General features: G+C 40.7%; 8 protein-coding genes and 1 pseudogene across 10 annotated transcripts; 5 read left to right on the forward strand and 4 right to left on the reverse strand.

The window, feature by feature from the left end:
• Positions 1 to 8142: 8142 nt before the first annotated feature.
• LOC128297974 (ADP-ribosylation factor-related protein 1) lies at positions 8143 to 9193 on the reverse strand. The gene is made up of 3 exons (XM_053033695.1): positions 9020 to 9193; positions 8522 to 8946; positions 8143 to 8441 (listed from the first exon to the last, which is right to left on the reverse strand). Exons 1-3 carry the CDS (start codon positions 9110 to 9112, stop codon positions 8354 to 8356), a joined length of 606 nt encoding a protein of 201 aa, XP_052889655.1. The 5' UTR covers positions 9113 to 9193; the 3' UTR covers positions 8143 to 8353.
• Positions 9194 to 9854: 661 nt separating this feature from the next.
• LOC128298119 (uncharacterized) lies at positions 9855 to 11825 on the reverse strand. Its single transcript, XM_053033856.1, has 3 exons — positions 11599 to 11825; positions 10699 to 10978; positions 9855 to 10630 (listed from the first exon to the last, which is right to left on the reverse strand). The coding sequence occupies exons 2-3, from the start codon at positions 10913 to 10915 to the stop codon at positions 10167 to 10169; spliced, it is 681 nt and encodes a 226-aa protein (XP_052889816.1). The 5' UTR covers positions 10916 to 10978; positions 11599 to 11825; the 3' UTR covers positions 9855 to 10166.
• A 389-nt stretch (positions 11826 to 12214) lies between these two features.
• Positions 12215 to 14530, forward strand: LOC128296906 (kanadaptin). Its single transcript, XM_053032431.1, has 3 exons — positions 12215 to 13392; positions 13477 to 13613; positions 13696 to 14530. Exons 1-3 carry the CDS (start codon positions 12318 to 12320, stop codon positions 14452 to 14454), a joined length of 1971 nt encoding a protein of 656 aa, XP_052888391.1. The 5' UTR covers positions 12215 to 12317; the 3' UTR covers positions 14455 to 14530.
• A 432-nt stretch (positions 14531 to 14962) lies between these two features.
• On the forward strand, positions 14963 to 16372 carry LOC128297540 (N-alpha-acetyltransferase 80). 2 transcript variants are annotated; one of them, XM_053033208.1, is made up of 3 exons: positions 14963 to 15068; positions 15203 to 15318; positions 15380 to 16372. In XM_053033208.1, the coding sequence occupies exon 3, from the start codon at positions 15417 to 15419 to the stop codon at positions 15924 to 15926; it is 510 nt and encodes a 169-aa protein (XP_052889168.1). In that variant the 5' UTR covers positions 14963 to 15068; positions 15203 to 15318; positions 15380 to 15416; the 3' UTR covers positions 15927 to 16372. The 2 variants fall into 2 exon arrangements, with proteins under 2 accessions (XP_052889168.1, XP_052889169.1); XM_053033209.1 differs by having other exon boundaries at positions 15016 to 15137.
• Positions 16373 to 16685: 313 nt separating this feature from the next.
• Positions 16686 to 19381, forward strand: LOC128297732 (uncharacterized; annotated as a pseudogene).
• A 522-nt stretch (positions 19382 to 19903) lies between these two features.
• LOC128296857 (lysosomal acid phosphatase) lies at positions 19904 to 21942 on the forward strand. Of its 2 annotated transcripts, XM_053032364.1 has the most exons (4): positions 19904 to 20020; positions 20174 to 20451; positions 20558 to 20800; positions 20874 to 21942. In XM_053032364.1, exons 2-4 carry the CDS (start codon positions 20203 to 20205, stop codon positions 21558 to 21560), a joined length of 1179 nt encoding a protein of 392 aa, XP_052888324.1. In that variant the 5' UTR covers positions 19904 to 20020; positions 20174 to 20202; the 3' UTR covers positions 21561 to 21942. The 2 variants fall into 2 exon arrangements, with proteins under 2 accessions (XP_052888324.1, XP_052888325.1); XM_053032365.1 differs by lacking the exon at positions 19904 to 20020 and having other exon boundaries at positions 20138 to 20451.
• A 431-nt stretch (positions 21943 to 22373) lies between these two features.
• On the reverse strand, positions 22374 to 29765 carry LOC128299333 (serine-arginine protein 55). Its single transcript, XM_053035259.1, has 8 exons — positions 29620 to 29765; positions 29236 to 29376; positions 29082 to 29152; positions 28815 to 28913; positions 28629 to 28728; positions 23842 to 23915; positions 23466 to 23759; positions 22374 to 23395 (listed from the first exon to the last, which is right to left on the reverse strand). The coding sequence occupies exons 2-8, from the start codon at positions 29359 to 29361 to the stop codon at positions 23104 to 23106; spliced, it is 1056 nt and encodes a 351-aa protein (XP_052891219.1). The 5' UTR covers positions 29362 to 29376; positions 29620 to 29765; the 3' UTR covers positions 22374 to 23103.
• A 428-nt stretch (positions 29766 to 30193) lies between these two features.
• On the forward strand, positions 30194 to 54970 carry LOC128299770 (EH domain-containing protein 3). The gene is made up of 3 exons (XM_053035843.1): positions 30194 to 31818; positions 51047 to 51217; positions 51560 to 54970. Exons 1-3 carry the CDS (start codon positions 30594 to 30596, stop codon positions 51772 to 51774), a joined length of 1611 nt encoding a protein of 536 aa, XP_052891803.1. The 5' UTR covers positions 30194 to 30593; the 3' UTR covers positions 51775 to 54970.
• Positions 54971 to 66437: 11467 nt separating this feature from the next.
• LOC128298591 (cyclin-dependent kinase 20) lies at positions 66438 to 67954 on the reverse strand. Its single transcript, XM_053034360.1, has 3 exons — positions 67751 to 67954; positions 66931 to 67599; positions 66438 to 66485 (listed from the first exon to the last, which is right to left on the reverse strand). Exons 1-3 carry the CDS (start codon positions 67952 to 67954, stop codon positions 66438 to 66440), a joined length of 921 nt encoding a protein of 306 aa, XP_052890320.1.
• Between the last annotated feature and the right edge of the window lie 1958 nt (positions 67955 to 69912).

Here is a 69912-nt window from a genome sequence, read left to right on the forward strand (position 1 = left end):
ACGGAGTTGCTTATTTTCTCGATTTTCTACGATACCGAGAGAAATAGACGCAATAACTTGGTTGACCCCAAATTCGACTTATCGCTTTACGGCAAAACGATAAATATTGCCAGATCTTTTCGATACCTCGGCGTTTGGTTTGATAGCAAAAATGTGTGGAGGACACATATTGACTATCTAGTTAAAAAATGCACTAGAAGAATCCATTTTCTCTGAACGATTACCGGATTCGGGTGGGGTGCGCACCCATCACACATCCTTAAATTATACAAGACAACGATATTGTCCGTCTTGGAGTATGGTTGCATATGCTTCCATTGAGCAGCCAAGTCGCATTTGATCCGTCTAGAACGGATTCAGTATCGTTGCTTGAGAATCGCATTGGGTTGTATGAAATCGACCCATACTATGTCACTCGAAGTGACGGCTGGAGTGATGCCGCTAAAGCTCCGTTTTGAGCTACTTTCGCTTCGCCTTCTCGTACGCTCTACAGTATCAAATCCATTGATAATCTAGAACCTTAAAATACTGCAAGAGATAGGCTCTAAATGCAAAATCCTGAAAGTTTACGCGGATTTTGCCTCTTTTCAGGTACAACCTAGTACATCGCAAAGTATAAATCGTACCAGCTTACCAGAGTCCTGTATGTATGAAGATGTATGTTTGTATAAATGGAAGTATGAATGGATTTGATGCGTATTGTGGGTACAATAAAGCAAGTCGACCGCTGCAGAACCACCAGAACGACCTGGAAAAAAACATAAAGGAAGAAAGACGGCACAATCACGATACCGACCCTCGCAAGAAAAAGGATCACTCTATTGCATGACGGAATATTACACAGCAACACGGCCGATTACACCCTGATGAATTTGCCCGCAAACTGATGATATGGCAAGCCATCTGAAGCTGAGGCCTCATAACATAATGATTTTTCATAAGGAATCAAACTATGAACTCAACAGTTTATTAAGAGCTCTGTCTGAAAAAGTGTGTTTTGCCTTTTATCAAGACTCATAAAGGCCCAATAAAAATCGCATTTAAATCATCTACCGGAGCATTCATCACCAGTCCCACCGATTCAATCCTTTGCGAAAGCGGCCCCCTTCCCCTACATCTCATCATCATAATAGTAGCAGCAGCAACTACAGGACTACAGGAAAAAGGAATTCAAGCCACCTCTATCACCAATAGAACCAGCACTGCATTACAAACCCCCACCAACCGACAAGTCCTCCAACTCACCAGGAGCGGTCAGCGCCCCTAGTATCAACAAACACCTGCAAATAGACTGGGACCTTAAACATCAACTAAAATCAGGGAAAATCCGGGCCACATAGCCAACCAAACATTCACACGTCACATCCGGAACAAGTATCAACACCACCACCACATCTTCACCGACGGTTCTGTTTTAAACGAAGTCGCCGGATGTGGTATACACTCCAACCATGACAATGGTGCCAATAAAAGATCATTAATTACATTAAATTAATTGGATTAAAATTTCCATTTTTTATGCAGAAGCAATAGCCATGCTTATCTCTACCGACGAAAGTCTTCACAGTGATAAGTCCAATGTCATCTTCACCGATAGCGCCAGAGTTCTAGCCGCCCTAGAACATGGCGTTGTTCGAGACCAACACAGCCAACTCCTTGACCAATTCCCCACAACAACGGAAATAGCCTTCTGCCTTCGGAAATTCCTTGTCATTCGGGAATCCGCGGAAATTAAAACCAAGGAAGATCCAAACCTCCAGAACCTGATAACCCCATAGCACGCCAAGACCTTACTTAATGGACCCAAAACACAATAGCACAGGAATGGAACACCACCTAGATAAACAGATCGCGGATGCTGGAGATCGCGAATGCGTGCTAAGGATATTCGGAGGATATTCATTTTCCCGGATGACCATCATTTGCTTGACTTGATTTGAAACTGGCTAATTGATCGTGGATTCAATCCACATCATTCGGACCTACAAATTATTATGACATGGTAATGGTAATTATTATGGGAAGGAAAAGGTCGGAAGCTTCTGGTCGAGTTTTGGACAAAAACGGCCAAGTACTCTGGAAGCTGGGTTGAGTTCTTCATTATGGTATTTGCTATCTATAAGGGCACTGTATATATGCTGAGCGGTATGCTTAATTTGCGAGAGCTCAAGAAAGAAGTAACGATCATTCATGGTCGGGATGAAATAAAGGGTTTACGAGCTTACTTGGCGTCGGTGAAGCTTTTTCCTGAATCGATTCAAACAGAACTGGCGTTTCAACAGATAGACTCTGAATCATTCGCATTATTTCGAACCAGCTCAAATAGAAGTTGACTCTTTTTCCGCAAAGCTGATTCTGTCACTTTTGCATCGCTTCATTGAGGCACAATGGTGTTTCACAATGGTTTTACCCGACAAATGAGTCAGTCAGCTTTGCGGGTAACATAGTCAGCTTCTATTTAGTTATTAGTTTAGTTTTATATTTAACATAGTCAGAGCGTGTGAATGATAGGAAACATTTGTATCAGCTGGGACATCAACGAGATGTTCTACCAAGTTAAGATAAGGAAAGAGGATCAACATACATAGCGCATTTTGCGGAACAATGGAGACTCCATTAGAAATTCGTATACGTACGTTATGCAGAATAGTGAAAAATCGAAACGATGAAATAAATGTTTATTTTGTGTCCAACAATTCGAAGCTCATGAACACCATCCGTCAAGAACATCAGATCCATCACAAGCTTGTGGATATTAAGGAGAAGAGCGTCGATTTTTCCCATTCAAATGTAAAGTTAATAAAGAACGTATCGGCGAATCAACTGATGAGAAATTGCCCACCAAACGCCATGTATTGAGCTTCGTGATGAGCACCTATGACCCTCTAGTTTTCATCAGTAACTTCACAATCCTAGGCAGAATATCGATGCAAACCGTGTATTTTGCTTTAAATGAGTGGCAATCGGAAATCCCCCCCAACATTCTGGCAGCAAAATGGTACGAATGACAGAAGATGATAAACGAAGCAAGAGATTTAGCTATTCCTACGCAAATCTCTGTGTTCAATAGCAGTCCGATTGAGCTCCATACGTTTGGCAGTTTAGCCTGATCGCGTTTATAATGGAATTCTCTTTGCTATGATGCGAAAGCTGCATCCATTCTGGCAAAACCCTCGTTGGAATGCTTTTCCGACATAATCTTTAATTCCGCAGCAAATTCATTACGTCCTTCACGATTACGTCTCGGTGATGCACCGATGCAGTAACCGATGCAGTGAATCGAGTTCCCATGAAAGGAATCGTTGCAGGATCCACCCAACATTATAAGGAGCACCCAGAATACGAGAAAGTACGTATGAAACGCTACTCTGAATTTAGCTCTGACTGAAATATCTTGACTAATAGAATAAATTTTATGAAAATATACATATAAAGAAGTTCAATTTTTGCTTTAATAATTACTTTGTTAAAGTTGAAACTCAAACTGTGAGACTGAAGCTATGCGACCGGGCATCTCAGTGTGTATAAAAAGCATGAAAAAATGTGCGACTGAACTACCACACACATTCAGTTCCTTATGCTGAATGAACCACACCGCACGCGTTAACTAAAATTAATCAAATTGCCCGAGCCTGTAGACGAGATGAAATTGTGCAGATCAACCAATCATCGACGATCGAGCCTTTTAGAATTATGTTTGGGCATGAAGGAAGACGTGCCGGATAGAGACCAATAAAATAGACGAGCGAGCAGATCATTATGATCCGGGTTAATATTTTGCATTTTGATACTGAATAAACGTGAATTTTAGCACGCCTGAACGGTTGCTTAAAATAGTATTACGGTGCTAATAGATGACGAGAAATTTCGCAAAATGAGAAAAATGAGAAATCGTGAGCTGTCAAAATTGTAGTTTCTCACAAATTTCGCGGGTTTTTAGCCTTCTCACCGTCTAATTACTGAGAAGTAGTTTAGCATACACAGCCGAGCTGTCAAAACAACTATCTGCATCGAGTTGCATTTGTTTACGTTTGGAAGTGGAAGTGAACAGAACTGCTGAACACTTTGTGAACAAATAAATGCATTAACCGTAGTGTCAATAACCAAATCTACACCTTAATCTCTACGACCGGCATACCCGGGTATCCCATACATTTTGTATGGGGAACGCAAAGATTTCGTCTTTAAACTTAAATATCTTTTTTTGTATTGGAAATTAAAATTTCAAATTTGGAACACAAAAGCGGGCATTAGTATTCTATACAATCGTGAAAAAACAAAATTTTAAAAGTTCATGTAGTATTTTTTAATGGTGTTTTTGTGTATGAAAACCCAACTTTTTGACATGTAGCATTCAATAACTTACTGTGATATATGAACTTTGCCTAGTAAAATTTTGTAATAAATCAATTTGTCGGCATATAATATTAACAAAAATGCATATTTCAATCATATAATTTGTGTATGTTGAAGATTGTGAATGTTTATTGTACTTGTATGATATTTATTAGATATTATGCATGGAATTTAGACTTCAACAACTGTTACATTTGGGCATGTTTGTTGAATCCTGAGCACATACGGGTTTCTTGCCTTGAACGCCTGATCCTTTGTATTGTTTTATATACAATATATATGCTATTGTATATATACTATTCTATATACGTATTATATACAATATATATACAAATTATATGTTTGAAATATGCATTTTTGTTAATATTAAATGCTGACAAATTGATTTATTACAGAATTTTACTAGGCAAAGTTCATATATCACAGTAAGTTATTGAATGCTACATGTCAAAAAGTTGGGTTTTCATACACAAAAACACCATTAAAAAATACTACATGAACTTTTAAAATTCTGTTTTTTCACGATTGTATAGAATACTAATGCCCGCTTTTGTGTTCCAAATTTGAAATTTTAATTTACAATACAAAAAAAATGATTTAAGTTTAAAGACGAAAAATTTTGGTTCCCCATACAAAATGTATGGGATACCCGGGTATGCCGGTCGTAGAGATGAGGGGTATAAAAAGAAATTTGCGAAAAAATAATGTTTACAGTTATCCAAATGCCACATATTGGATATTTTCTGAAAGAGAACTAAATTTCCTAAAGATACAGTAAAAAAAATCAGGTAGCTATCATATTTCAATAAAAAGTTATTTAAGTTTGAAAACGAAAATCATACCCGGGTATCCGGTCGTAGAGTTGACGGTTAAGACTTACCCATTTCTCTTTATCAAACTTTTCAAAACACTTTTTTTTTGAATACAGTTTTGAGCACTTTACCGCATGCACCGCGTGTTGACGAATGATTGTTTACATAACCGCGTTTCTCAAAAGCGAGAAACTCCTTGTTTGTCAAATTTCGACAAACGCTCATTTCTCAGATTTGCGAAATTTCCCGTACTAAAAAGCTGGATTGTACTAAAATAACATTTCTCATTTTTCTCATTGTGCGAAATTTCTCGTCATCTATTAGCACCGTTAGACGTTTTCCGAGTGCGACATCCGAAATGTTAAAGCCTTACTCGCGCTGCGAATAATAGCAAATCAACAAACAAATATGAAACGTGTAACAGTTCGCATAATACAATTATGCATTTCGACCATACGGATAAATTAGCAAAACAGACAGTAGTTGAAGTGGTGCCCAATTCGGATGGCGACAAGTTAGTGCACTGCAGAGCAATGCTGGACACCTACCTTCATGAGGTATTTGCATTTGTAACGCCAGGAGAAGGTCAGCGAAACCGTTAAGGATCATTTTGACCTGTCAATCTGTGCCTACACCAATAACAACGGAGACAACGGTTAGTATCACTTGCCAACTTTCAATTTGTCCTTCTACCAGTAACAACGGTTAGTGTCACTTGCCAACTTCACGTGGTAGCGTAAACGCCTTAAGTGCTTACGCGTTGGACATGTAGCGAAATACAGTCCAGCCCCAACCGACCGATCTGACCATCTGCGGCTGCCGTACAGATATCAGGCAGGCGACCCAGAAATCAGGATTAGGCAAGCAACCCAGAAAGCAGACGATCAAATTCGTGAGTTGTGTTTAGCTTTGATAGTGGTAACTCCGTCGTCAGTAATGTGTGACATTGCTATCCATAGAAGGAGAATACATAGTTCTTTCTGAAACAATTATAAAACCTTTAGTTAGCCAACTGTTTATAGATTTTGAAGAACATCTGATGAAACCGACTACGATTAAAGAAAATAATCAACGTTGTCAACCATCATATCAAGCCGGGAACGCGATACGGATCTAACGATTGGACAAGTACAGGAAGTAGAGCGGTAGAGCACGTAGCAGTCAACCATATTCTGTAAAGGGAGCTGGCCCGTCCTACTCAAAACGTTCGCACCGGTGTGCTAATGCTTTGAAAAGCTACTTACACGGGATTGTATGTTTAATAACGAAAAAAGTTCCCCTCAAAAGGGACCTCAGTAGAGTAGCTTGTGTTGCGGGCTTGCATCGTTTTACACCTCGCCGCGGATAGCAGGTGCATATTCACTCCGACAATGGCTTAAAATTCGAAGACGCAACGCAAAAGCTTATTGAACAATTCAACATGTTCCGCGACTGATCGTACCGAGGTGTATCATCCAAAGCTTACAAAAATCGACGGGGAGAGCGCGGTGAAAACTGCTCAGTAACACCTCTAATAGGCCATCTAGTTATGTAATATCTAATATGATCGTCGTATATTGGCAGCAAAGGTGTTAAGTTCATTATTCATTGCATTTGTTCATTGCAAATAAAAGCGATAATGCACACGTATTTTGTTGATCATATCCGACAACCTTAATGATTTGGCATCACTTACCCCAGCACAGTTTCTGAGAAGTAGTTAAATACACGCAGTTCCTCTTCCACACTACACTTGACAGTAACACACTCGATGAAAAGCAACGGTGGAAGCTGGTAACCATCATTTCTGGAAGCATTGGGATACGAAGTACCTACGGAAAATGCAGACAGAATGAGACACTGGTCTGATCGGCTAATCATCCTACTGAATGAATTCTCACCGACAATCAGTCAGCCGGAAGCATGTATCACACGAAGTGCGTAGCGAAACTAAAATTGGTAAATAGGAATAATTGCCCGTTCGATAATCAAAATTGTACACTGCTCTTAACCGTGGATCACGAAAACGCATGCAAATTTCTTCAACTTTTTGTTGAAATGCTGCCATGACGGGAGTATGTTTAGTGTTGGGCAATGGGATCCGGATCGGATTCTGGGATTCGATCCTTCATCGAATCAATCCGGCTTCAATCCTGAATCGAAGAACGTCCGGATCCCAAGTTCGGGTTTAGGATTGGGATCCAAAATAAAATTTTAGTTCATGAATCTTCTGTTTTCATCCACATCCACATATGTTCACTATGCATCCGGTTCTTTTGCATTAATGTAAATGAAAATAAAACATTTCAACCAAAAAAAACTTCTATGTACAGCTTTTAAGTTGAGTACAGACAGTTCCCGAGTTACTCGAAACTTAAAATTGGACAATTCGCGTAATTTTCTATGTACAGGCATTCCCTAAACTACGCAGTTCCTCTTATACGCGGATTCGGAGTTACGCGGTGCAATACGCATGCAATCTTTCTAAAAATCGCCTTATTCGCTGCATAAATTAAATGCAGAGAAGGAAATCGACTCTGTGACTTTGATGTATAAACGAAATTGCACCAGGATTCGAGTTACGCGGAAATTCGAGTTACGCGGATTTTTCCAGGGTTATTGCGATCCGCTATAATAGCGTATCCCGGGTACTACCTGTACAATTATTTTTGGCAAATTTCAAGTTTTCCCAACTACTCGCTACATTGTACTATTACAAATTTTAATTCTGGTCAAATTTTACACAATTGTCGAAATAGACGAGTAAATATCAATTATGAATATACTTTCTAACGTGCAGAGAAACATTCGATCCCTGAATACTTTCCTGGATACCTACTATGAACAATATTATAAAGAGCATTCGGCTGGCGTGAAAATTAGTGTTACGTTAATTTCTTTAACACGTTTAAAAAAATCTGTTGCAGTGTTCGGATGAATCAAAGTTAGTAACAATACTCTAGCGACATTTGCTGTTTTAAGAATTATTCTGCATGTCAACTTTATACAATTGAAGGAAAAACAGTAATATTGTAGTAAACGAAATAAAGTTTGGTTTTTATATTACATAATGTTCGTACTAACGAATAAGGATTACCAATAATGTTTGTTCGATGTATACGAACCATCCATTAATCATCAAGCACATATATCACAAATATAATAACGCAAGAGAAATCAAAGCGCATAGGCAAATGCAATTATGATCAGGTGTCTTCTGTCTTCGGAGGGCGAACGATTGAGTTTCGCTTGATGGATTCCACCAACCATTTGATGCCTTCATCGACACCTTCCCTAGAAATCGACAGTAAAGGAGAAAGCAAACACTATGTAATTAGAATGTATTTCTAGCACCATCCTATTCGACCATTTACCCCGTTAGCGCCGATACGGGCATCACCAAACAATCTCGGCGTCCAATGAGATGACCAGCCTCCTGGAAGACAGGTTTTATTTCCCGCACACCCATACATTCGGGTAGATCTTGTTTGTTGGCCAGCACTAGCAAAGGAATTCCGGATAGATACTCATTGCTTATCATCCGATCGAACACTTCCTTCGATTCATTCATACGAACGCGATCGTTTGAATCGACGACGTAGATGACAGCGTGTGATTCCGAGTAGTATTTGTCCCACAGTGATTGCAGCTCTTGTTGCCCACCCAGATCCCAGAAGCTCATCCGTATACCAGCGATATCGATCTGGCCAATGTTTAATCCGACTGTGGTTGTAATTTTACTCGGGTTCATTCCCCTGTAGTTTTTACTAAACTTCGTCTTTGCCGCTTCCAAGTAGGTCTGTACCAACGATTCAATTGCAATGTTCGAATATGCTAATGCTCTTTCACCCGGGCAATACTATATAGCTTACCGTCTTTCCAGCGTTGTCCAGCCCGAGAATCAATATGCAGTATTCATCTTTCTGTGTAAGGTACTTGTAAAATCCACTTAACAATGTATACATGGTTGCAAATGCAGAATAAAAACAGAACCAAGCTACAAGAGTATAATTCCAAGTCCAAAATGCCTATTCTTGCGCTGTGTAGATTTGACGTCGTGTTGTTGTTTTTATATGATTGACGGCGACAATTGCCATTCTGCCAAATGGCACGTTGGGATCATTCGGGGTTAAAAACGTTGACAGTTAAATTTCATAAAACCGGCAAATGCAAATCTGCAGAGTTTTCGTTATACTCCAATTTATTTACTATTGCAGTAAATTTTGTTTCTTTTTAGTAACGAACTGAATGAACTATTTGGTTTCATGATATTTTAAAACAGTTTCCTTGATACTAACAACCATCTGAAAGGCATTTCACAATTATAATATTGCATTGAAATCAGCCGTAATCTAATTTTTTCGATTAGCCGATTAGCAAAGTGTGCTAATATGTATTATAATAGACTAAAGTCAAGGCAAGTCGTTCATTATAAACGATTGGAGAATCAGTTAAATGAAAACGTTATCAGTTTGAAAATTCCTCGCTTCTGTATCGTTGAAATCCTTCGATTATGTCAAATGGAAAACGTATTCTTGTATCGTATGTATTCTTAATTTAATTGGAACTCTTTAATAACAGGCCAGGCTTTAATTAGGCCTAACAATAATTATATGTTCTGCAAATATTTAAAAAAAATATTCATATTTATTTCATTATTTATAAGTTGCAATTCTTCTTCATACAAATATGCTCTAGCTAGTATGGTAAAATATTAATTCTATGCTACATTTAAGCTAGATTAAAATCAGGTTATGCCCGTTGTGGTAAATTAAAAACGGTACTAATCGGTATCTCTACCCGTCCGCGACAGCTAAACCTAGCACAATTTCAAGTGGAATGAATTCATAATGTCTTTAGTTCAGCTTATGGCATGATGTAAATACCGTTATTACATACTTGTTGACAATGCGTGTTTAAATTCATAAAACTTTGTAAATTTCGCTGCGGGCGAACTAGAGCTAGTTTGAGTATTAGGAAAAGGAGAATAAAAGATGATGCGCACGTAAACGGACGCTTTCAGTACAGCATAATCGCACCTTGTGTTTTGTCATCGGTAGGAGGATTCAAAAACTTTTTCCTCTCGCGATGTTCGAGTCGTGTTGCGGCAATAAGCAATACCAAATTCAGTATAACCAGCGCAATGCCAGCAGGAATGAAGAAGAAGCTTGATCCCAGCATGGTCAGCCCCGTGCTGTACCAGTTATTGTTACGATCCTCGGCAAGCAGCACGTTGTGCGTCAGATAATTGTAAAATTGTAACAGCCAGCATACGAATGCTATGGTCTGGGAAAATCCGGTGAACAGGTTGCTAACTAATAACACTAACATGGTACCGGTTTTCTTAGAAGCCGATGCCGACTTTAGAACGGAGGCAATGGCAGTAATCACACCGCCAAGAATACCAAATCCAGTGCCAAGTGCAGCGCCTAGCCACAGCCAATAGCTCATCACGTCCGGTTCATTACGTATCATTGCCGGCACTGGAAAAAAAACAGATGTCGAGTTTAAATTGCATCAGTGTTACAGCAGTTTTCATCAGTATCCTTACCATCGATTTTGTAGTCTCGCAAACCGAATCCAACATTCAAACGCCGATGCCCGGTGAATAATCCGAAATTTATTTGACCGCTTGATTCCGTGAAATTTCGCCGTTTGGCGTTCCCTTGTATCCAATTGTTGGTCGTAAGGCTGGCCACAAGCAATCCAACGATCAAGCAACTGGTGAAGAACGTGACGAATACGATACTACGTGTTTTCAGACTCATTGTTCCAGTTTGATGTGGTATAGCACTTAGCAGTGGTATGTTTTATAGTTTTACTCTCTTTAGCTAGAATTGAAAATTGAAATAAAAAATTCATGTTACATGTATAGAACGGAAGTAGTTGATCCTACACGCATTTCAAAATAAAGACCTGGGGCAGACCCCTTTATACGAGTAGAAACACATCCAAACACTGGCCCTTAATAGCATGTAACCTTGTGTCGCGGAAACAGACGAAGTAGTTTTCATAATATCACAAAGGAATTGAGATATTTTCATAATTGTGCTTGCGTAGCTTTTTCCATGAGCGTATTATCTTACGATGAGCAAAAGCGCATTGATAACAGATTGAACGCAATCAAAGGAAGAGAAAACACTACAAAAAAGTAGCGACCGATCCGCTGCACAGAAAGCATGAGAAAATTGAACAGATTTTCACACGACCGCTTTATGCGCCACTCCATCGTTTCTTTCTCGTGTATTGACATCTATCAGGGCCAATTCCATTGCACGACGAGAGAGACCATCGATGACGCTCCTTGTAAAATGATCGGTGGTGCATAACTCTGGTGGGGCAGCGATCCAGCGTATATTACAAGTAAGACTACACACTGTTCAACACTAAAGAACACAAGGTGTTTGTTTTTGCTTTGCTTTAGTCACAGACAGCTAAATGTTCAGCTCACCTTTCACAGCTTTCTTTGCGAATTCTCGTAATCCTCTTACTAGAAACTTTCCCGACGTGCAGTAAACAGCTGAAAACAGAGCAACATCATCCTGTGCATTATCGCAGCAACAAAATTATCGGGATGAGTGCGTTTACACCATCAGCTATAATTTTCACAAGACTATTTTTTCCGAAAAGATTATTTTCCTACAAATCGCTCGAATGGCTAATCGCTTGATCGATAGTTTCACTTTTTTCCCACTTGATGACACGCTTTTCTGCTCAAGAAGTACGCTTGCACGATCGTTGTGCGCACAGTGTACGAGGAACCACCGTATACGCGGACAAAATTACAATTCATATCAACACAATTACTAAATGTGTGTGATTAGCATTTTTTGCTACAATTAAACTTACAAGCGCGCCCTACTGAATCATTGTAATTAGACATTCGCTGCGTTTTATTTAAAAAAGGAGTTTTTTTTTCTTGGGCTAAAAAAGAAAATCGTTCTTTCTCTTTCTTCGAACGTCATCGTGCTGTCAACGATTTGAAATGTCATTATTGAATGTTCAACTGGCAACAAACGGACGACTTGTTGTTTTCTTACCACTGTGTATTGTTTCCTGGCGAAGCTTACCGGGAAAAAATTGTTGCATTCGTACTATCGCCGGGAAACCGGGAAATAAATCCTTAAATCCCTTTCGTAGTTACATTTCGAGGCACAAAAAAGGTATACAATGGCGGAAAGTGCAGATTTCAAGGTTCCCAGTGTCGATCAAAAACTGTTAACAAAGCTCAGGAAATCTGGTCTCCCAGCGTCTGTTTCGAAAGTAAACATCACTGTACCGATAAAGGTAGAACCGGAGAGTGCGGAACAGTTTGAACAGAACACCGTGGAAATTCCTCCAATACCTTACAAGGAACCCGCCTGGTCGCAGAAATGTGACCAATCGCAGGAATACAGCTTCGAGGTGGAGAAAAACGGAGTCATCATTGAGGAGATTAAACAGCTGCAGGGCAAACCATTCTGGTTGTTTGGCCGTTTACCGAACTGTGATGTTAATATGGCACATCCGACCATCTCCCGGTATCATGCTATACTTCAGTACCGTGCATCAGAAGGTTCAGAAGGTAAGCAGAAGGTTGAAGATGCCACACGCCCGGTACATGCTACAATCGAGCCGGGATGGTATCTGTACGATCTGAACAGTACGCATGGTACATTTTTGAACAAACAACAGATTCCTGCTCGCACATACGTACGTGTTCGCGTAGGATACATGATTAAGCTAGGATCGAGTTCGCGAACCTACATCTTCCAAGGACCAGTAGACGACGACGAAGAGAGTACACGCGAAGTAACAATCACAGAAATGAGAGTGCGCAAGCAGAAGCAGATAGAGCTACGGGAAGAATTCGAAGAAATTGCGCGCAAAGAAAAGGAGCGCGTTGAAAAGCTGAAAGAAGAGGAAGGTATTACCTGGGGTATGACGGAAGACGCCGACGAGGAGTCGGATCTTACCGAAAATCCTTACGCATCATCAAACAATGAGGAACTTTTTCTAAACGATCCAAAGAAAACGCTGCGCGGCTTCTTTGAACGGGAAGGTTACGATCTGGAGTACAAAGTGGAAGAGTTATCGTCGGGTACGTACTGCTGCAAGATAGAGCTACCGATTGATGGCGCAAACGAGCAGCCAATTGTTGCGGAAGCAACGCATAAAGGAAAGAAGAAAGAAGTAGTAGTACAGTGCGCTTTGGAAGCGTGTCGCATACTGGACCGTCTTGGTAAACTACGGCAAGCCAATCATGGTAAGTATTTTAATGTGAAATTGACTGACGCTGTGGCACACATTGCACCATTTGGATAAAAAATAATTGTAATTGCTGTTTCAGAACCACGGCGACGCTTTCAAAAACAATCGGATTCGGATGACGATGATGATTTTCTGGACCGAACTGGTGCAGTTGAAGAACGCCGGCAGCGAAAACAGGCAGCAATGAATCCGGAAACGCATACATATGCAAATTTGGTATGTACATGTGGACAAGATCACAAGAAAAAAAAAGGTAATTGAATTATTAACAAACATTTCTAATTGCTGTCCTTTCCAGATACATAAGGAAGCACTGCTGCTAGATCGCCTGGAGTCCAATGAATCGAAAATACAAAATGCTCGTTTGATTAAGCAGGAAACGCATCTGCCTGAGAATGATGAAGACGTGGACAGTTTTTTAAACAATCTGACTAAAGATACAAAGGTGGACAAGTTTGAGATTCGACGCTTACGGTTGGAGCAGGTGAAACTGAATGAAGAACTAAAAAAGATAAAGAAACTCATCGAAATAACGAAACCGGTCGATCTAGACAATATTGGAAAGCAGAAGGAATGTTCCGCGGTTTCCAAGCGTCCGATATTGCCACTGTACGGCAAACGAACCAAGCTTAGTAACACGTTTGGGATCCGTGAATCGAGCATAAAAGCAGAAAAGGATGCCGATCTCGATACAGCCGATGATGCTTCTGGTTCTGCTAAAGAAAAGCTAACTTCCAACGTTCCACTGGGAAAAACATCGCCCAAACAGGAAGAGTTAGGGGAACCGAGTACCCGTTACAACAATGAGCGGAAACGATCATCGGTCGGAGCAAAGCCCAATGTTGCATCCCGAACAGATGCCACAACCATAGGTGAGAGTAGTGGCAAGAAAAAGCGGGGTCGACCGAGAACTCGGAATATCCCCAAAGTTCGCGAAAATGTGGATTTTGACGATGCGGTTGAGATGGTGAGCGAGGATAAAAACGTCGAGTGGGTGCCACCATCCGGTCAGACTGGTGATGGTAGAACTTCTTTAAATGAAAAATACGGATACTGAGGAGTTGGAAGTAATGCTTGTGTGTGTATATTCAATGCAAAAACTTCACAGCGTGTAATAAAAAGCCATGTGCGAATTTACAGCATTTGTTGAACGGTCATCATTTCATTATTGTCTTGTTGCTATTCGCTTATTAGTAATACTGAATATACTGCACTAGCATCTGCATTCGGGGATTGTCTGCGATTCGCTTAATAAGGAATTGTGGACATTTGTTCTTTTTTGTCGTTTGCTTATTATCTTATCACATCATTAGAGACCGAAATTAACGTTTACAATGCTTACACGCATCACGTATCCGGTTCAAGTATTGAACATTCCCATATGAGTTGTTTTTTTTTGTTTTGGATTTATACTATTATTCAAAAAAGCATGAATTTAAATAAATACTTAATTGTTTTCAGTCCAAGCTCCAAACAAACAGTTTTTCAGTGTTCCAAATCATGCAATATATATCTTGCGTAGAAATGTGCCGTATTATCTGCCGTACACGCAATATGACATTTCATAACTAGACGGGCTGCATTTGTTTTGTTATGAATATTTTGACTTTTTTAATCACCGTTTTGACCTGCACCGCATCGATAGAAATCGATGTCGAATTCAAGAGCGAAGTAAGTGCATTGCAAAGCGTAACCAACCGCTGTCCCCGCTGCTGATAGCTGAGAGCCAGGGCTACCTAGGTATAACACAATCGGGAAAATATTTGTTAATAATTTTAGACGATTTCATCGATTCTACTCCACAGAACTAACGCAAGCCCGGGGTACACGCGAAGCGTACAATTATTTTTAGAACCATATGAATCGGTGATGTAGCATCGTTCGGATATCCTGCAATCCTCTTCCTTCCCCTGAAAATCGTGTAAGTAAGGTGCCTAAGAGAACTCCCTCCAAACATTAAGCTGACCTTCGAACCATTTCAGTATTTCTCCTGCCGCTGAACGATAGGGTTTAGTCAGCATGACGCTTCCACCTCAACCCGTACCTAGCGAACCGTACAGAGTGGTTCCAATCCATAAACATCGTGAACTAATGGATCAGTGCATTGCACTTATAAACGCTGAATGGCCACGGTCGTACACGGCTCGGCTCTGGAGTTTGGAATCGTCGAAAGAAACGCTCCCGACCAGCTTTGTGCTGACAACGAGCGTGAAAAATGAAACCATCGTCCTGGCTCACGCCAAACTTTCGCCCATCCCTGCCGATCGAGATGCCGTATTTGTGGAAAGCGTAGTTGTAGCTCGCGAACGCCGTGGCCAAGGCATTGGACGGTTGCTAATGCAGGAGGTAGAAAACCATTGTTTCAAGCATTTGCATCTGAAGAAGATCTACCTTTCCACAATCGACCAGGAAGCATTTTACGCGAAGCTTGGGTACAAGCTGTGCAGTGCTATTAACATTTTCGGGTCACGTCCCACATTTAACAAGAGCACCAAGAAAATTTGGATGTCCAAGTGTGCGGGCAGTTAGTCGCATAAACGAATGACGGGTATACGAGGCATGTATTTAATATCTTTGTCCGGTTGATTATTGTTAGCTTGCCTGCCAGTGGTTTGTTATGTATCATTACAAATTTATATCCTAGGCAACGGAAATGCTATTTATTGTAGTTACACCAATTTAACATAAAACTTGATTTGATGAATAAAAGGTGCTCTACTCGTGGTTCGCTATAGAGCGTGTCGAGTTTTGGCGCTTAGAAACGCGAGATAAAAATAGCTGCTCGAATCTTCTCTTTTCTAAAAAGCTGAAGGGTAGTTAGGATGAAACGTGATTGTTAATAGGGACCGCGAATCATGTTTTTACATACGCTTCAATAGAGCTTAGAAGCAAACTATAACGATTTTCGGTATTGTTATCAAACAGCACGTTGAACGTAGCATGTAAAATCTACTACTTTGTCATAGATAAAGAGCGGACAAACAATAGAACTGTTTCAAACGTATCCCAGATATGTGTGTTAGAAATCATTACAATCGCAAAGTACATTTCGATTTAATCAAGAAAAACATATTTACGCTTTTTTCTAGCTTGCATTTCATAGAACTCGAACCCTGCAGGCATCAAATTCGACAAGTGTGTTGTTGCGATTTTGCTGCGTCGATTTGACACATCACAGAAGCAACCGCGGTTGCCGCGGCTACGACAAGAATGATCTGTTTTCCTCGGACGCTCAATATCTATCCTACCGTTGGTTATTTGTGATGCAGTCTTCTTGAGCTAGTACCGATGGCACTAGTGGATGTTTCAGAAAGGGATGTTGTGTTTTAAAGTGAACTTATCGAACTGTATCGTAATCTTCCCGTACTGTGGTCGACGAGTGCGTGAAGGGAAATAGTGCAAAACATCTTCGTGACCGTACGCTGTACATATTGATTCGAAAGTATCGCGATAAAGACTCTCTCCTAACGGTCAAGGATATCAGGAAACTTCTACAAGCGGTCCGATTGGAGTATCGGGCCGAATTGCGGGTGGCTCTTGCACATCAACAGGCAACAGGGAGCAGTCTCGCCAGTTTCGAATCTTCTCTGTGGTATTTTGATGCGTTGAGTTTCGCAAGAAGTAGACCATTTGAAGGCGGAACTCCAACGAACCGAAGGTAATAATAATCGTTCGATTGCCAGCTAGCTGTTTTCCGCCCGACATAATGTTGATAGCGTTATTACAGAAAAGTTCAACGAATGTCCAGCTATAGCAACGCACACAACAGATGCCAACATGTCGGGCACGGATATTGTTCACTATTGCAAATCTCTTGCAACGGTTCTGAAACTGTTATCGCCACAGCAGCTTGTGTATGCAAAGTACCACATTGATTGTATTTTGCAATGCGGCCAAATGGGTATATTAAAATTCGACTGGCCACAAATCGATGTAAACTTATCCGAGCATGCATTCAGTACAGCCATTGTCGTTGACACACCAAATCAATCATTGTCATTGAGTCAAAAATCAACCAATTGCTCCATCAATACTATTCCTGCTAATCGTTTAAAAGCAGGCCGTGGGAGTTGTGAGAGCGTAAACCATGCGAATGTTACGTTGCAGGAATTCGAAATACCACAGACATCGTATGACGGAAGTGCAGCTGTGGACGAATTGGCCGAAGAATACATACAAGAGTATAGACTAGAAACAGATGAAATCAACCAAGTCGGTAATTCTTCGAACGAATGCACAGATTTAGCAGTGGGAGATAATCAAATCGATACAATTTCAAACAGGTATGAATTCACGACAATCAAACCACACCTTCGATTAATGTGATGTTTCGTTACAGCATACCACCGCTGGACATCTCTGTTATAGACTCGCCAGATGTAGCAAAAACAACTGTGACTAAACAATCGTTTAAATCAATAACACAACGAATGAACGTACCTGATGGTAAGCTATGCCGGGAGTAATGTACTTGGTGCTTTGTATGCTAATGTTCTATTCTTTATTCGCTATCGAGAAAATGGACACGGGACGGTAACTGCACAGCCGGAATTAGCCTCTCGCAGGCACTTAACGATGCACTACTCACATTACATGCACAACGTGGTGCCACATTTCAGCGACGAAGAATTCCTGCTGAATTTTCGTATGGGACGCAACACAGTGGAGATACTGTACACTCGTCTAGCGGCAAGTACAGCCTATAGAAAGTTAAGAGGTTCGTACGTTTATTGATGGGTAATAATGGGACGGATGAAAACAGATCACCTTATCTCTGGTTCCATACTGTAACCGTCAGGGCACGGTGGGTACGAAGCCATTAGTCCACAAGCCCATGTGCTTGCGTTTCTTTGGTTCCTCGGACAGGACAAAGCTTCGTACAGAGACGTAGCAGATCAGTTTAGCCTCTCCGTAAGCTGTTTGCACAGTGTAATCTGCAGAGTAGCGGATACGATACTTAGCATGAAACCAGACGTGATGGTACGACCGGACGAGGACAAGAAGGCCGAATCTGCCACCGTATTCGCAACAATGTGCAACATTTCCGGCGTGATTGGTAAGAGTTTTGAAACAGCATGAGGTATAAATATCGTGAATGGACTGGTATTTTATTTGTAGGATGTGTTGGAGCGACACAAATTAAAATTGACAAGCCTGTAGAAAATTCAGAACGGTACCTGCTTTGGAAAGGACACCACTCCGTACAACTACAGGCAATTATAGATGAAAATGAACGTTTCGTGGATGTTTTTGTCGACTACCACGACGAACCGAAACTAATGCGAGCCATCAAGCATATTTGCGGTAAACAGTACTGCTTGGTAGGGACAGCTGAATATCCTTGCTTGTACCAGCTCCTGGTGCCTTATCGTTCCGATGGAACGCCCCTAACCGAAGCCCAGAGGACGTTTAACGAACATCTGGAAACGGTCACTAAGAAATGCGTTCATATATTCACACATTTGAAAACACGGTTTCGGCAGCTGTATCATCTGAAGGGACGTCATCTGTCCAGGATAGTGAAGTTGGTTAAAGTGTGCTGCATACTGCACAACTTAGCTTCAGCCGAGGAGTTAATATTTCTTGCAAGGAACGATAGCGATTACCTCCGCGAACGTGTTTGTACATATGATTCTAAAGATCAATCACCAACGGACATTGCACAAGTAGAGCATCGTAGGAATAGAATTACAAGTTACAAATGATACAACAATCGGCTTAGGACGCATCTATTTATTTATGCGACTTTTATTGTTCCTTTTTAGTTTCTAATTGAAAGATGTTGAAAGTGTAACGATAAATTGTAAGTGTAAATGAATTATTTTAGGGACAACTCGGTGGGGTATTGATAGCGGCGCCGGTCTTTACCCGATAGGACTGGTGTTACATTCCATCCGGACCAATCATCCGTACGCTGGATACGCTAGACGGCTAGGGTGCGTATCTGCTATGGTAATTCAACACTTTTAGTACATAAGGTAGGCGAATTTGTAAATAAATTGGATCTCTTTAGGTATGCTTAAGTGGCCTTCGAAATAATTTTGATTGGAATCTCTATGGATTTGGATTCCGGCAACACCATTTCCGTCCGAATCCTTCCTTTTCTGCTAATGTGTAAGCAAATAATTCCGAAAACCTTTCAATATATTCTTGTGGCCTGCCGGTTTTTGCCCGTTAACAAACAAGAACTGTATGCCTTTATATTGCTACAGCAGATCCCCATAAAAATTCGGAACTTGTTTCACTTACAAAATAAAGCAGTTCTCATTGCTCTCTGCCAATAAAGCTCAAGTAACAGAATCGTCAACTGATTGTCTGTGATGTGCCTTTTTGTTTGCACCAGTCTTCGCGATTTCGCGTCAACGTAAAATTTAATCGTGCCAAAAATGACCGATCACCTGTAGATCATTTTCTACACATAGAGCGCGATGTGCAACGATGCGTTAGTGTTTGTGTGTTTCTTCACGCTGTCACCGTACGCGGATATCTGGTTTGTTTATTGTCCAAATCAGATTTCGCTTCTCGTCGTCATTGTGCGGACGATTCAGTCGTTTGCTGTGATAAGCAGCATTTTACAGCTTATTAATGTTCAGTGCCTTGCACGAGAGAAACTTCTAACGCAGGTAGTTATAAAGTTAAATAAACATTGCGATTGGGAACAGTCAGTTTACAGTTAAAACGCACTGCTTGACGCAACTCGTGATCCCATTATGTAAAGATTAATGCACTATTAAGAGTTAATAATAGAACTTATGTTCGCCACCATTGTTTGCTAGGTCCGGGACACCGAGGAACGAAGTCAAGCATGGGTTCGGATTGTATGCAGCCCGGCAAGCGTGGCCTCACGGTGTCGGTTGCAGTGCTTGGTGGAGCGTGTCTAACGGTAATGTTGGCTTATCTGGTCTTCGGAGACAGCACTGATGAGTCCGGGTTGCGAACGCTTCGGATGGTGAGCATCATTTTTCGCCACGGGGACCGTTCACCCACCGACTTCTATCCTAACGATCCACATCGGAATCATCACTGGACTGGTGGTTTAGGTGCCCTATCTGAGGTAAATGCGTAGGGTATGATCGTGTGAACCATTGCATTAAACACACGGCATATGGATATTCGTGTGTGTGTATACTGACCTACCTGAATGTCATGTGGTTTCACAGAAAGGATCTCAGCAAATGTACCAGCTTGGCAAGTTGCTACGACCGCGATATTATCGTTTGCTTCCCCCGAACGGATTATATTCCAAGGAGCACATGTCCATAATGAGCAGTTACGCCGAGCGATGCATAATGAGCGCTCAGAGCTTTATAGCCGGATTTCTTCCTCCGCTGGAAAATACTAATCCCTTGCCCATTCCATGGCAGCCCGCTGCCGTCAATGTATTACCACGCGATCGAGACACGGTAAGCATCGGTGCTAGCTGTAAAATAAGCAAACTATATAAAATGGCCCATTCCTTATACGAATGCTGAACAGATTTTAGCTCAAAAGCAACCCTGTCCGAGGTACGACCAATCGAAACAACGCCTGGTAGCCTACCCTCCGAAGGATGTCCGGGAATTGTACGAAAAGAATGCGCCACTGTTTCGCACGCTAAGCCAAGGCACTGGCCAAAACATTAGTACCATTCTCGACGTGGAGCTGCTATACAATACGCTAGAGATAGAGAAATCGGCTGGTCTGGAATTGCCAGACTGGACGGAAGGAATTTTCCCGCAGAAGATGCTTCCGATTGCCGAACGCAGCTTGGCGCTGATAACCGAGTTACCGTTGATGAAAAAAATCAAAGGTGGCGCGATCGTGGCCGAGCTGCTTGATAATGCCATTCGTCGACGATCCGGCATACTGATACCGGAGCGAAACATTTTCATTTATTCGGGTCACGACGTTACACTGGTGAACTTTATGCGCGCTCTGAATGTAATCGATCAGACGACCGGTAAACCGGACTTTTCGGCCACGATTGCATTCGAGTTGCACCACAGCATTACCTTCGATGACGATTTTGAGGTGAAGATGGTGTATTACTTCAACAGTGAGGACAAGTATCCGAAGGAGATCGAAATACCGAATTGCGAAAGTCCTTGTTCGCTTACCAAGTTCGAACAAGTTATGGATACAGTGCGCTTGAGAAACTACGACGAAACGTGTCAGCTAGTTTGAAGCTCCAGAAAACGCGGTAATGCAAGAGAGTGGCCACATAATTCAATCGTCAATTTGATGTTATTATTCACACTCTGCATTACATTAAACTAGCCACATGGGATGTATGCTAGCTTTTAGAACCACAATACCAAACAGACAATCTCATTAGAATCGCATGCCAAATGCCGTCGTCGTTATACAGTTTATATTTATTTTGTTAAGTTATGTTCTTTTTCTAATAAAGAAAAGAAGTGTTTGGAGAAAACAAATGGAAGTACAGTACCAAAGACAAAAAGGAACAGTTCGAAAGGAACCAAAAGCGATCTCAGAAACCAAATGGCCTCAACAGGTTGCGTTAGCTACCGGTACTGGTCAAATAATGTCACTGAAGAATGTTTCTAGCCGAGAACGATAAATGCTCCGAATCAAAAGGGACAATCGTTTCATCTATAGTTACTTACAGAAAAAAGCAACGGTTCGAAAAAGCTTCATTTCATCTGACCAAAAATGTCCAGAAGGAATCGATTGTGGACCAAATATCATGATGAATGCGTCATAGGCAGACGATATATTACATAACAGACAAAAACCACGAGAAAGTTGTGTTGCAACTCAAATATTTATTATGTTTATTTCTTTCGTGTTTCTTTTGTACATAAGTTTTGTAAAAGGATAGATCAAGCTGTATGAAAAACCGAACATACGTGCATAAGTTTTGGTATGGTGACGGCCGGAGAGAAAAAAGGACATTGCATTTATCGCTAAAAGAGGTTATCGATTGAACAGACGCTGCATTTTCTCTATTGAATGTGGTTTGAGAACGATCGGCTGGTGCACGTGTAAACACTGATTTTATTCACTTGAGTGCTTAAGCAAACCAAATGCCACTTTATCCCTTTTCAGAAAAAAAACGAATTTTCGTACGCTTGTACTCTTTTAATTGGACATTTAAAATCAAACTTCCGCCAGTTCCAATTGCTTATGAAACATACAGCATCTAAGCGTGTATGATGTTACTACACAGATGAAACCTAATCCTACCATTTTCACCACTGCGTACAACTACTTTTATCTGTGCAGATAAAAATAGAACCCCTCCTTATCGTTGTCTGATACACCTAGACAGCATTATTGGAAACTGATTTAATTATATATTCTAAATACCGCAACAATCCCGCCATAAACGAGACAAATGAGTTGGGTGGTTTGATCGGCACCACACCATTATACAGTTTAGAATACAAATACGGTTAGTTAGAATCATGATTACTGTTGGGTGTTGCCGTCTCGTTCAAATTGAATTTCATATTTCTACTGTTATTTCCTGTTGGGCCAAACAACAAAAAACAATTTCTTCTACATTTGTATGCTTTTAATGAAACATTTGGAGGACGATCGTCTGTCTCTAAGTAGAAGTAAATCGTCGAGGTATGCATAAATGGTAGATTAATGCGTATAATTAATATTTAAAAATGGATAAAGTAGAGGTACATGTTTTTGTACAACGTAGTCGTGCTTCGTCGTTACATACATGTGTTTTAAAAGCAGAACACTTATGTGCTCAATCCTCCATACTTTCATTACGCTCCGGAGAGTGATCGTTATTTTTGGGTGATGTCGAACGAGACTTATCGTGCGACTTATCCTGCGATTGCGAACGGTCGCGTGATCTTGAATGCGAACGTGGCGAACGGGAGCGGGATCGGGAACGAGAGCGCGACTTGTTATCCTTGGATTTGGAACGCGAGCGAGAATGCGATTTCGATCGCGAACGTGAACGGGAACGGGACTCATCGCGATCGCGTTTCGGCGAGCGGGAACGTGATTTGGATTTACTGTTGTCGCGCGATTTGCTGTGAAAATGAAAACATTATTAGTACTGTGTTTCATCAATTCATGCTCTACCTCTACACGAATACTTACTTTGAGCGAGAACGTGAGCGAGATTTTTCTGGCGATTTCGATCCATTCTTCGATTTTGATCGGCTACGAGACTTGGATCGGCTGCGCGACGAACGACGCGAACGAGAACGAGAACGTGATCTACGTCGTGACCGTGATCTAGAGCGACTGCTGGAAGATCTCGAACGACCACGTCCATTACGTCCGTTACGCCCACGGTCCTCAACCAAACGAATGCGTCGTCCATTCAACTCTGTATCGTCCAGTTTTTCGATTGCAGTTTTCATGTCCGATAACGTTGCAAATTCTACCACGCTGAAATTTATTATTAACAAAAATAGAACACCACTTTACTTGATCGTATCTTCTAGACTGAGAATGCTTAGCTTAACCTTACCCTTCATTTTTACGTTGTTTGTGAGCATCGGCATAAGTTACTTCTCCGGCTTGGCGCATATAGTCCTTCAAATCCTTTAGAACCCAAAATAAGTGAAAGAGAAAATACAAACCAAAATTAGTACGCAACACTTTTGTGGAAGCTAAATCTAGAAAAATACTCTGAAAAAAACAGAATGATTATAAATTTTATCAGAAAATTGGTAGTTTTCTAGCCTGCAAGTGCTTATTTGTCGAGGGAACGACCACGGTTTAAGAAATGGTAGCAGAATCACAATGTTTTACGATTCTCATTCGCGATGGCGCTTGCAATTACAGAGGGGGCCTATAACCAAGACAGTTTAATATTTTCTCCGAAATGTCCAAAAAGAAAAACAAGAAGTAGACCTTCTCTCTGTGCAGGCATAATGAAAAGAATCATTGATGTAGTGGTCGAGACGATGCGCCAGTTCTCTTCGATGATGCGCCAGGATATACATTGATAGTATTGTGCTCACGGCAAATCGATATTAATACTCCGGGTAAAAGGTACATCCCTTTTGCTTATGTGCCTTCTCTGTCTTCATATTTTTATAATCCAGTTTGCGGTCACGTCTGTTGATCTCCTCCTCTTTTGTGGGGATTCTTGTTCGTCCTTCATCTTGACTCTTATGGGGGAGGTTTATTACATAATGTTGGATATCGTTCACTTCACAGTTCCAAACTTTGCTTTTATATCCCAACGTCGATCATTCAGTATCAATACTGTTTAGCTGCTATTCGTTGCAATCATGATGATTCTTTTTGTTGGAAATATTGTTTATGTTCTAGCCCCAATAATTATCTCCGAAGGGTAAATAATATATCGCCGGAATATCCTTCTCTTCTCAGCTGCAGCCGCCTTCATTTTGTCTCACATCCACTTCAGGTTGGCCTATGTTGCTGCTCTAGGATGTATTATATGATTCTTTTCATTATGTCCTTCAATAATATCTTTCCCGTTCAGACGGTATGATATTCAAGCTTATGTTCAAACAGTAGAGATTAGCAAGGAGAGACTCGTGTCTTGCGCTCCTAATCTCTACAGAATAGTACAATTTAGTACGATATTTCTTCTCTGTTATGCTAGGTAACGATATGGATAAAGCTACTGATAAATAAGAAAGCTAATTCGAACATTAATTGAAATAAACATTATGACGTCCGATAGGCTCACGTGCTGATAACCATCGTTAGTAGTACCCTTCATACAACACACGCACAGAGAAAAATGGCGGAAATTTTTAAGAAACGTTTAAATTAAATAAGGAAAACAAAATCTAAAAAAATCGACCATTACCTTGGCGGCCGGGCACAGTTTTGGTATTTGGGACAGTCAACGAATCGTCTTTCCTTTATCATGTTCACAGAACCACAGATTTGACCTCTCCTCATCATGCGTGTGTGTGTTTAGTGTGGTTATGGAGCGGGCATGGCCGTCACTGTGCTGCAACCATCGCTAAATGCCAAAGGGGGGTGGAGATTCAATCCTTCACATAATGTCAGACCTCTGGTGTGGAATATGCCGTCTTCGGAGGGAACGCGATCGACGAGACCCAACAGCGAGTTAAGGCTTCCGATGAACGAAAGGGTCATCAGAGCAACAGCCTGAGAATTTTGACGTTAGTACGCGATCGGCTGTTTCCTCTGCTTGCAGCTCACCACCTCTGAACCATCAAGAAACGATCATCTTCCAAAACATCGCGGAGGAAGAATGTGTAAGGACTGCACCATTGCTATTGGCCAAAGTTATAGACGATGATACGAAGTTTGATAAACATCTATCACCCTAGTTGACTAAACCTCATCATGCTAGTGTCATCTTCTCTCCAGCCACAATCGATGAGTGTCCATGTTCTCGAGTGGGTGAAATGGATTGAAATACGCATTTGGCAGGGAAGAAAGCAGTCAAAGCTTGAAAATAGAAAAGAAAAAAGGAATAGAGCATACGCCTAACGACGTGTGGATGGACAGGTCCCGATGGCATCGCCGGTTCGCGCTCGTTACACATCCAAGTGGGGCCGAGTCGCATCTTCACTCGCGCGGAGTAAGGTCTCTGCTTTTCCTTAGGCCATGTTACACCAAGCTCCAACATTAGTTCAACAGACAGCAGGTGCACCATGCCGCATCGGATCATTTCGGGCGAAACCACAGACGAATACATTCTTTGCCATCATTAGAACGCGTAAGATAGACATCCTTTTCATCATCGTCATCCGCGGCGTTGCAATTGACTCGAAGCTTTCGTCCCAAAGGGCGAATATGGAGAGCATGATTATCTGATTCCTGATTGGTGCATATGATCTATAGTTGTCGTAGAACTGCGTTTATGCGCCCAAAGAGGTAATCGGTTGGAACAAAAATCATCAAGCAAGCTGAGTGGTCCGAGTCTGGTCTCTCCCATTCGTCTAGACCCCGTTCCGTTGGAGATTGAAGAAAGTAGAGTTTGATATGACGCCAAAACAAGGATGCCCTTAACCAAATTCTGACTGCGCTGTCTTATTGCGATCGAAGGCGAACATCGTTCGTTTGAGTGTTCATCGGTCACGGTCTGAGCCATTTCATAACGTCATCCCTTCCTACGCTCATCTGATGACCAGACCAAGGGGCAGCGATCGATCCCTGGGCTCGCACAAATCTTCAAAATTAATCAATGTGAAAAATTTTCAAGAATTAGTGTACCATTGATAAAGGTAGGAAGAGATTGTGTAAGAAAGAAAAAAAAGGAAATGAAAAACCAATGGAACTTTAACGGTACTTTTCTGATTTGTTGGCTTCGCTGGATCACAGAACTGAGGGAGCGCTCCAATATCATCGATTCCGTATCCAAAGAATGTGACAGATGTGTGTTGTAGAGGGGGCATTCAATCAGATGATTTGCCCGTATTGCATCTATTTCGTCTTCGTATCAACGATTATCTGTTCTTTGGCATAAACTCCTTTAAAGTTTGTTTCAATTCCGGTACCCCATGTCGAAGTTAGGTGGTTGAATATTGTACGCCTTGAAATGGTGAGCTTCGCATCATCTTCAGCCGATCTCAATCAGGTGGTTTAGAGGATAGGTTTTAACATCCATCATCCATCACGGAACCAAGCTCCAGAGTATATGTACTCAGGTAATGACGTTTGTCGCATTTAGCACAAGCTGCTTGTGCAAGTGTCGTGCCGATTCCTATTCTTGACCAATCATAAGACATCTTCCATAAGGGCTTATCGTCCTTCACCGAGTTGACTATGTTGATCCACTGTAACGATACCTCATCCCATTGAAGGTGCACGTTCTCTTCCCATCGTTTGCTCCCTAGTCTTTGGAAGTGTTGCATTCAACAGGCGCTACCACACTGTACAATGTGTAAACCCTAGTTCTATGACCTCTCTCATCATGAAATAAGGGCAGCCGCCTTAACAGAAAGAGAATATAATACATATACAATTTTACTACATTTACTTCAACTGGTAATGCCGTCTTGTATGGTAGAAAATGTTCTGAATAGATCGTATTTCAATGCACCTTTCCTTCTTAAAACGAACTCTCTTGCCGAACACCTTATTCAGATATAGATCAATATTATGCTCTCATTAAACATATTCCAGATAATCCAAGATTATTACGATTATCATCGTAACTGACTAACTGATATAAATTTTTGCAACTATAGATAGCAATTTAATCGTTTTAAAACAAATGGAAACATTCACCAATGCACAATATATGTTGAGGAAAAATACATTCATGCAACATTTTTTTTTTGCAATCCATGTCAGGAGTCTTCCAAAGTTATACAGAAATGCACAGCACGATTTAATAAAACCAGTTAGAATACATGAAAAGGGAAAATTGTTGTAATGGGTTTATTCTGTTGTAATAAATTTTTTTGAAAACATTTACTTTTCACAAATTTACAATTTCACTCTTCTCCCAACTTATTTTTGCAAGATATTAATCTACATGATTTTTTTAATGAGAAGTTATCAACAGAAATACGAAATCATCGAACCAGTAAAATAGTTTTTCTCTACATTTAGGATAAGGCGTTCATTTTGTATGCCAATTTATCCAAATTGTTCATTATGCCAAATACTCCTCAGTTAGGATCCGAACAAAAGTTTACAAGAGAAAAGATTTTAAAAATCGTGCTGCATTGAATGATTTCTAAAATTACGCTTACATATTGTTATCTAGAATGTGAATAATCAATTGCAACAAGTGTGATTAGTACAGTGAAAGTTTATGCATAAACAACTATCTACAAAAACATTTCATCATATCGGCAAAGCAAAACTATTGAAATAATCAGCTATTTCGACAAATAGCAGCAAAAAACATTAATTTGTCAGTCACAAGGAACAACTTATAATCCAAAATTCTTAAGTCTGTATGTTATTTCTGTGCTATTAGTGTGACTATAAACGTTAAATTATACAATCGTCATCGAGTGGCAGTAGCTTTTTATTTATAAAGAATCACAAAGGATATAACAGACGCGAGATACTTCGTTATACGTGGATCAACGAAACTAAACATTAGATTAATTCATCGAATCTGTTACTGATTATGCTATCTCCCTGTTTCTATTACGGCAAGTAGCGAATGGTCAATTAATAATACAGGAAGCGCTTTAGCAATTTCCTTATTTTTATTTGATCAATTATAAGTTTAAAGCATATCGCTAATATAATTTGATCATCTGACTTATTCATCCTTTCCATAATGTACACAACATAAATAATTGTACCCCTCCCCGTGTATGTAAATGAAAAAGTACGTACCTGCCAGCTGACACGGGTTGACAAGTTCTCCACAACCAGACGATATTCGGTGCGAAGTGGCGGTCCATAGCGGGAACTGTTCCTGGAATTGCTTTTATATCTAAACCAACAGTTCAAGGGATTGTGTGTTATTAATGCTAATCGGAGGGTTCCTTATTTGACACCCATCGCGTTGATCATACTTACTTGTCATACCGTCCACCACGACGGTCCCTATCATATCGATCTCTTTCACGGTAGCCGCTCGGGCCACGCGCAGTTCCTCTTGCAGGTTCCACTACAACTCTACGAAATGAATTAACAAAGAGAAAGAAAAAATAGGTTATTCGTTAAACGGCAAAAGCGCTTTCCGACCATAATTGCCCGTTTGACAATTGGGATAGTAAGTAGGCTCTGTCCTTTCTATTCTTAAAAGACTGTGAGCGGTATTCGTGAAAATTCAACATTACACACCTTTCTCCCAGCAGCTCCTTCCCGTTCAACTCATACACGGCGTCATCCGCATCACGATAATCCTCAAATTCCTAAGAATAAAAGATAACAGCAAATAATTTATTTCAATTGTCATCGCCATGTCTTTACATTTCCACGAGCAAACAGTACTTACAACGAAGCCGTAGCCATTCTTAATCAGAATATCTCTAGTTCTGCCATAACCCTTGAAGAAACGCTCCAGGTCGCGTTCTCTGACGCCATATGGCAAACCGCCAACATACACGCGTGAACCGACCATTACTCGTTACTGGTCCTTTATTTCGCACATTGTATGTAAATAAATAAAGAAGAAAGATGTTAAGCACTTTTTTCATACATTTAGTGAAATATATTTCGACTCGTGGGCTAAATCATTTTCATCACGCGACTTCAAAAATGGCGGCTTTACACCCTCTTTTCCGCATTGCACACGACGGCATTTCATGCCGGGTAAAGAATATTGCTAAATGCTACTGCTATTGCTATTTCTAAATCCATCAGATTTTACGATACGCACCTGGTTGGAGACTATATCAAATAGTGGCAGATACGCTATCAACCGAAGCTAAACGTGGTTTTACCAATCGAATTGCTTTCCGGTTCACAATTCCACACTTTTTTCACAGTCACACGCACAACTGCAACTTGCTGCGAAGAATCCGCTCTACCGACAGCACATTTCTTCTTCTTTTTCTCACTTGACAAGGGTATGCGACCGCACAGTAGTCGAGCATGCTGGTCATCTCAAAAGAAAGGTAAATTGAAACACAACAAATATCAAAACCAATTTCTAACAATACATACCATTTAAGCATACAAGAATGCAAATGATATAATAATAATAATATAATAAGTTACGTAAAGTGCTTCTATAATTGTGTATTAAACTGTTTCCATTCGATGAATTCGAATCAAAAGGCCTTTTTGTTTGCCACCATCGTGCGAATTGCACATATTTGGGGCGAAAAGTTGTCAGTTTTTGACACTGGTTTTTGTTTTTTTTCTTTTTTAGAAGTTTGACATTGTGATGTGTCTGGATTTCTTTTTTCCCGTAGAAAACTCCAAATAGCTTTGGCCGATATCCCAAGTTTACCGTTTTAAACGAATAAATTCCTGCGGTGTTCTTGCGGTGCAGTCGTGCGCCAGAACTCCACACGTTATCCTTTGTTCGATTGCTTTAACTTTCGTTTCGGAGTCGTATCGTATTAGCTGGCTCATTATCTAGATAAGAAGGCGGACGTTTCCACCGTTCCGCATTACTCATTGCTATAATTATTCGCTAAGTGAAATCACATTTACGAATGACTTTGTGAAGAAAAGCGTTTGTATAAGTGCAAATACTAAGTAACAATTTCTCAGTCTGTCGGTTAAAAGCGTTGTAACGAACATCGCATAGTTCGCGATTCGGTTAACTGTTGATGAGTCAGAGTGCGTTTTTATCACGGTAGAAAGTGTTTTACGGGATACCGTGGTCCGCTAATAACAGGAACAATGTTCAGTTGGCTGAAAAGAGAAACGAAAACAGAGGAGGTGGTGGAAAATGTGTTGGGAGAACTGAAAAAAATTTACCGCAGTAAATTGTTGCCACTGGAAGAGCATTACAATTTCCATGACTTCCACTCGCCGAAGCTGGAGGATTCGGATTTCGATGCGAAACCGATGATCCTGTTGGTTGGCCAGTACTCCACTGGTAAAACCACCTTCATCCGGTATTTATTGGAACGCGATTTTCCTGGCATTCGGATCGGACCGGAACCGACGACGGATCGCTTTATTGCCGTCATGTATGACGACAAGGAGGGTATGATACCGGGCAATGCGCTTGTAGTCGATCCGAAAAAACAGTTCCGTCCGCTGGAAAAGTATGGCAACGCTTTCCTTAACCGCTTCCAGTGTTCCCACGTACCGTCCCCGGTACTGCGGGCGATATCGATCGTCGACACACCCGGTATTTTGTCCGGCGAGAAACAACGTGTAGATAGAGGCTACGATTTCACGGGAGTCTTGGAATGGTTTGCAGAACGTGTGGATCGTATTATACTGTTGTTTGATGCACACAAGCTGGACATTTCGGACGAATTTCGACGGTCGATCGAAGCACTGCGAGGACATGACGACAAGATTCGGATAGTGCTGAACAAGGCTGACATGATCGATCATCAACAGCTGATGCGTGTATACGGTGCTTTAATGTGGTCCCTCGGCAAAGTACTGCAGACACCGGAGGTGGCCAGGGTGTATATCGGTTCTTTCTGGGATCAACCGCTACGGTACGACGTGAACCGGAGGCTGTTCGAAGATGAAGAGCAAGATCTTTTCCGTGATTTGCAATCCCTTCCCCGCAATGCAGCCTTGCGCAAACTGAACGATCTCATCAAGCGAGCTCGACTAGCCAAGGTCCATGCGTACCTTGTCTCGGAGCTTCGAAAGGAAATGCCGCCAATTTTTGGCAAGGATAGCAAGAAAAAGGAGCTGATCAAAAATCTTGGCAGCATCTACGATCGCGTTTGCCGCCAGCATCAGGTGTCGATTGGAGATCTGCCGGACATTAAGAAAATGCAAGAAGTGCTCGCCAATCAGGACTTTACCAAGTTCCATTCGATCAAAATGCCACTAATAGAAGTGGTGGAGCGCATGCTGACCGTGGATATTGCGCGATTAATGAGCATGATACCGCAGGAAGAGATGCAGTTGGTTTCGGAGCCACTTGTCAAAGGTATGTACTTTTCGTTCGCATATACACATACTTTCAGAAAGCAACAGTTACGCAATCCCCACTACACTTTATGGGCGTTGTACGCGCGCGTAACGTACCATATGACGAAGTTCAATCCCTTTTATCTAATCTTCCTCGGGCTGTTTGAGGCAACACAGATTTCGTAGTCGCTTGCAACACATGGTCGCCAGGACAAAAACAGCGTTAAAAGAGGACAACATATTAACCCTTTTGTCGAGCAACAAGGCCAATGCTTCATTTCTCACTGATAATGTGTCACAGTACTCGCTGAAACATAGCCTACTTATAGCACGAATGGTTACAAGATACAGCTGAATTAACTAAAGGCTGAAATGGAACCGGTTTCAGCCATTGCTGCACTCTAGAATCAATTTAACCAGACAACTTGCACAGTGTCGTCCGCCTTTTTATTTGCTATTGAACTCCATATCAGTAAAAGACGGGTTAATTGTAAGTTTTGTTGTTGTAGAGAACCAATTAGATATTGTGTAATCTTTTTTTCCACTGAATCCGTTCCACACTTAACGGACACATCCACTTGAAAAGGGGAAGATAAGCATTAGTTCATTTATGGTAGTGTTTGATTCATGGAGAAAAAATGAAACGAGCAGGGAAAGCTGCAAGTTTAAGTAGTTTTGAAATCCAAGACTGTAGTTAATTTATCTATGTCATAATTTTTGCTATTAGTACGTCTAACGCATGATTATATTTTCAACTAATTTTGATTTATTTGGCATCTAAAGGAAATTCCATTTCCAAGGCTGTGAAGGGAATCGTTTTGAAGGTTACTTTGTGTTTGTTGGTGTTGTTGTAAGATATAGCAAGCAGTTAGCATTTTCTGGAATGAAACAGCTTGCTGCACGTTGGCCTAACGCAAGGGATTAAAAGAATTTGTATGTTAGTTTACTTTGCTATATGTGTACATTGTTGCATTGGATTCATATCGAACGCCGATCTCCCGAGCTCTATTGCCAGTTACTGCTCTTCATGTGACGTTATCATAGATGACGTTAACACAGATGTTGCCCGTCTTGCCACATTTGGTGCTCCACTTACCTACCTACCACCACGCGTTCTTACTGATGTCCGGCATGGACGATTAGAGCGATGATGTTAATTTCAGACCAACATCCATGCCGGCGAAAAGATCGTTGGATCACAATTAGCATTGTATGGCGGGTTTTGTGACATTGTGCGTGGTTAGGTTGTTCATCGGTTCAGCATTGGCTGTTCACTTGTTATGTTTTGCTCCATTTGCAATTTTGCTGCCGAATGATGCAGATACATAAGTGGAAGCGAGAATGTACTTAGATCATCCGCCTCCACAGGTTTTGTAGCGTCTAGTATGTTCGATGCACTTGGTGATTTACCATTGCGGCATGGCAGCAGAACCGGACACACTTCTTGATCAAGACTGAAGGCTGTTAAAAGGCAAAGGAGGGCTTCGCAAGTCCATGGAAAACACTTACAAGTGGCGCACATTCGTTAGCAATTTATTATAAATTGCTCAATGAGCGCTGAGGCCAGTTTTGCATGCGGTCTTCAATAATTGGATGTTTATATTTGCCCATTCATGCGAACCGCTTTTTCGGACCCAAGAATACATTATAGGTGTTGGGTGTATGTATAACCTGACAATTGCAATGTCAAGAAGTAAATTCATAGACTCGGACTCTTAATCTCTGAACGCTTTCAGTAAAAAAATGGATGTAGTGTTGAATGGAATCTAGGCCAATCAAGCTATGATATCAACTATTGGTATATCGACATAAGGTTGCACAGTTAAAAATAAGAAGATGCTTGCATTGCAGCATATAACAGCTGTTGTGTCTGTGTACTGTACCGCATTGAAGTGAAGCTTGATTTTAGATATGAGAAATTTCGAGTAATAAATTTATAAATTTATAAAGTAATAATTTATAAATTTGTGTTGCGATTTTTGATTGAGTTCAGCATTGGGCGCCAGTATGTTTTATTTTACGAATGAGTAATGCAGTAACGTTTAACAAGGGCCATGTTTTTCAAAATATTCAATGGGATTTGGTCACATGCGTCAGTTGATGTGTTGAATGTGTTGATTAACGTTTTCAACACAAGGGAAACAATTCTGTACGTTTTTTTTGTTCATTGTCCTAATGTAGCAAAAAATCCCAAAAAGATACTAGATGTGGCATGGGTTCTCGTAAACGTTGACGGCTTCAGTGGTGGTACCGACGCATACTTGCAGCCTGACTAACTGTCCGTTATCGGTCAAAGTGAATTCGCGGTCGATTACCCTTTACAATGAAATGCTTTATGCGTTGTTCCCAATGTTTGTTCTTTGGATGTATAAAAGCTGTTTGGAATGGGCCAATCACACTGTAGTAGCAGCGGATTTATACGACAGAATGTTAATTCTCCATTTTTAAATATCATACAAGGTTTTAGTTTAATGAAATGGAAATTTATTTATTTATCTTTATGTTTGCCGGTATACATAGAATTGAGCCGAATTTGAATTGTATGTTGATATATCATTCGAATTTCCATCATCCCAATCGTGTGTGACTTATACATAAGCATTTGCGTAAAGTGTATGTCAATGGCGGTTTAATGGTTCAATTAAAGACCTATCAAATCTAGGAGAATTAATCGATAAGATGAAACAGAAACATGCTTGACAACTACACGCAATAAATGACATGTAACATGTTTGTAGTAATTGTGATTTTATTAGTTGGTTACTTTATTGGATACTGCTAGAGTGGTAACAACACCGCTTTTCACTCGAAAGGACATGACGAAATTGTTTTTCAATCTATAAATAAGGTTAAGACACTTCCAGGCAGATGACTGAATTGGTTTTATTTCAGATTTTAGTTCTGAAAAACTACGAGGAGTAATACGGTATATTACATATCAATAATATCAAGTGTTATTCATTATGGCTAATATCAAAGGTTATTACTTGCCGTTAAAGTCATCACATTTGTGCATTTCAAACTATTAGCATCGTTCTGTAAGTCTTGATGCTTGTCAAGAATGCTTGTTGCAAATGAGAATAAATAACTTACTGTTCGATTTCGCTTGCGAACGTATATTAAAAGACTGGAAAGGCTTGTGTTGTCACAACTTGACATATTTTCCCCTTCTGGATAGGATTATTTCCAGGAATGAACAGTCATTCCTATGAAGATGTCGAATAGATTCAGAAGAACGCGATAAGACAGGAAAAGTGTAACGGAATGTTCTGTAACAGTTTTTAACATTTAAATTAGACCGATTCGGCTGCTGATTGTGGCTGGGGTGTGAGTTTCTATCTTGCGCAATAATTTATTCGTGACAAACTCTCGTTATTCCCCGTGAACCCGTGAAATGTGCCACCAGACTTGTGTCACATCGTAAAGATCGTGCGCAAAGCTGCGTGTTAAAGGCATTTATTTCTTAACTTACACCAAACACCGGAACATCAGCTGGTGAGCGCTACTGTATTAAAATGTTTCACCTCCTACAGGGATTCTCTTCTGTTTTGTGTCAACCATAGCAGATTTCAGTTAGTTGTTATTCTCGTTTTCTTCATATTCGAGTTGAATATTGTAAATGTGATATTTTGCTTGAAGTTATCAGTTGCAATGAATGTGTTTAGTATGGTAGGTAGTACAGTTTTAAATTTTTGACGATTTTCCGATGTTAGTTGTTTCACTAATAAAAAGAAATATTGAAAAAGATATTTAAAAAATCTCATCCTATCTGTGGCGCTTAAGTGGACCGTCACGCCTGAAGCACCTTCCTATCGCCATATGTTGTGTGTCCAATGGGACATTGACGCTAGATCTATTGATATTATGATGGTAAATAGATGAAGAGGACTGACTAAGCACCACCGCCATGTGTTGGCACTTAGAGTACCTCAGTGAATATTGGGAGCTGTGTGCGGGTATCTTCGAATACATACCTGCAATACCTGCGACCAGAAGCTGTAAGCACTGATTTGCTTGTGGCATGTCGAGCAGCTCTTCCTGCACTGTTGGATGTTTTCCATGGGGCATTATGGCGTGCACCCCCCACCGGCAATGGCTAAAAGCAATACATTCTATCCGTGTATGGGCATGGTAAACTTTGTCAAGTGCAGAACAAATTGGTATAAGAAAGTCTCTCCGTGAATGCGTCAAATAGCTATGATAACAACATTTCCAAGTTATATTGAAATCCTATGGAAATCATCCTGGTGGCGTACGATACGGAAGTGAGTTATGTTTGGTGACTAAGTTTTTCTGCTGCCTGGTGATCATTTGTGTACGTTATTTCATGTTGTTATCCTGCCGGTGTGGCAGATACACGTGTCTTAGCTGTAAGTTTACGTTTGAGTGTCTATGCTATTAGACTTGGTCGTGAATGTATTTTAAAGGTTGGAGTTGTTGTCTTTGCCGTTTGTCTGAAACAATAGTTTTCAATGTTCTTGATCTTACACAATATTACCCATCGCAGTTGGAAAACGAGCAAAAGCACTTTATAGTTAAGATCATATTTGTGATGTTTGGTAATCACTATTATTTATATGATTCGCTCGAATTGAGTTCATAATTTGTTTGACTAAGCAATATACGGTATAGGGATAAGTTTGTTTGTTTTACTATCGTTCAGTTTTGGTTGCAACCATAAGCCGCGTGCATTGGCTAAGAACTTATTTTAATATTGTTTTTCCTACGATTGCGCTACAAAGTGTGTGCACAATCTGGAAAACAAAATCAAAGATAAGCAAACGGAAAACAAAACAATCTTTTTATGCCTGTTTATCTCACTCCGAATCGGCATTGTAGTTATGTATTTCGGTAGATGCTTGCTTTTATTTTTGATCCTAAAAATCCACAGCATCATCACATCGGACGTGTCGTCAACAGGCGTGCGTGCCGTGTTAGTGGTACTTGTGTCAAGCGCTTCGGTTATATTGTCATAAGGAGTGGTTTGCAGAATGCGTGTGTATATGTAAAAAAGATCAAAATTGAGAAAAAAGTAACACATTCGGGGTGACGCTGAAGAGGTTTCGTTAAGGGTGACAAGGACGACAAGGAAATAGCTTTATCATATTGTTGGTATAGGTTGGTGGTGAAAGAAGCATGAATATATGGTAGCAGCCTGTTCAGCAGATGCAATTTGTATCTGCTTTTCAATCTCCTGTTTGTCTGCATATTATCATGCCACATCTCATTGGTAATGGAGTACGTGATGAGCATTCCACAAATATTACTAAATTAAACTACCACATTGTGTTCGGTAGGTGATGATTGTTCTTTTTTTTCGGTTCAAACGTAAGCTTGTTTGTGCTCAATCATACTGTGTATTGACAAGTGCTAGGCGGTGGAGTCTTTTAACTAAGGCAAGTGGCCGATTTATCCACTTTCCTTTCTACCAAATCTATCATTCGTTTCATTTACATCAGTGTCCGTTGCAATGTGCTGTTTAGGTTGTGTTATGATGTTTATTCCTTTGAACTCGAAGTCACAAACTTCACTGAAACGAACAGTTGTTACATAACTATGTTCATGTCTTTCATTAGTGCTTAGTGGAAATATTTTGTTAATTCAATTTACTGCCGCAATGCAGCGTCAGTCGTCGTTTTTATCCACATTTTTTTTCCTATAGTAAGAAGCAAAGGAAATACAATAACCGACGCTAATAGAAACTTAGTCTTCCCATGTTTGAACATTTTAAGATGAAAGAAAATTTGCTTTTGAAGGTTCACTTTGTTTTCTTTGTTACGTCAGGGTGCTTCTGTTTTGTCCTATTTATGGGCCCCGAACAAAGCATAAACCAATGTCAACCGTCGTTATGATATCTTATCGTGTTTTGCTATTGGTGCGGCTGGAATTGTATGCCCCGGGAGTCCGGTTTTGTCAAAATTGTAGGTTATTGGATGGATATGTTGACAGGGGATGCCTTTTTCTATTTTTTGCTGTTCCTTTCATTTATCGTACCTTTTTCAATTGTCGCCACTTTTTCCCATCGCCATGCTTTTGTAGCATGGTCCATGGATGGATGATGAACAGACGAGGTTTGATTTTGTATGCCAAAGAGTGACTAAAGAGAATGTGCCAAGCCAAGCTCGTAACCGCCCAGAACCGTATCCTGTCGGTCGGGACATATCAAGTGACCCGTAAATTTAGTCGTTACACATTTCTAATGCGGTAAGTATTGGTCTGTGCGTGCACAAACGACATTGAAACGAAAGCCTTACTGAAGTAAAAAGCAGCATATTCTTCCAGCGAATATAATAATCGATCTTAACTTTCGATGTGCTGTTGGACTATCCGACGATTCCATCATGTTTCACGATGTTCTTTGGCGCCGAATGCCCTAGGGGTTCCTGTTACTTTTCTTGCCGAAATGGTTTAAATCCCTGTTGGCGGTTATGCGCTGCGGTTCGTTATCAAAAAAAAAAATATTAGAAAAATGAAACCAGGTTTCGTAGAAGTGAAAAATGGTTTTGATGCTTTTACGTTGATTAAAACTTTTTTCGTATGAACTAGAAAGAAGTCCAGACCCTGCTTTATGAAACCTGCTATTGGTCCATGAATCGCTAATTATGTTGTTATTTGATCTTTAAATAATCGAATCGAATTTCATAACACTTTCCTGGCAAGCAGATCACAGCATTTAGCATGCTTATTCCATGAACCAAACATTCTAGCTTTTACAATTCCGTTGGCTAAGTTTAACGATTATATTCCACGTTCAATAATATTGTTGCAGCGATAATGCAACACGGTTATTGTTATCTCGTGGCATAAATTTATTGCAAGGATAATTACGAACATTCCGTCGCCTTGCAAATAGGGGCCACGATATACATCCTTCCAATGTTAACAAATTGGAAGAAGATGCCAGCAGTGGTGCCCAGAAACTAACCTCTTCCCCTTCCTTTTGGAGCTTTCTTTGGACCAACTAAAGCCTCAATACAGGAAAACAAGGGAAACTACAGAGTGGAGCGCAAAGCAAGGGAAAACGAAAAAAAAAAATAGAAAACAAAGGAAGATAGGAAAAGAAATTAAAGGAAAAAGTAAGTTAACCAAACCCAACAATAATACAATCATAAAAAAAGGAAAAATAGAACAAACAAAAGAAGAGAAACAACAACAAGGCGAAAACAACAACATCGATATCTGAAACACCTCAACAACACCAGTACCTGAAATAGATAGGAAACATAAAACACAACACATAGTTTTTGGCAACAACATAATAGATTAAGAAAAAAAAGGAAAAAATAGAAACCAAAAAAAATAGCTATAAAACAAAAAAAAACAAATAAATAAATAAAAATAAAATAAAAAGGTCTCAAAAGGAATAGTAACATAACCGAAGAATGCAGATTATGCAAAAGGATATAAAGAAAATAGCAGAAGAAGAAACTAGCTGGGCACAAAATAAACAACAGCTACAAAACCAACACCGAGCAACGGATGACAGTCCGCTCCCACAAAAGCGAAAGGTCGGCTCTGATTATACCTCCGCTATCGCGGAGAGTATAGGAGCTGAACAACAAAACTATCAACCTACCAAGAAGAAGAAGAAGAAGAAGGCTTTTTGAATCTTTTAATTTGATGTTTTTGGCCTAAAGTTACCTGGTCTGTATTGGCGTTGTCTCTACTGGCGGACACTTGTAATCTGTCATAGAATTAAATCCTCTTGTCCTGTTATTACGGAGGATCGAAGATTGACTGTCTTTTTCAATACAAGTGAAATTTAATCTTAAATATTTAATTTTAATCTGTTTTTGTGTTTTTCGTGGTCCAGTACATCTCTCTCGACATTAAAAAGCCGGATCATTGCACAACTTCTAAAACTAATCATTGCTTTATAAGGTATTTGCAAGTGTAGCTGTTATTCTATAGACAATCGATACATAATGGACACAATATTGGGGTCTTGGGTTCAAGTAAAATGCTGCTGCAAAGCTTCCGTTGCAGTTTATATCGTTGTTATACTGTTCCTCGAAAAGCCGCCAGCATATACTGAATTCCAAACTACAAACATGGTTGCCCGTTGCCTCAAAGAAATTGAAATGAAAAATGCAAACTTCTAGCAGCAGCAGTAATGAGTGGGGTTCGTTCGCCGTTGTCCTGCATTTCCCACAGCATGCTTGGATGGGAAACCGCGATGTGTGTGTTCAGTTGTGCATTGGAAGCTGTAACAACATGGCATAATGGCTTGGTAGCTGAGGGAAGCTTTTCGTGTGCACGTGCACAACTGCAGCGCACCGAGATCGGATGCCACATGTTCGCGCATAAAATTTGTCGCTTGCCGCTCGTAGTGTGAAGCTGTCATCTAGGGCGAGGTCGTCTTGTTTGGGTGGGTGCATGCCCTGGCAAAGTGAATTGCTTCCCGAGCATATTCTTTCACTGTCGCTGTTCTTAACTTTTGTTTTCTTCCGCGCGGCTTCATGTTGACTTCCCTTTCTTTGCGTTTGCAGCAGACGCGGACGAGTAGGTGGGTCCATCATTGAGGGAGGGCGAGTGTGTGTGTGTGCGTGTGTTTGTTTTAAATTACATAAACATTCTACATTAGCGCAATGGCTCCCGGATGCGGAAATGTCTGCCGGATGCTGGGTAGTTGCGGCAACAGGCAAATGCGCGGGGCAAATAGGGTTGAATTGTCACCGTGACTAAGGCTAGAATTAATGGTGATGAGAAGAATAGGAGATATTTAAGGTTGGAGGATATTCCGTGAACCAGTTTACTAGCTATGTGTTTTATACCATTTTCTCTACGATAGCCCCGGTTAATGGTGGAGGGTAGGTTATGCGGTATTAATTATTCAGTGCAGTGTGCCAGTGTCATTTTTTTGTGGCTCATCTGTTGTTTTTTGGTTCATAATATTTCATTACTTTTCCGCTTTCGGTAGTAGTACACCTCACGTTCATTTTTGCTCTGCTCTGCTCCATTTGGGCAGACAACGAGAGCAACTTTGCCCATTTGAAATCCCACTGGAGCAGGAAGTGTTCAACCCTCGGCACGTTGTTGTAGGGGCAACAAAGAGTAGAAAAGCTAAATTTTGGGAAACCTCAAAAGCTGACAAAAGCTGTGTGAGCACACTACGGTGTGGCCGTCATCGGCAGGGGGGTAATTTTTCAATTTTCCTCATCAGCGAACCACCAAACGCGCGCGCGCTACCGCCCTATCTACTACACACCTACGTACTACTACAATAAAGCTGCCGGGTGGTAGGTATGCTGTTTGCATGCTGATGAAGTTTGACCGTCCACCGAATCTTCCAGCCGGCGAGTCCGCGATGGCCCCCCGAATTCGGGCGTGTCTAGCTAAACCAAACGGTGCTCTGTGCTCTCGGCATAAGCGAGCTAAGAAAACATTTTGTCGTATGCCATCGTCGACGCTTGTGCCCATGCGAATATTGTTTTAGTGGTCATCTGCCGTAGTTGCTGAAAGTGGGTGGTGGTGTGCATTTCAACGCAGCAGGGAGTAAAGGTTTCCCCGCCCCCTGTCGACAAATAGTGCGAATCTTTGTGGCCCATCTACCTTCGTTAGCTTTTTTTTTGCTTAGTTCGCCTCCGTACTAACAAAAAACTGACCTCATTCTTTCTACCATGAACTATCCGGACCTTCCTGCGCCCCACCCGTGCTGCCGGAACATCCGAAGTTTAGCATTTGTTGGAGCGGCGCCCACACACATCCCGGGCGAAATTCGGGGGATATGCTGCAGGATGCATGTACGGGTTGTTTACTGCAGAACTGTACGCAGCTGCTCGCTCCAGTGCCACCAGTGTGCGTCTTGTAACGTGCGAAATTTCTTTTGATGGTGGCGTCTGTCGGTCTGTGTGTCTGTCTCTGTCGGTCTGACTCCCGCAATAGTGGGAGGAATGTTTTCGTACGTGACGATCTGTTTGTCGACTTTTCGGACAGCTTCCATGCTTGCTAACAATCGGGGGATATGTGTGATTAAGTAAGGATTTCATTTCATTGCCATTCCGTTCCCATCTAACTTCTGCTTCAATGGGAGAAGTTTACAAATGGTATGCTTTATGGCACGATTTCATCACATCCGTCTACGTCACGGTTTTGCAATGACGAAGTGCGATAATTAACAGTATGTCTGTAAATTGTCCCGGGCATTGTAAAGGAAGAACATATTTTATTATTAGAGACTGCCATTGTTGGCGCTTGAACAATTCTGGTGTAATCGCGCCGATGTTTCTCCGGAGTCTGTCCGGAGTGTATTCATCCGTCTTTGTTTAGTAGTTCACTTTTACAAATGTCCTTATTGCTACAATTATCACATTTCTGTTGGTATAGCTGTTACACCCTACAAATATTTAATTATTAAATTAATTATAACAATTATTTCGTTCATTTATTTATTTATTTATTTATTTATTTATTTATTTATTTATTTATTTATTTGTCCGCCCATAAGGCTTAATAAAAGTAATCTTATAGTCTAATCTTAAATTTAATAACACGTCAGAAGAGGAGGAGCAAACAAACTAAACATACAGGATTACATGGAGTCATTAATTAGTCGGGTACGAAAAGTAGATACCGAGTCTGTTATAATCGAAATGATAAAAAACGCAGTTAAAAGATTTCATAGCTCGCAGAAAAGGATCGTTTTGGCGCCGGGTAAGGCGGTAAGAGGTAAGGCGCGCCGGGATGAGTAAAGGAGGACGGGAACGGAGATGACGACAAGGAACATATAGGTTAAGCCTGGATAGTAAGGATGGGGCATCAATATTATTGAGGAGCGATGAAAATTGCTTGCGTATGTGAGAGGAGTGATTTTAGATTTACAATTCCCAGCATTCTGCAGCGAACGGGGTAGGAAGGCATCGGAACATTGGAGTGTCGAATCAATGATCCGATTGCAATTTTAGTAAAAATTTTTTTTCTATGTTAACTACTCTTTGAAGAGCGGTGACACCGGCCGGAGCCCAGATCTCACAGGCATATATAATAGTAGATCTAGAATCCAGCAGCAATACAGCGCCTTTAGACAGAGAGGGTTGAGAGCCGACATAAAAGCCCCAGAACTTTGCGAGCTTTAGCCACTACACTAGAGATGTGCGTGCTGAGTAGGAGTGAATGAGTGAGTTGAAACCTTCGAGAGAGTGAATGAGTATAAATCAGCATGAAGAGTTTTTATGACTCCTTTAACCTCAAATCACAATCTCAAAAGAGTTATACTACTCTTTTACTCACTCTTACTGAGTGATTATAATCTAAAGAGTGATAAAACAGTTTTACTCACTCCTGAGTGAGATTCTAGTCGGCAAAAGCACGCAAAAGAGCGGTAAAATCATTAATGCACTGCAATACTCTTTAATGAATCTCAAAAGAGTGAGAAAAGGTTTCATCACTAGTGTTAACAATCTCAAAAGACTTATACTGCTCTTTTACTCACTCTTACAGAGTGATTATAATCTAAAGAGTGATAAAACTCTTTTACTCACTCCTGAGTGAGATTCTAGTCGACACAGAGAGTGAGAGTGAGTATACACGCAAAAGAGTGGTAAAATCATTAATGCACTGCAATACTCTTTAATGAATCTCAAAAGAGTGAGAAAAGGTTTCATCACTAGTGTTAACAATCTCAAAAGAGTTATTCTACTCTTTTACTCACTCTTACAGAGTGATTTTAATCTAAAGAGCGATAAAACTCTTTTACTCACTCCTGAGTGAGATTCTAGTCGGCACAGAGAGTGAGAGTGAGTATAAACGCAAAAGAGTGGTAAAATCATTAATGCACTGCAATACTCTTTAATGAATCTCAAAAGAGTGAGAAAAGGTTTCATCACTAGTGTTAACAATCTCAAAAGAGTTATTCTACTCTTTTACTCACTCTTACAGAGTGATTATAATCTAAAGAGCGATAAAACAGTTTTACTCACTCCTTAGTGAGATTCTAGTCGGGCACAGAGAGTGAGAATGAGTATATACACAAAAGAGTGATAAAATCATTAATGCACTGCAATACTCTTTAATGAATCTCAAAAGAGTGAGTAAAGGTTTCAAATCTTTAAACCCATTCTTTGACTCTGATTCAAATCATTGCAAAGAGTGATTATTCTCATCTCTACACTACATTGTCTATATGTAACTTAAAGGACAATGACTCATCAAGCCATACGCCGAGGTCTTGTACAAGAGACACTCGTTGTATGGTATAACTCATGGAACGTCTTATTTCTGGAGTCAGTTGCACTTAACGCAATGAAAATATTGCTAATATTAGGGATGGATTTATTAAACGAAAATATCTCAATATCGATGACAAATCTTTCAGTTTTGCTCATCGTTTGTGGTAATATGTAAGTACTTCGCATTGAGTATAAATCTGACTAAAAATTAGATTGTTTATCCTTGTTTGGTAGGGTCTAAAAAGGTTTTGAGATACCGAAACTTGCAGTCTATGGGGTTTTATCCAAAACTTTATTCCGGAGATGGGACTCTAATAGTGTCGGTATTGAAAACGGTATAACTTTAAGCTCGATAATTTGGTGATATTTAGCTGAAAATGAAAATGAATGAAACGGTAGCAAAAGCTATGAGATTCTGGCATTTGGAAGATGAATCATTGGACCTTGGGTACAGTCATTCAACCGTAATAGGAGGCACCTTTCTGTTTGGTAATGCTTCCTTTGGATACGCCACGGTTGAGATGACACACGTTGGTTTATCAGGTCACAATTCTAACTTTCTTCCAAAGAAACAAACAACACGCATCCATCAAATTGTGTTGTCGTTTGTAGGTGGATTGCCGTATTCGGGCACACTTTTGATTGTGTCCATTGGGACGATATTTTGCTTTCGAATAGCCGTCTCCGTCTCCAATGTAGTAGCTATTTCTAGTTTGTTTACATTCTCTTGCTGCTACCCGTAAGTCGTCGTCTATTAATTATCTTCTTGCCCTTACCTACCTGTCTGTTGGATTATTTATTGTGCTTGCAAGCAATTGTCCTCTTCCTTGGGTCACCGGTTTTTTTTTTGTTGTTGAATCGCCACAAGCACAATAGCTTCAAAGACAGTACATAGAAGCAGATAACGTTATCTTATTGTTGGTACTTGGTGTTGGTGTTTTACATTTTTAATCATCTCTGCCCAATATTTCCTAATTCTCGTTCCCAACATTTCACATTTCATTGAAGTTTGCATCGATGCGTTACTAAATTTTAAGAAAAAAGTCAAGAAATTAAAGAAGTCAGCAATATGCATATCATTATAAGTTGTGAAAGTCGTAAATCATGCTATAGTATGCGATGTATAATTTTTTTTAAAAATTATATACAAAATATATCACGCGGTGTGTTATCAATTAAAGTCCCATAGCACAGAAAGGTATATTATAAAGCAGTACCGGAAAGTGCCATTTTATGGTAATAGCTAAGAGAATCGAATTTTACTGGAACATTGAACATTCCAATCAATAGCAAAATGAAACAGAAATAAATAGGAAAAAACAGTTTTGGTCCTGCAAATGTAACTGAAGCTGTATTCCGATCAGGCATTTTTTTCTTCGCCAGTTTTTGTAAACGTTCTACTTTCGCAATAAAAATCCTACTGCTACAAGTAGGAAGCTCGGGTCGCGGGGCCTTGAGGGCAACGTAACGGCATTGGTACTGGTGGGGAACGTTGCACGCACGTGATTGATTGGCAATTTTCGTTAAGGCTTCCCTTCCGCGCGCCTAACTCGTACACTCGTTGGAACCAGTACTAAAGAACATAACCAATGTTTTACGGGATGCGGGTGAAGGGAGGATGAAGGGAGATGGGAAGCTGTTCATCGTCTCTCGTTAGGTAATGGGTATCTTATTCACCGCGGCACACGTTTAGGGCGAACCTGCGGACGACGTGGTGGTGGTGTTTTGTACTTGTGGCAATTTCCTCGCGTCTTCCAAGCGTGCTAAGCTATTTTAAATAAAACAACACGCAAAACCTAATACGACATTAACGGCCGATGTCACGAGACTGAAGTGCGTGTGATGTGGGAAAACGTTTCTTGAGATTCTTTTACAGCAGCTCTTGCGAATCAATCGTACCCTATTCGTGGTTTAGTTGTACAATAAGAACGGTTCCGCAGCAGAAAGATTCCGTAGATCGGAGAATTCCATTAACATTAGCATGCGCTCTCAAGATCGCGTATGCGCGTTGTATTCTAATTGCCACTTTTTTGTAGTAATTGAAGTCAAATTGGGGTTTCGGTTTAGCACTGTTTGTTCGTGAAATTTTAAGCAGTGTTTAAAGCATCATACGCGTGAAAATGAAGGTGGAAAATTTGATACCGTGGCTTTTCTCTCCGCATGAATACCCACGTGGAAGTGTTACATCGTTACATCAATAAAAGAAGACAATGACGCCAGGTTCAGTTTTTCTTTTAATATCTTCCATGTTTCCCGTATGCCAGCCATCGTGTTGTTAATAATTCAAGACATGATTTTTGCGAATGATGTAGCTGGCTGTACGGCATCATCGTGCCAGAAGCGTAAGATCACTTTCAGTATATCAAATCATCTGTGATGACAGGGCTAAATGTAACAACCCCCAGGACATTATTTACTTTAGAACGGTGTTAACTTTATGGCTAATCCAGCGCAGCATATATTATCGGTTTGGAACCGTTGTTTCAATGCCATGAATAATATCGTTTCGCGTAATTATGAAAAGATGATAAAAGATTAGATACTGTGGATGGCGCTCTGTACCACAGAATAATCGATAAACAATGTGCTTAACGTTCTAATGTTCTTTGATTTGCACCTATATTAAGGGCTGATAATGTGGATTTACGAAAGCAATGTGATTTTACGATTCTGCAGCAGAATGTTTGCGGTTGTAAACACTGGTTTTAATGATTTTTTTAACAAATGTAATGGATCAGAACATAACAACACCGCTTCATACGTTGTAGTAAATATCGTATGATATGGTAAAATTGGTTTTCGTTATGTAATTGAAAAATGTGTAATTTATTAAATGATTCGCCTTACCATGGTTCACTTTTTGCACCACTCTATTTTGTTTTTATGCCCCATTACACTAATCGATGAAATAATGTTTCGAGAGTCGACCCGGTGGCATGATGGTAGCGACGCCGGTCTTCCCACGAACGGCGCGGACCAAAATCCCACCCGAACCATTCCTCTGTAGCAAGCACTCACTATCCGGCTACGTGAGTAAAATAAGTCTAGTAGGCTAGAAATTTCAGGCATGACCTACTAGGTCGTTATGCCAAGAAGGGAGAGAGGTGGAGAGCGCTTGGAAACGAGTGAATGAAATGAATGTGTTTCACTTGATCAAAGGCAATGTATGCTTTGTTTGGTCTGTTTTTATGCTATTGATTTGTGTTGTGTTGGGTAGTAAAAAAAGGATTTCGTGCCAGCCTTTCCGCGAAGAATAGTGGTGCACTCAATGTAATAAATACTGGAGCAATTTAGTTTGAAGTACATGCAAACTATGGCACTACTCATGTTACATTCAACAAGGAAATAATTGGTTGACTCATATTACCACACAGTCACAGTCAGTAGAGTGAGTTGCAAGACTACGGAGTATCGATGGAGGGAGTTAGTTAAATATGAGTTGTTATTTGTTTACCACAGCATAACAGAAGCACAGACGCGTTGTGATTTGTTTTTGCAGATTTACGTATCACATTTATGGTTTGGGGTTTAAAAAAAATCTAAAATACCTTCTATTAAGGATGTGTGGTCACTCTCTTTGTGTTGAATTAAACAAGGTACTTATCGTAAATTTTTTATGAAATCCAGCTCCATAATCAACATCACGCTCGTTACATCGTAAGCTAGCCAGCTAATCACCGAAACAGCATTTATCGACCATAAATCAATGAACGTATTTAGCCTGAATTGAGCGTTTTTTGTCGCCAACCAGTATTCACCGCAGGACATTACGTGGCAAGGAGCGAAATGACACAAGGGTGATAATTAAATGGGTTATTATAAAGTGTCGAAATTGCGATCCCTCATTAGCCACTGTGGCTGAATGTTAAATCACGCAACACCTAACCGTTCGAGTGAACTAAAGTCGCTCGTTTTGCGCTCATTTTGCCAGCTTTTAGTATCACGCTGCATTAGCCCTGTTAATCTTTGCATTAAAACAGCAAGAGAGGAACACACATCGTTTAACTAATTACTGATTTAGGCGCATGCAGTGTTTCTTTTAACAAAATGTTTCGCGTGAGAGAGAAATATAATTTACCTGTTCATAAAGCGCATTGTTTTAGAGTACTATAATATTAGCTGTTCTACAATTAAAATTCCACTACAGTAAATTTCACAGCTGATGAATCTGAATGGGTTGGTCATGAGTAAGGTCATTTTTGGTTAATACTAAATTATTACGTTATCAATACTAATTAAGTACAATATTTTGTACAAGCTTTATTTGGCGATTCCAGCTCGAATTGATCAATTGATCTAATTGATTTCATTATTAACTATCTTAAATACTCAATCATCAGTTAGTTAAAAGATTTCTGAACATTAATCATAACAATGAAGGGTAGTGAGAACGATTTTAAATTTTATCCCAATTTCAATAAGCATCTGTCAGGACTATCGCAATAGAATGTTTTTAGTTTGGACTATATGATAACAATATATTTAAATGATAAAAAGAAGTGATTCTTTTGAGAAGAGTCGTTGAAATCATGAGTGAAAAGTATTCGTGAAATTTCATAGATTCATACATCCTAAATGATTTACGAACCCTCAGAGATCGATTAATTCTCGAAGATGTATGAGTAGGTCCATGATTCCGTCAAAGGTTCTTAAATTATCTTCATCATCATCAATCGTCAAAGATGCATGACTCCTTCATCCATAGTTAGATGAATCGCCTTCATGGCTTTAATCATTTTTTGAGCTTCTCAAATACGAATGTCTGTACTGCTGAAATAAGTCAAATTCTGCTCTATCATTCGACTGAGGAAACCAGTGGAACAGAAGTTTTTTATTCACTAACATTTGTAAATTATCAAATGTTATCTTTTCATGAATCAAACAATTTATGGATCTATGATCATTTAGGGACTCCCCTTGGGGCCCTTGTCAGATTCAGTAATGTTTTGATGATTCATGAAACTTTAAGGGATTTTTTGATGATTCATGAATCTTCAAGTAGTAATTAATCGCCAGAATAGATTCAGAATGATTCATTCGAATCAAATATTCATTCAGATTCATGAATACGATTCAGATTTATCCAATACAAACAAATGTGACTCCAATACTTCTTACGCTTTTTTTAAATAAATGTTAATAAAGTTCTTTCAAAAGGAAAGCGAATGTTGGCGTATCTAATGAGGAATAATCAAATAAAAAAATAAAAAATAGATTTATCAACCAAACCATTTTTGTAACAAAAACTGTCTCACGCTTTGTCTAATTGTATCTTTACCGAATTTATACCTGATAGTCGTGATGGAACATTCACTCCTGTGGTGCGCTATGTTTATGTTTTCGTTTATCCTCGAGGTCATTGGTGGTATTTGTTGAGCCATGTCACCATTTCGTCAAATTCATCTTCCGTCTGTCTGCACATAAAGACGGTGTACGGTTCTGCTAACCAGGTCGTACTCTGTTGTTGCCCAGTATAGGTAGAGAAACTGAATCGGGCGGATAGTTTTTCATTTGATAAAAAGGAAAAAGGAAAATTCAACAATATGTTTAAAGAACGTTCGCCAAACTGCTTGTTGTGTTAGGAGGGAAAGGATGTGAAGAACGGTTTAGTTCAGCTTTCTTTCCTTGTTCAGTGCGAACGTTTTTCTTTTGCACAACAGCGCAGATATAAGAAAATTTACCTGTTGCTGGTCTACCACTGCTTGCAGATTCAGAACGCGAATAAATTTATACAATTTGATAAGTAAAATTTCCATCAGGATGAGCAAATCGTTCTCAACAAAACACTTGTTTTTGCTAGAGATTAAATATATGGAAAAACAATTATGGAGTTACAAAACACCATGGAAATATTTTTTTTAAACTATTAAGTTACTAATTGTAATGTATGAAGCGCAAATGCTGCCACCCATAAACCACTGTAAACAATTATAGTTTCACCTGTAACCTTTTTACAAAGTAGAATTTTGAATAACAACATATTTATTTAAATTTATATCAAAACCCCCCGTACAGTACGTATTTTTTGGGGCAAGATGAGTTTACATTTTTTTGTTTCCTTTCTACCTTTCAAACACGTTGGCTTCTAGGACAAAGCAATGGGTCGACGATGGAAACAAACTTTTTGGGCCATCTTCTGCTGAAAGGTTCGAATGTATTTTTTTATTCGCTACCAATGTTTCTTCATATGTTGCTTCATTTGTGCCTAATTTCGGGACCCACTCTCTTCGTTTCATCACTCTGCTTACAGTAGTCGTGTATCGCTGGTAATACAGTTATTAAAATGTTTAAATGTTTTTGGAAAATTCGGAATTATTTTCAAGCCGATATGGCAAATCGTTTTGAAAATGTTAAATAAAGCTCACTTCACTATTGCGCTTGTTTCGCTTTAACTTCTCTGGGCCTCATTTTGTTACATGTTTATGTTTGGGTTTTGGCGAAGGAAGCGTTTGGTGCGCGGGGCTTTAGTCTGGTGGTTGGTGTTTATGTATTGTACCTAGAAGCAACATCACTACACATTTACAGCACATTACTACTATCTGTACAAGCATATCCTTCCCCCCATTTTGGCCTTTTGTTACGTCCTAAGGGTTTCTTTCAAGCGAGCAAGTGTGAGAGTTATCGTCGTCGTCGTCGTTTTCCCGAACATGATGTGTCCATCGGTTGTGTTTTGTCCTATTCCGGTGTTAAATTGTACTTGCGAGGGATAGGGTGTTGTTCAGGATGCTGTACTGCTACACAGCTAGCAAGGATTATTCTATGGTGCCTGTCAAACGCGGTATTTAACCTAGGTGATGTGTGGGGAAATATAAAAGAATCGACCCACAATTGGTAGAAAGATAAGAACCAAAAAAAAGTATCGAAAAACAAATCAAATAAATAGACAAGAAACTGTTGGAAGTAGAACAAGACCTCCGTTTTCCATTTCCGCATTTGTTAGTGTTTGATGAGTTCGTTTTCGCATTTGCTAAATGTTTCTTTCTTTCTCTCTTTCTCGTTTATATTCTTTCTCCACTTCCTGACACATGATACATGAACTTTATTCGACCACCGGTTTCGATTCGCTTGGCACATTTTTAGGAGGCGCCTTCGACGTGGTGGAGGACGTGGTTTCACCGTTTGGATACCGGAAGGGCGAAGGAATCGATGCCGGGTACGGTGAGGTGGATTGGATATGCAATCGTGATCGTGCCCGAACGGATCCCATCTTCGAGTCACTTCAACCGACTGATGGAAAGATTTCCGGTGCCGGTAAGTATCATTATCATCTTCAGCTTCACGGTTCAATATCTTCGTCAGCTAGGTCAACCTCCAGTCTCAATCAACAGCAGTAGTTTTTTCGATATCGCATTTCCTCAGTGCGTCAGCGGTGTCCCCTCTCTGAATCGATTAATCAGTCGATGGTTATAATACCGTATACTAATGATTTCTGATTTCTGTTTCTTTTCTCTTCCCATACACCAACGTTAATTCCTCGTTTTTTTGTTTGTTTGTTTGATGATGACGATTCGTTGCTGCTCTTGATGGTGTTATGCTGTGATAAACTGCCGATACTTACCTTGCGAACAACCCGCCACCCGCTCACCTTCGCAGCGGCCAAGTCGGAGCTGACCAAATCGAAGTTACCGAACAACGTCCTGAGTAAAATTTGGAAGCTCTCCGACTACGATCAGGATGGTTTCTTGGACATCGAAGAGTTTGCCCTGGCGATGCATTTAATCAACGTCAAAATGGATGGCAATGAGTTACCGACAGCCTTGCCCCTTCACCTGGTACCACCGTCCAAGCGGCAAGTAGACTACGATTAGGTGTACCGAGCAAAGCAAGGACTCGGGGGCACGGATGTTGAGGCCGTACAGCGTTTCGCGTTTGTGGGTGTGTGTGTGTGTATCAGCTAAACTTCCAGCAGCGCTAGAGAGAGCTCGATTGTTAATCTTGTTTCCTATTTACTATCTTGCCCGGCCGACTGGCTTCAAATATTGCTTGCGCGTTGGATCGACCCATCACCTCTGACATTCGTTCGAGAGTTTATTCACGCTTTGTGTATCATCTTTTGCTTATCGTTTGTTCGACCTCTTCTTTTTTTCTGATGGGTTTTTGTCGTGTTGCCGTACGTTCCGATCCTGTGTCAGGCGACCAATCAATCCTCAAACTTTCGCTTCCCTGGGGTTTATGCGTTCAGTCACTCTTCCCGTTTTCTGTTAGCGGAAACGTTGATGGAGCTGCCTGCGGCAACAGAGGAAGTTGGCGTTTTGTTTCGTTTCGCTTGTGACGATCCAGTTCTTGGAAAACGAAGATCAACTTCAACTATGGTCCGAGTTTGTTATGCTCCTCCTCCTGCCCTTCCCCCATCGAAGTGAACATCAAATTTTCCTCCTTGAGACAATGCCAATGAGGAAAACAGAAGTCGGAAGACAAGCATTTCGGTTTCAGCTGTAATGAGCAAAAGCAAACTAGTCCAAGCAAGTTTACCGCAAACAAGCGGCAAGAAAAGATCAAGGAGAATTTCGTTGAGAGAATTATAAACAAAAAGCTACGTTTCCTCCAGGGCAGTAGGCTCGTTCTTTCGTGTTTAGGTGATTATTTATTATTTATACACTTAGTTAGTGAAGTAAATCATTACGAAATTTAGCAAAACAAGTGCATGCATACATCCAGACACACACACACACACACACACACACACACACACACACACACGTGCATATAAATGTAATGCAAAAATAGCTTTCGCGCAAAGTAAAACGAGCAGAAACGAATATTGCCGAACATAACATATAGGAATACAATCAATTATATGTATTTTGATTTATTATGCGCTTGTTGCAAATGCTTTCATTTATAACGTGTTGATTGTATTGAGTTGAGGGGCGTTCAGTAAAACAGGTATAGCTAGTTGAAAACAAAAAATCATGCAATATTAGCAGAAAGAAATTTATGTAGGTTCTAGTTGAAAACGGAAACCTGTTTGTTGAGAAGGTCAATGGAAAAGACGATCGCGATGAGTTTTTGCTATTTGAAAGAATTTTGAACAAATAATAATGTATCTAATCATATAGGATGCAATGACGAATGATTCGGGTCGTTAATACGCAATTTCATGATCAACCAACAAACGAATAGGTAACATGCAAATGAATGTTTTTGAACTTGTGGTTTTGCTTAGTGTTTTGTGTTAGTAACGGCTTTGTATGTCTACAACACCTTCTTTAAAGGGTGCTTTATTGATTAGATTTTTTGTCATTTTATCTTATTTAATCTGTAGCGAAAATGGATCCGAATCAACTAGTTAAGAGTTGTTCATATGTCTGGCGAGAGCTGCAAGTGTTGCTCTTGTATTTTCACTTTACCCTTTCGGTTGCTTCATTTCAATTGCAGTGCTTCTTCACTTGAGTGGGTCGTTGTAGCGAAAAGTGAATTTGGTGGAATGGCATTTCAGAACGTTTCAAAGTTGTCGTCAAAGTGGTTGAGTTCCAGTGTTGACCTCAGTTGGTTGAAGGAACTATAGAAAAAGAGAGAAACAGAGAAATAGAGAGAGAGAATGAAAAAAGAGCTTTTTACGTCCTTTTTCTTACATCCAAAATGCATAATTTATGCGTGGCCAGTGTCCTTTGTCCATTGCCATGGTCCTGTGGTAAAGAAGGAATAACAATGAAAATGTATAAGGATAGCTACTATCTCTGAGCTGAAAATAGTCTCGAACGGTTTCTTTCACTGCATCGGTTACTTTGAATTATTTTGCCACAGCCTACTGGTCCACCAACCGTCAAAGCGTTGCATATTTGGATCGTACTTGGCTTAAAAAGTAAAATCGATTGGAATTGAATAATTTATTACTCCAATTATACTTGGTTGTTTTGCAATGCCCTAACTAACGGATGGGCCGTTTCTCTGTTGCTAACCGTTGAAGAAAAGGTAGATTATTGCATTTACATTGCGGTTGTTACATCTTTTGCTTTCTTGACTGATGTTGATATCATACGAAAATTTCATAATAATAGAGAACAGTATGAAAGAACCATGTTATAAATCAAAAATCTTTCTGTTTTTTCTTAATTTAACTACCTAACTAGCTTTTGCCTGCCATGTAATGGCTTTCTTTACTTATTTTTGCCAAATTGCCGGGCAGTTAGTGTTTGCTACTCTGCTCGCAGGCTTTCAAATCCGACGCACGACCGTCGATGTATTAAACCAATCGCCTTGGGCTTATGACCGACATAAGCACATCCAAATAGAGGGTTCGGAAGACTGTAAACAAGTTGCTATCTGTTACCCGAAGGGTATGTACTTGAGAGAGAGAGTGTTCTTTGATTCTTTATCGAGCATTAATTTTGTTTGTTTGTTTGTGTTTTGAGCGCGAAATGGAAAGTGTAAACTAGCTGAAATTAACTTGTTTGCAACAGAACAGAACGGACATATACATACACACATCCCTTTGATATACACAACTCCACAAATGTATACACAATACATATTTACAATGGAACGGTCGACCATTTTTACGGTATTTGTATGTGTATAGGGTATAAGCACGCGGAAAGATAATGGGAGAAATAAAACGAAAACACACGATGCGATGAGAAATGTAACAAACAGTGTTCGAATTGACAAAACGCTTACTTGTGAACTGCAGCAGCAGAAGGTTCGATGCCACCTAAAAGTTCGCTTGGAAAACGTCCGTTTCTTGGTCGATCATCCAATCATCAATTCTTGAAGTAAGCATTTTTTGTAAGCGAAAAAAAGAGAGTGAGCAAGTACGTGTGCAGAATAGCAAGCACAAAATAGAAACGAAGAGGATAAATAGTAGGAGGTAGGATGCATGGCAAAAAGGATCTAACATTGCAGGATAAAACATCGACCCGTGTAAAATGTAACATCAAAGGAGCAGGGACCGATAGGAAGAAACGCGACCGAGAAACCCGGCGGCTTTCTTTTGCTGCGTATGGCGCGCCTCGATAAGCAAATGTTGTAAAAAGAAATGAATCATAACGAAACGACAATAGTATCGTATATTTTTATGTTCAACTTCTTTCGGTCGTCGAATATTACGCCTCGAATGCTGTGCGGAAAGAATGTCTTCGGAATGGATGGTAGAACGGTAAGTACATCGGAGGAGGCGCATGGTGATTTTTGTGCTATTGTTTCTTTTTTTTTTTCAAAGTTGTTTTATGTAACCCGAAAGGAATCGTTACGGTATGACCATGTTGCGGTTGTAATGATGCTTGATATTTCGGCTCTGTTGCATTATTGTCATTAGAATTATTATCGTTATTGTTATTATTATCATTGCTATCCAATATTACGCGGCTGCTTTTGCAACTACTGATGAATATCCGAAATGTATTTGTGCGATTATTTATGTTTGAAAAGGCGTCTTACTTGCTTGATACTTATTGTATGCATCGTAAAGGTTGTATATTTGTATAATTATTAGCCAAATTCAACGGACCGTATGTGTCCTGCTTGTTTCTTTTATTTTCAGATTTTTGAAAGTAGAAAGGCACAAAAGACAAATACAGTTTATGAAGAACCCCAAACGGTCCTCGATTCACGACACTTACACACAATGCACGTATCACAGGAACCAAAGCAATTACGATAATCCTCTACGTTACGCAACGATCTAGAATAGAGCGATCGCACCGGGACATATACATGTTCATTCCATGACCAAAAAAACCAAACCATGACCAAAAAAAAAATGTCTGACAAATAATTTTTGCGACAAATAATGGTGACAAATAATCTCTGCGCGTTACACTTTATTTTTGTTGTTCCAAAAATTCAAAGCCAAGTAATGCGAGGTTTGGAATGGGTTCGTTGAAAGCATGTAGTATTTAGCTATTATTTTAATTTCTGATTTTGTTCGATGTTAGTCTGATTATCCATAGTCTGAAATTTCTCTATGCAAAACACCTGACGAACGAAGTTGGACTAGAACGTATACAGTTCCGGTATTCATATACGTTTATGCCTTAAAGACATGGACTTTGTTCACAACTGAGGAAACCCTCTTCTAGAGCATGAAACCGTTAAGATCACGGATCCAGAACTCGGAACCCGACGTTGAGCTCACTATCGTGTAACGAAACACACTCGTCTGGCTCCGGTAGTCTGGTCACGTTATTAAAATGACACCGGACGACCCAGCTCGAAAAGTCCTTTTAGGTCATGCACATGCACAGTGGAGGTGTGGTAGGCCCAAATTGAGATCAAGTGATGGCGTTGATGCGTTCGCCAGTAAAGCTGGGATAATGAAAGCGGCCTGCAGTAGGCCAACATTGGGAAGCGGTAGCAGCGCCGTATTGTTAGCAAGCATCATTTTACCATAAAAACACCCAACAAGGAAGTTTAATGTCGGATGACCAATCATTCGTTTCTGAAAATTGTATGCCACTATTGGGGAAACACTGTCCAAGTTAAAATTTGAATCACGCATGTCGGTGACCCAGATGACCAAGATCGTACCCATGACTCACTTTACATTAGTTAAATAATTTATTATAATCATTAAAGGTCAATATGCATTGACATGATAAATTATTATAATTTTCTTTTTAACATAAAACCTCTTGTTACAAACTCATTTGTATAACTCTACGTTCGCTTAATCGTCCGCTGCTTTCTGGTTTGTTCTTTATTTTCTGTCCCATTTTTTATATCGAACAAAGTTTTATTTTCCACAAGCTCTCATCCATCTGTGCTGCAGCTGGTGAACTAATCTTCTAAAGTTCCAGCCTCTTACAGCATACAGCCTGCGCCGCAGAACGTTTATCGCGCCAGAATAAAGGGAAATTAAAATTAACCCAACGAAATTTAATCATCTTAAAAGTTTTGAATGGCTCCAGTTTACACATTATTCACGCTGATTATCGTCAGTTTCCGGTGTTGGCCATGGAGGCAGGTTAATAATTGCGCTAAAGGCTCGTTGGTTGCCCGGGTTTATTATGATGAAACGTTATGGATCCGGTAATAACCTTCCTACCAGCTTGCCGTGTAGTGTTTGTTAGCTTCCTGATACAACGTAGTTAAGGTGCTTGCATTACCACCAATCGCAGACTTATCTTGCCTACATACACGTCATTCCAGTTGCTTATAAGTAATTAGGCGCTAATGCACATCCCGCAAAAGCTACATTTGTTACGATAAAGCGACAAAAGGTGAAGAATAATGCTACTCTTAGCATTGTATTAACAGCTTGAAGGTCCAAACTTTTCGCCCGAGACTGGCGACGATGAAGCCGCACAATAGAACAGTGTGTTTCCTAATTTATCTTGCTAAATGTTCCGCTGGGACAAATGTAAATTTGTAGCGAATTATAACCGGGCTATTAGAAGACAAATAACCACCGGAGTAGAAACGAAACTCTCTTGAGTATTTTTTCCAGCAAGTGCACTCAAAATCTGCTGCTCGCAGTGCGGCACGGGGGTGATGAAATGATGAAAAATATCCGTCAACACAAAATCCCCGGACGAGAAACCGGTGTGGAGCACATTTCCCGACCTACATCTCGTTCTTTGGCCCTTTAAAGATGGTTCTGTTACTGTCCAAAGCCCGACGTCTCCGCCGACGGTAATTGATATGAGGCGGCAAAGGAAGACACGGGACGCTCAGATCGCCCGGTACAAGACAGGGATGTGAAATGTGAAATGAGTAAAATCATCCCAATACTGTTGCCAGGGCCGTCCACAGGGATGTCGTCCGTTATCGTCTTTTGATGCAGCTTTTCATCTTAAACTCACCCTAAACCGCACAGCTTTAAGGCGCTGTTGCCTCGTGAAACAAAACAGGTCGAATGATAATGTTTTTAGTCGTCGTTTTGATTGCTTCGAACCCTCGCAATGGTGGATTCGGACAAGGAAAAATACTACAAAAAACATTTGTTGGTCCCATAGTTACTTGGAAGAAAGTATTTCTTAGTACCTCATTACGTGGTACTTATCGTAACTCTACCTTTTCTTGCTATGTTTCTTCGAGTTCAGTTGTTATTCTGTTTGCTATTTGCTTGCGTTGATATAAGAGATACAGCTCCTTAGCAGTAACGTTTAAAGAAAATATATAAGAATAATGAAGCATTGTCAATTGTATGATGAATGGTTGTACGAAAATCAGTCTACTTACTGTTACTTACTAACGATTTCGGGGTTAGCACTTGCACAGATGTTACGTCGCGTGGAGGCGGTTCGGATGAGTTGCGGAAAATCGACTTACTCGTTCGGCGTTCAGATTGTAAGAGAGCTTTTAATAAGCCTCGTTGCTTCTTGGCGCATAAGGACATTCCCCTTATGCGCTCGGTTTACACCCATGCGTCGGGTGATTCGATTTGATGCTGCGTCGAGCAGTTACTTGATTCCTGCTATCGAGCAGTTCCTTCTTACGACATAACAAATATTATAAATAAAAAAAACTTACTGTGAATACGTGAAAAGGCTCGACAATATTTTAACTACGGACCAAATTATTGAGGTGCTATTTTCTCATACTGTGAAAAATAACTATCTAGAATTGTTATTCGGTCGTAACACTTATGCTTTCGATGGAACCAACTATTTAGACCTATAATTGAAATTAAGGATAATAATCAACGGTGATATGGCTCCAGTATTACATCCTTACTGTAGACATCGGTGCAATGAGTACGTCGTGATGCTATGGTCCAATCCTTTTGCTGGAAACTATGTCCAGCGATGCTCTCCTCCACTCTTGGCCGAATTCATTCTCGTAACCTTGCCATCATGTCGTTGCAGCCTTGCCCACGGTCAGGATGTCTAGACAGCTGTTCCGTCAAACAACTCAGCTAGCTCGTGGTTCGTTCTCCTTCTCGGTGGGGCCTGCTCGAAAATACCAAATATTGGCAGCTCGAAAATGGCGCAAGCGTTGGCATACACGGCACCTATCGTCCAAGGCTACCAATCATCCAGAGCCATGGAGGACTATCTGGCTGATCAGCGTCCGTTATAAGCTATTAGGTGCGCAAATAAATAACGGCCGTTTTTTCATAGGTTTTTTGTTTTACTCGTGTCATTTTTCTCCGTTTTTCATGCAGTGCTCGGCTTAAACTCATCAATTGTTTCCGGTAGCGTTCACCAGTGATAGTTTCTCCCGGTTACAGAAGTTCGTAGTAGATGACGCCGAGCTGGTCCCACCAAATACTCAGCATAACTTTCGAGTTATGGATGTTCGGTCGAGCTGATGATGTTGGGGTATGACCGGGGGATCCCCATGATTTTTTGCACTCAGGATTGCTGAATAAAATCCACTTCTCGTCTCCCGTCACGATTCTGTGCAGGAACCCCTTTCTGTTGTGCCGCTGGACCAGCAATTCACACATGCAGAGTCTGTGTTCAATGTCCCGCGGTTTCAACTGGTGTGGTATCCATTTGCCCTCCTTCTGTATCATGCCTAACGCATTCAGCCGTGATGATATGGCCTGACGAGTTACACCAAGCACGGCTGCAAGCTCTTCTTGCGTTTGGCAGTGATTTTCCTCCAGTAAAGCCGTCAATTTTTCGTCGACGAACGTTTTGGGCCTTCCTTCACGTTGAGCATCCTCCACGGCGAAATCACCGCTTCGAAAGCGTCGGAACCAATCCCGACACCTTGTTTCGCTTAGAGCAGCATCGCCGTAAACACTCGAAAGCTCTGGATGCGCGTCGGCTGCCGTTTTCTTCGCTCGAAACAAAAACAGCAGCACCTCCCGCCTATGGCGCTTTTCCGGCTCAAAATCAGACCTTTTTAAAGAATTAGGAACTTTTACTCGCACGAAATAATCACTAATCTGTTTACTCAGTTTGATTATGTCATTCCCGAACTTGATTTAAGACGTTTGTAAACGTCAAAATCGCACCACAGTCCACAGTGGCCCCATCGATTTAAAAACGGCCGTTATTTATTTGCTGACCTAATACATTTCGTGTCTGTTGGAGTAGTTAGCAAAAAACCCTACAGCATAGTACCTCCGGATTTCGTTGTTTAGCTGTTTATGCAAAATTACGATCGCACCAAGGTAGCAGAACTCGTCTACTATCTCAAGATCGTCACCATCAACAGTTACTCTGCTCTGATCAGAGATTCCGGCAAGCAAGTACTTTGCCTTCCATCAATGCCATCCATAATGCCAAGGAATTGGAGATATCGAATTGAGTTTGTTGAGTTACCGAGCTCGAACACATCATGAACATCGTTGAAGCTGTTGCTCATGATCATGGTTGTCATAGTTTAACTTATCAATATTGGTGAGTACATTAGAAAAGGTGTAAGTAATATTAATGAGTGAAATTCTGCGCCCAGCCATTGATTGCACAAAACTTACTAAACCATCAGTAGGACAGTTGCCAACATACCAGACCGATTTCCATCTCATCTGCTGTAAAGTTAAATGCATAAACCAAAGCGAATGATCTCACGCAAAATATTACCACGAACGAGTGTACAAGCGCCTTCTGTTTCTGCAATTTAATTGCAAAACATCCAATTAACGCAAAATGCAATGGTGCTTTAATGTATAACAACAAATCAAGATACGCTTGCACGAACATCGCCACATCGCCATCGTTCATTTCGTACTAAATTTACATAATGAATTTCGAAGAAAATTCCACACGCTTTCATCGTCGAATTGAAGCCGAAGCTGGACGAACTTTAAATGTGGAAATCAAGAAATAAACACACCACGCAAAACTTTGCTTCCTGTGTTTGGACAGCATCTCAAATATTGAAGACGCCTCTTGTCGCTTTTTTCTTCTCGAATGCTTCAAACTTGTTCGTACGAGATAAGCAGCATTATTGTTGGGGTTTTTCCTAGCCAACGGTTCAGGTTCTTCTGCACGCCGAGCAGTAGAGTTTCCATCGCTAGATCCATAGTTTGCATGTAAGCCATCTTGAATACAGCAGCGTCCGTTGCAAAAGGGCGTGTAAAATCTCGCACAAAATCGCTCCCCCATCGAACAGTGGTCCGCAACGAGTGCCGAACCGAAAGGCATTGGAAGTGATTGCTGATTGAATTACCACGAAATGTCTCACCGGAGGTTGACCGTGGTATGGCAACGAATTTGATCCAAAACTCAAGGGTTTTCTTTGCTCGTTAGGAGGCTACAAGTTCGGGCCATGGCAATGTGTGTGTGTGTGTGTGGGCGAAGGAGGAGAAAGAAACGGCACAACGACAAACGGCACAAAGAATGGAAATAAAATCGAAGCATCTTCTTCCCCATCGAGGACGAAAGGATAACATCTGTCCGTTAATGGTTCTTGCAGGCGTTATATCGGACTCGGGATTGTGTATGGATGTTTTTTTGTGTGTATTTCTCACCATTTGATTCGCGATCACCTCTGTCCCCTGGTAGTGTTGAAAGCGGGTGTGTTTGGTGGTGAAATGAGCATTTGTGAAAAAAGGGGTTTCACACAAGCACAAGCAAGTAAAAAAGTGGATAATAAAAAGTGTTGGGATTTTTCAAATTTGGAAAGTTTTTGTGGCCAAGCCCAAACCATCACGGACACCAAAGGGTGATGGAAGTTTTGTTCTTTCACTCAGGAAAAAGAAAAGGGTCGAATGGGATGCGTGTATCACCATTGGGGACATTGAGATAGCTTCCTCACGGTCACGGTCTGGTGAAATCGAATCCGTTCTCCGGTGCCAATGGATGTCACGATTATCGTATCTCCATCAAATGGAATCATTTAATTCCTTTTTAAGTCCTTTCGTTTTTTGGCCATCGTCCTTTCGCTATCCAGCACAAGCGCTATCCAAACGTGTTCCATGATCTTTCGACATTTTGTGTTTCACCTTTCTTTCGTGGCAAAGAAGATGGCGCAGACTTCGGTTAGCTAAATCATGCTTTGTTGGGACATTAGAACCGTTAGTTTATTTTTTTTACAGCCAGTGCCGGAACCCATGGCGAACATGGCCGCCGGTATACACGATACAGCATAAAAAAAGTTCCGCTCCGCAAACACTTTTTTGGCGTCGGAGCACAGTCATAAAATCGTAAAATTGAGGGTTTTTTTAAAGGTATCGACAGAAGGAAACTTTACAGTTCAGCGTTTGTAAGAATGCATAGGGAGGCCAAGATTGGCTGCCATTGAAACTGGCGAATACGCAATCTTACCTTAACGTTGCGGCATTAGAAAAAAAACTAAACCAAATATCATGAATACGTGCACAGTTGGATAGAGACAGTGGGCAATAGGAAACAATCGTCCAACGCGTCTGATTCGAATGACATTTTTGGGTTTGGATGTGCGAAAAGCCACAGAAAAGTGTGTATTCTATGAAATGGGAACAGTGCAGCCCTGGAACCGTCCAACGAATGGGGTTAGCTTTAGGATTCCAATGGCCGTTTGTTGTTTAACCGACTGTCACTATGGTTCGAGGAAGGGTCTAAAATAGAAATAAAATTCAACAACATTGCATTACTTGAAGTATTACGCTGTTTGAAAATCAATGATACACTAAGTATAACTGCGAAAGTATAGTCTTTATCGCTTGCACCATTTCTTAACAGTCTCGATCTCGATCAACCCACTTGGGATCTTCTTCAGCTTCATCTTCATAAGAAATATAAGATCTACGGTCTACACAGTGGGGAGCGACAGTGGGGTTGTGATCGCAGTGACTTTGTGTTTGATCAAGTGGTGTAATCAAAAAGCTAGGCATAATATCTCCATTTAAAATTTTCTAACGTTTTCATAACTGGGAGCAACCAAAATCTCATTATTTTTTTATTATTCCTTTACTAACAATCAGATAAATAAAAAAAAAATTACTTAAGACTTTCTTGAAGTAAAGTTAAAGAATACGAAATAAATTTATTTGGTAACTAATAAATCAATATCAGTCTAGTATCAAAATTTTGATAATAAATTGCGTGTAAATAAAAAAACCCATTGGCGATTTTGAATGTTTTACGCCGCTTGTTTACATACAACTGATCAGGTTGTGGCTACACTTAAACCTTTGTCAAATTAGCCCATTTGGAGGGAGAAAGAACCGATTTCGAGATTATCCCGCCAGCATGAAGCACTTCCCATTTTAGTAGACGGCGATCGTAAATCGGTTTATTGTGATAAAAAAGAAGCGTGTTCTAAACCGGCTCGATAAATTTTGTACCCATTGATACCCATTCAATGGCATTCCGTCGCGAGAGTAGTAGCCATTTTACAAATTTTATATGCGGGGCTGGAGGCGCCTAGTACTTTACTGAGGTCAGACAGCTTCTCGTTTCAACGCTATAAAACCGTGTTGTCAAACTTATTTTGGCTTGGCGTGCGGTAATTGAGATCAAGCCGACAAATGCAGATGAAGTATGAACGTTCATGGTCATCATCATTATGAGTTTCACTTTCTAAAATGTTATTTTTCATTTTTTTTAATGCAATACAGGTAGAAAGCTACTCTTTGTCGATACGGTCTGGCCCAAGGTCTGTGTAGGATAGAGGTCGAGTAATATAGAGCAATTTGACAAGTAGCCAAAAGTTCGTTACACGTGATTTGACGTTTGGACGCCCTTTACCATTCAAATGTTTTGTGTGTAGTTGTGTTGATTAATCGGGTCGGTCATAGCAACAAGATTTTTATTGTTTTAGATTTGGTTGGAAATTTGTGTCGCTGTTTTTCAATTTTAGTCCGGAATAAGATCTGCAGATCTTATTGGCGATTGGTGTTAGGTATGATTGGTGTTCAAGGCAGGTGAGAAGGAAGAGAATCGGGTTTTGTAAAGCAATCATTTGGCAACGAGTAGATGAGGCTCTTCACATATGAGGAAGAGGATGAGGCTCATCATATCTCCCGGTTCACAGTACAGTACGGCGTGAAATTCCGGTACCGTGTGAACAACCCTTGGTATCAGAACACTAATAGGTGATGACCACACACCACCTTATAAAACCATCAACAGTTTGCTGTTTGAACTAAAGGCATTCAAAACGAAGGAAACTTTAACGACGAACGAAGCTAATTGTTAAACTTTGCGATATAGTAAACAAGTAGGCTAGACGCAAGGAATCTTACACGCGCGACCAAACGTCAAATGAAATCCAAAATGGCGAACCTCTATCTTGGCTATTACTCGACCTCTATCCTACACAGAACTTGGTCTGGCCATTCTAACGAATAAAGGGCGCGAATGGCGAAAGAATATTTTGGATTTTATGCTGTCTGCTGTTTTACAATATTATCGATTTGACAGTCTTTTGAATATCAACAAACAACGTGCTTGTACCGCTAGAGTGAATGACTGTATGAAAGTGCGCATCCTTCTGGATGTTTATTTTTAAGTCTGTTTAAAACAAGTTTTGGACAATAAAAAAAACTAACACTTTCCATGAAGAATTTCAATCTAAACGTAAGTGATAGCTTTTGACCGCGGTTGCTCAACTGTGGCATACGAGAACCGATGAGAGAAGCTGGCAGTTGGCAAGCAATTTAAATCAGCACAGCATACAGTCAGCACAAAACAATGGTGCTAAACGACACCATTTGGAGGTTAAATATTTAATTTTTATGCGTCAACCACACAGTCGGTGCTTAATTTGATGTACAAAAGTACGAACCGAATTCGGTCGGACGGTCGGTACACGGCACAAACACGGCAAAGGCAAGCAAGAAGCATCTGTGTGCCATGAAAGCAGCATTTTCCCGATATCGTTGAAAAACAGCACACAAACTCACAAAATGCGTAAGAAAAGTTTCCGCGTAGGCTCTAACTCTTCTGAAGGTATAGCAACCCAAAGGGACTGGCAAAGGACACTCCGCGTGACAAGGTAAAATCCATGATTAATAATTCAACTTTTTATCTGCCGAGTCGGTGGTGATTTAGACTTGCGGGTCTTTTAGAGAGATAAATTGACCAGTTTGTAACAAAAGCGTCAAATAAAAGCAAACCCGTGCGAAACATTTTAAAATGACGAGGGACGGTTTTCTTCCTTTAATTTTCCATTAAAACCTGCCGTTAAACTTAACTTTTTTTGCGCGTTAAGAAATGTTCACAAAATAAGCATCAAAAGAGTAATTACGTTCCAGGCGTGGTACTGCAGATGTGTGAGTGCCTATGCGTCGATTCAGTCATTATTCAAATCGAATTATCCCGTGTCTAAGTAAATGCTAAGATGCAGAACAGATTTTCCACAACCGAGATGGATGGACGGGTAACGAAATTGGTGCCCGGTACCCTTCGATGCAACTAAATGAACCAGGGAAATGGGATGAAAATAAATGAGCGTTGTAATGGCTCAGTATCGCTGCTAAAGCTGTGGATTGATATCGAGATGTTCGATGGAACGACACGCGTTTAGAGGGTTTTGGTTCTACACAGTTCAATGAAAAATTAAATTACTTTTACTTAAAATGCTCGTTGCGAAAATAAATGGCTTGCGAACGAAAGGAGGGAACTTTTGCTCCAAAACGAAACTTGAACCGCTAACCGTTCTTGATGTGATTGAATGTGATCGTACGCCATTAATCAGTGATTGATTTAATAACCAGAATACGCATGCTATAGCGACCCTTGACAGATTGTTGTAACAGATAACAGATTCAACCTTCTAATCGCAGCTTCTCGCCGCGTGTTGAGTATCCGAACAATCATTTTATTAGAGTATATTCTACACTTGGTTTTGTAAACTAATATTAAGTTATACGGAGTATTACTTCGTCCAAGCTGTTCTACGTTGTACCTTAATTCTTATTGTTCATTAGCTCACTTCAACCGAACGTATGTGCCGTTGTGGTGTGTTGTGATACTGCAAGGTTCGGCATAATTGCGTAAATTTGGCCCTACACGTCAGTTAGTCTAGTGCTCTTCTTCACAGCCAGTAGCTACTTTCATCCGTCGCTAGCGATTTGATGCACAACATCTCCCGCAGGCAGGGTTGCCGTCCGACCTTTAGCCAGTACGACCAGTACATCACCCGCCTCAAGTAATTGGGAGCAACAGAGTGAGAGAAAGTTCATTGTCGTTTAATGGTTCACAGTCTGCGTTTGGAAAATGGCGGAAAAAGCGTTGAAGCTGAACCGATTGCGCGGAACTTTGAGAGCTTGCAGTGGTAGACTTTTCTCATCTGGCGGACTATGTGCCCTAGCAGGCGAACCCGAGTGTGCTATCTTTGAGTTTCGTATTATACGATGTTTTTTTTTATTTTGGGTTTGCTTCTTCTGAGTCGCCTATTGTTTCATGTACCGATGTAGCGCCCAGTGACACTCAGCGCTCAGTCTTCTGGGTTGCGTGTGCTGCGTTCCGTTACATTGCACATGGTCCGGGCAAGTAGTCCTACGCTTAGGACTTCAGTATCGCCTCCGGAAATTCAACTTGCCGCTCCGTTGTCTCCAGCAAACGTGGAATGGAAGCTGTCGGGATTTTCCTTTTATATCCACTCCCCCTAGAGGACCAACGCATTTTCAGAGGTTTAAAATCCTTTGCAGGGCTGGGTTGTTGGCGTTCAGAGAGAGAGCCTCCGGAAGCAGAATGCCTGTTGCGAATTAATTTTCACTCGGTGCTGCGTCAGTGAAGTAGGGATGAAGTAAAGCCTACGTACCGCACATAATCAGTGAAAAACACGCAAACGGGAGAAAAGAACGAATGAAACAGTGTTAGAGCTTGTGCGGGAGTAAGTGAGTGCGGAGGGTCAACGGTAGGTCAGCAAGATAAGGACTGAGCAGGAGGCACGAATGGTTGGCCAATGAATGAAAATAAAGATAATGGGAAAAGACAAATAAAAGTATACTAATGCGAGAGAGAGTCAGAGGGAAGAACATGGTTCGGACTTGAAATGCTCGCTGGAGTACTGAAGAACTGGACCGGGGCAGGGAAATATCTCGAGTAGCATGATTTTAAAATGCCTCCCACAATGCACCATCGCACTCGGTGCTGAGTCCCGGTTTGGTAGTGCAGGTAGCATAAAGAATCCCCACAAGGATATGAAAAGGAAGCAAACGATGGTGAACCGGAAAACACAAAAGGTTAAAAACCTACCTCTTCGGCCGTGAGACGCTTAGCAGGATTATACCTCACCAGCCCATCTACCAGGCTGATCTCGTCGCGAGTGGTACAGCTCGGGAAGATGTCCTCCCAGCGTTCTCCGCGCGAGTTCGGAAAGCGGATTTTGTTATAATCCGGAAGGCTTCGCACTTCTGGCCAATCCTTCTGATTTGGAGTGCCGAGCGTGCGGACAACAAGCGCCAGCTGTTCTATATCGGTGGCACCGGCGAACAACGGAACGCCCCGGAGCATCTCGGCGTACACGGCTCCGCTGGCCCACAGATCTATCGAAGGACCGTAACGTTGGCAACCCCACAAGATTTCGGGCGCTCGGTACCAACGTGTGGCCACTTGCGGCGAGTAGGTTTTGGCCGGTTGCTGCCCGTTAGAGTCGGTGTAGATGCGGGCGAGTCCGAAGTCGGCTATTTTGAGTACATCGTGCCGATCGATGAGCAGGTTAGCTGGCTTAATATCGCGATGCATCAAGCGCAATCCGTGCAGGTAGGCCAGCCCTTTGAGTAACATGCCCGTGTAGCGCCGTACGGTTGCACGAGATAAAGGATTTTCTTCGTCCTTAAGCTTGCTGTACAGCGTATGGGGCATGTACTCGAACACCAAGGAAATACCTGCCAGGTCAGGATACATGTCGAGTAACTCTAGGACCTGATAATGAAAACAGAAATCCACATCTAAGTCAACATTGTACTTGAACCAAACCAACCTGCGTCTAGCCGAGTCATGCATGTAACATAGCAACCAGTCAATCAAGTAACTGATGTGTGTGTGTGTATGCGTGCGTTTAGGTCGAACTCACATTGTCACATCGGCAATGCTGTAGGGCACGAATTTCACGAACCGTGTTTAGCGATACGACCCCGAACTTTGTCCGCAGCGATAGCTTTTTGATGGCCACCATCTTGTCATCACACTGCAGGTCCCGCGCTTTTACGACGACACCGTGGACTCCTTCGCCGATTCGGCCGAGCAGCTGATAGCGCGACGGCATATAATCGTCCATTGTGCCCGGGCACGCTCAGATTCCAGCGGCAGGCTGATGCGATTGTTTTTCTTCACTGTTGCTAAGGAAAAATGCCAAGATTGCGGCTTTCACAAACGGTTCCGTTCGTTCGCCACATTTACCGATCAGACGGGTTTCGAGGGTTGCTTTTTCACTTCGACGCCAGGCTCCACCGGTTACGCCCCACTTCTTCCGAAGGGTCTGTCACCCAGGATGTTTACTTTTAATTAGTGTCGAGCGATAAAAAATCGCACAAACAACCCGCCTCCACAGGACAGCAGGCGGCAAACGAGACAAAAAGGGGCCGAAATGGAAGTAGCGTCACTTTTCCTTTTTGACTGGTGTGGATGATGGTGGTTCTGGTGGAAACGGTACGATTTTTCTTTTGCGAGCTGAAATCCACCCTAGACCTTTGACTGCGGAAAACCGCCACTCAAACATGCGCTAACACACACGCCAGCGGACAAACGCATACTAGCAGCGGGCGATGGAAAAACATCAACCGTGCTATTAATGGGGCCCGTTGTTTGTTATTTTCGGTAACCCTTGACAACCGGGTTGGATGTGGCGTTGCGAAGAAGGCTACGTTGCCGGGAGTGTATTTCTTTACGCATTTGAACTTTATTCTAAATTCAAGATCACTTTCCTTCTCTTTCTAGTTGCCGCTACAGCGCTCTGTTTGACCTATGTAGTGCTCCTTGCGTACCATCTGTGATCTGTTGTACGGTTTTACATCCACAGGTGTATTTATCCGGTTATGGGTAATGCGTGTATCTCCGGTATCGTGAGACAAACAATAAAGTGTGTACGCTGTGCGATATGTAGGTCTTGAGGGACAGCATGTCCTATGGGAATCGTGCAAGCGAAAATCTTGCACAGATGCGCGTACGTAACAAACAAGCACATTCCAACGTTGAATTAGTAAAATTGTTTAATTTATTATCTTTTCTCCTTCTCAGCTGGCGATCAGTATAAATATAACTTGGCTATAATATGCTTCCGTTCGTTGTTTAATTATATTTACTCTATATTTCTACAAAAACATAACTTATTGACAATAACCATAAGTCAAAAAAGCAGTGCGATATAGCACGTTGTTGTTATTGAACTCTGCTTTATCTAAGAACCCGTCTCACTGTCTTTGTCAGCATAAAATTAAAAGTATGCGCCACAAAGCATTGAGTGATTAACAGCTTAAATAACACGGTTTTTGCCATAAGCTGTGCACTTTTAATTAATCTTTCCTGTTGCCTACAGGGCAGCGTTGTCCTTTTTAACAGCAAGTTCTATTATGCCCGTCTGGTTGGTTATCTGTTTGAGGGGATCTGTGATGAAATGATGAAGTCCAAAGAGTCTGTTTTAGAAATGAAAATTCTACATGTTTTTTTTTTCGTTTCTCTATGGACGTTTGTAGATCACGATGGACGTGGCTGAAGATGTTGAATTACGATAAATTTAACATGATGTTTTTTTTTTTATTTTTGCGGTTGGCTGTATTTACAAAGGAGAACAAATATAACTTCGGTCGCTTCTGGTAACAATGTGGGAGGAAACATTGATAGAATATTAATAATATAACCATATCTACCGTTCATTTTGTTGTGCTGGAAACGGTGTGCTTCTCATAAATATGTAAGTAATGTTTGCATAAACTTAATGTTGGTAGATCGTATTTCAATAAATATGATTGCACTTACATCCACTACCAAAGCGTACATTTTTGCATACAATTATATCGAATGATACGTTCGCTTTGCTGTTTCAACTTTTTATATCAATCCTATTGGATACATTATAATAAATTGTGCTTTTTGAGTTCAACAATTTATCCGATTAGATGCGGCTTGCAAGAAATAGATCCCAATATTTAAAGCCCATTTGGAGGAGGAAACTTTAATAGCTTGGATTAAATTCTCGAAACACATCGATAGACATTCACGATCCCGTTCTGTGTTGCG

This window comes from Anopheles moucheti, chromosome 2 (assembly GCF_943734755.1).
Source record: "Anopheles moucheti chromosome 2, idAnoMoucSN_F20_07, whole genome shotgun sequence".
In the NCBI taxonomy this organism is placed as follows: Eukaryota; Metazoa; Arthropoda; class Insecta; order Diptera; family Culicidae; genus Anopheles; species Anopheles moucheti.

Bases quoted from the DNA above. Each gene is read 5' to 3' on its own strand.
- LOC128297974 (XM_053033695.1), bottom strand. From the start codon at position 9,112: ATGTATACATTGTTAAGTGGATTTTACAAGTACCTTACACAGAAAGAT. The intron at 8,947-9,019 runs GTAAGCTATATA...TCGTTGGTACAG, and splicing joins TGGACAACGCTGGAAAGACG to ACCTACTTGGAAGCGGCAAA. The intron at 8,442-8,521 runs GTAAATGGTCGA...GTCGATTTCTAG, and splicing joins CCCGTATCGGCGCTAACGGG to GGAAGGTGTCGATGAAGGCA.
- LOC128298119 (XM_053033856.1), bottom strand. From the start codon at position 10,915: ATGAGTCTGAAAACACGTAGTATCGTATTCGTCACGTTCTTCACCAGT. The intron at 10,631-10,698 runs GTAAGGATACTG...TTTTTTTTCCAG, and splicing joins GCGAGACTACAAAATCGATG to TGCCGGCAATGATACGTAAT.
- LOC128296906 (XM_053032431.1), top strand. From the start codon at position 12,318: ATGGCGGAAAGTGCAGATTTCAAGGTTCCCAGTGTCGATCAAAAACTG. The intron at 13,393-13,476 runs GTAAGTATTTTA...TTGCTGTTTCAG, and splicing joins ACTACGGCAAGCCAATCATG to AACCACGGCGACGCTTTCAA. The intron at 13,614-13,695 runs GTATGTACATGT...TGTCCTTTCCAG, and splicing joins CGCATACATATGCAAATTTG to ATACATAAGGAAGCACTGCT.
- LOC128297540 (XM_053033208.1), top strand. From the start codon at position 15,417: ATGACGCTTCCACCTCAACCCGTACCTAGCGAACCGTACAGAGTGGTT.
- LOC128296857 (XM_053032364.1), top strand. From the start codon at position 20,203: ATGGGTTCGGATTGTATGCAGCCCGGCAAGCGTGGCCTCACGGTGTCG. The intron at 20,452-20,557 runs GTAAATGCGTAG...GTGGTTTCACAG, and splicing joins GTTTAGGTGCCCTATCTGAG to AAAGGATCTCAGCAAATGTA. The intron at 20,801-20,873 runs GTAAGCATCGGT...AATGCTGAACAG, and splicing joins TACCACGCGATCGAGACACG to ATTTTAGCTCAAAAGCAACC.
- LOC128299333 (XM_053035259.1), bottom strand. From the start codon at position 29,361: ATGGTCGGTTCACGCGTGTATGTTGGCGGTTTGCCATATGGCGTCAGA. The intron at 29,153-29,235 runs GTAAGTACTGTT...TTTTATTCTTAG, and splicing joins AGAATGGCTACGGCTTCGTT to GAATTTGAGGATTATCGTGA. The intron at 28,914-29,081 runs GTGTGTAATGTT...TTCATTTCGTAG, and splicing joins AAGGAGCTGCTGGGAGAAAG to AGTTGTAGTGGAACCTGCAA.
- LOC128299770 (XM_053035843.1), top strand. From the start codon at position 30,594: ATGTTCAGTTGGCTGAAAAGAGAAACGAAAACAGAGGAGGTGGTGGAA. The intron at 31,819-51,046 runs GTATGTACTTTT...GCACATTTTTAG, and splicing joins TTCGGAGCCACTTGTCAAAG to GAGGCGCCTTCGACGTGGTG. The intron at 51,218-51,559 runs GTAAGTATCATT...TCACCTTCGCAG, and splicing joins TGGAAAGATTTCCGGTGCCG to CGGCCAAGTCGGAGCTGACC.
- LOC128298591 (XM_053034360.1), bottom strand. From the start codon at position 67,954: ATGGACGATTATATGCCGTCGCGCTATCAGCTGCTCGGCCGAATCGGC. The intron at 67,600-67,750 runs GTGAGTTCGACC...TTTCATTATCAG, and splicing joins AGCATTGCCGATGTGACAAT to GTCCTAGAGTTACTCGACAT. The intron at 66,486-66,930 runs GTAGGTTTTTAA...TGCGGTACGTAG, and splicing joins AGCGTCTCACGGCCGAAGAG to GCTTTACTTCATCCCTACTT.